General features: G+C 48.0%; 1 protein-coding gene and 1 long non-coding RNA gene across 3 annotated transcripts; one reads left to right on the top strand and one right to left on the bottom strand.

The window, feature by feature from the left end:
• Positions 1 to 21,507: 21,507 nt before the first annotated feature.
• On the bottom strand, positions 21,508 to 29,692 carry LOC138747942 (uncharacterized). Its single transcript, XR_011347736.1, has 3 exons — positions 29,503 to 29,692; positions 23,756 to 23,928; positions 21,508 to 22,936 (listed from the first exon to the last, which is right to left on the bottom strand). It is a non-coding gene; the product is annotated as an uncharacterized lncRNA (long non-coding RNA).
• A 17,563-nt stretch (positions 29,693 to 47,255) lies between these two features.
• On the top strand, positions 47,256 to 57,095 carry fosb (FBJ murine osteosarcoma viral oncogene homolog B). Of its 2 annotated transcripts, XM_069907522.1 has the most exons (5): positions 47,256 to 47,679; positions 52,369 to 52,647; positions 53,600 to 53,707; positions 54,739 to 54,903; positions 56,852 to 57,095. In XM_069907522.1, the coding sequence occupies exons 1-5, from the start codon at positions 47,551 to 47,553 to the stop codon at positions 56,861 to 56,863; spliced, it is 693 nt and encodes a 230-aa protein (XP_069763623.1). In that variant the 5' UTR covers positions 47,256 to 47,550; the 3' UTR covers positions 56,864 to 57,095. The 2 variants fall into 2 exon arrangements, with proteins under 2 accessions (XP_069763623.1, XP_069763622.1); XM_069907521.1 differs by lacking the exon at positions 56,852 to 57,095 and having other exon boundaries at positions 54,739 to 55,340.
• Positions 57,096 to 62,638: the final 5,543 nt, after the last annotated feature.

The raw sequence follows: 62,638 nt of genomic DNA, 5'->3' as shown, positions 1-62,638 counted from the left end.
CCTGCAAGGTTCTTCTGTCTATTAAAGCCTATCGTTTCATCAGCTTGTCTCTGTCGTTACTGGTAGTGCCCTACAAAGATTAACAACATTGAAAGAGGAGACCACTGAGATAAGGATTTCTTGAAAATTTTATTTTTCAATTTTCCCAAAACATAGTTATAACATCTGGAAAAAAAAATCCCTTTCTCAGATACAAACTCTGTGTCAGCTCACTTGTAATTTCCTTGAGCTAAGGATTTCTTAACATGATTCAATAAAATAAGAACATTTTCCTTAAACAAGTTAGTGATCTTTCCAGGTACAACAGAGCTGAAGTGAATTATTTACTCTCAGGGTGCGGTGAGTCTTTTTTTCCTCTTCAAGGCCACTGGAAGCGGAGTCTTTTAGCAGAGGGAGTGAAAGGTTACCCAGGAAGTGGTGGAAATGCAGGGTTGAGGTTATAGTCAAACCACCCATGATCTTATCAAATGACAGAGGAGGTGAGAGTGGCTCATTGCTGCCCCAAGACACACGTATGCACGTGATTGAAGCTTGGAGCTCGTCACGGGCAGACAATCAGGAGGGTGAGGAGTGAGCCCTTGACATCAAGGCTGCTTTGAACTGTGTGGTACCCAGGAGCTGTGGAAAAAGTTGAAGTCACTGGTTGTCTCCGGAAGATGGAGATAGACCTCCCACAGAGGAAGACGGCTGATGACTTTGGAGGCCAATCACCTTCAAGTTCAAGCTTATTATCATCCGACTGTTGATGTACAACCAAATGAAGCAGTGTTTCTCCAGACCACGTATACACACAATTGCACAGCAAGTAATAATCACAAATTCAGTATACATAATTATATATCTATATGCACACACACATACATGCACATGCCTACACATGCATACATACATGCGCATACCTACACACGCATACATACATCCGCATGCCTACACACGCATACACACATATATAAATATTTTAGGATGATTTACTCAGTTACAGGACACTGTTCATCAATCTCACAACCTGTGGGAAGAAGTTATTCCCCAGCGAGGCCATCCTGATGTTGATGCTCCTGTCCCTCCTTTCTGATGGGAGTGGGTCAAAGATCCCGTGCGCTGGATGGAAAGGGTCCTCGATAATTCTCTGAGACCTATTTAAGTAATGGCCCCGGTGAATGTCATCAATAGAGGAACGGGAGACCCCAGTGATCTTCTCGGCCGTTTTGATGACCCTCTGTATTGACCCGGTCCGATGCTTTGCAGCTCCTGTCCCACACAGAGATGCAGCCCGAAAGGACATTCTCAATGGTGCTCCTGTAAAATGTCAGGATGGGACCGGTCGCCTTGCCCTCCTCAACCTCCTCAGGATGTGTTGTGCCGCTGGACCTTCCTGACTAACGAGGAAGTGCTGTGGGTCCAGGATAGGCCGTCTTTCATGAGCACATCAAGGGACTCTCCATGACGGAACCACTTATGGGTAGTGAAGAGTGATTCAGCCCCGCACCTGATGGCAGGAGCTCCTCAGGGCAGTGATAGCAGCGAGAGGATAGAGGTGGCGTGTCCCAATGCCTGGGGCCCGGGTTCGATCCCAACCTCGGGTTCCATCTCTGACAAACCGCTCCACCACTCCCTCACCTCTCCCTCCTCTGTGTTGGTGTGGGTTTCTTCCAAGCAAATGTGGGCCTGTTAGCTCAATGATTCCCCTACCCCTCATGGAGGTAGAGAATCTGTGGGGCAGGAAATTGATTGAATGCACGACCCATTCCTCGTCAAGGACTCAGCAGTGGAGAGGACCAAGAACTTCAAATTCCTGGGTGTCAACATCTCCGAGGATCTGTCCTGGAGCCTCCATGTTGATGAAATCATGAAGAAGGCTCACCAGCGGCTAGACTTGGTGAGGAGTTTGAGGAGATTCAGTACGTCACCGAAAACCTCTACAGGTGGATGGTGAAGAGCATTCTGGCTGGTTACATTACTGCCTGGTACAGAGGCGCCAACACTCAGGACAAGAATAAACTCAAGAGGGTTGTTAACTTGGCCTGTGGCATCACAGGCCCCAGACTTCACTCCACCCAGGACCATTTACAAGAGGCGGTGTCTTAAAAAAGCAGCCTCTATCCTCAAGGTCCCCCCACCTCCCAAGCCAGGCCCTCTTCACTCTGCTACCCTTGGGGAAAAGGTACAAAACCCTGAAGACGAGCACCCAACGGCACAAGGACGTTCAGATTCCTGAATAATCAATGAACCACAGACACGGCCTCGCTTTTTTTCACTAATTTTTTTAAAAATTGACAATAAATTCTGATTCTGAGGTGAGATTCATGGAAATGGCTGGTGGTAGGACAGCAGGGGCTGAAGGGTGTATCTCTATGCCCTATCTCTCTGTGACGAACCATTCATCAGGCCAGCGGTTAACGCAACGCTTTTACAGCGCCAGTGAACAGGTTTAAATCTCACGCTGTCTGTAAGGAGTTGGACGTTCTCCCCATGTCTCTGGGGGTTTTCCCCTGGGGGCTCCAGTTTCCTCCCACCCTTCAAAATATACAGGGTGTAATAGGGCGCAAGTACTCGAGGGCCGTAAGGGCCTGTTACCATGCTGTATGTGTAAATTGAATAAAGAGGGGGATGTTGGCTGGTGATGGCACAGTGACCGGCCGGGATGGAGGGAGGGAGATGGCGGGGGAGGGTGCTGGAGGGGACAGGGCACATCCTGGCCCAGAAATCTCCCTGACACTGAAGAGGTTTGATGGTGTGCTGTTCTGCAGAACTGAGTATGTGAGTGTGTGTGAGAGAGGCAGGAAGTTCAGGCACTACCGGTTTGATCTCTCCAAAGATAAAATGGCACAGAGCAAAGAACCAGTATCCTTCCGGCCAGTGGGTTGAAGTTTGTGACTTGCGGTTTAAGGCTCCTTTTATTGTCACGTTATAACACTGGACAACAACGTTTTAAAAAGGTTTGCTGCTTGATAGACAAAAATGAAAATGGCAGAGCTGTTGCCGGTGCGGACCTGGGGAGAGTGGGGAGCAGAGTTTCAGCACCCCCTCCGTGGGGGTCCAACTACCCAGTCTGACTGCCGTCAGCTTCGTACAGGCTTTAAATGTTTTGTTTAAGGAGACAACGGTGGCTCATTTTGAAACCCTGTGACAGCGGGGTCTGCACCCAAGATGGTGGCGTCTATGATTGGCAGCAGCCGCGAAGGGTTGCAGACTCCAGGAAGCAGAGGACTGGCACGGGGCACTGGAAAATAGGTAGGCCAACTCGTTTGAGAAGGAGAAGCAGAGGAGACAATCCACAGGGCGGTGACCACAGCAGCGGACCAGCGAGGGGCTCTGTGGCTGAGGAACCCAGGCCATGGGCTGTTGGCAGCTCCAGGAGAGGAATGCACACAAGCCACAGGCTGCAGACTGCTGGCTGAAGGCATACCAGGTATCGGAACCGGGACACGCAAGGGTGCCGAAGGGTTCCTGTCTGTGTCAGAGGTTTGGATCTGGAGCTCGTATTGGATTCTGCGTGTTGTAGAAGCTGCGGGAGCGCTGGAGGTGAATCCGCAGACTCTCGCTGACTTGGGGAGACTGTCTTTTGCCTCTCTTTCTCTGACTGTGAGAGGCACTTCAGGCAATTTCTGCTGGTGGAAAATCTGTCTGCCTTATACCAGACAAAAGCAAATTCCATTTAACACTGTTTTTATTATATGCAATAAAGGAATCCTGAATCTTGAACTTCAAGGTGAACACAGAGATAATTTCAGATTTGCTGAATCACGTAGGAAGTTGGAGAAACACTAAATTAACTTTTATTGAATTTAATATGTTTAATCACATCATGACGTTGACACGTTGCGTTAGTTCGACTGACCTAAAAATGTTTTACCTCTGATTTTCGTTTGTACTCAGCATCTGATGCCCTTCATGTCAGTGTCCGACAATAGTCAGCCAGTATTGGTGGATTCTAGTTCCCCTGATACCGCTTTTCCACAGTCGCAATGTCCTGGTGAAACCTTTCACCATGTTCATCACTGATGGCACCAAGATCAGCCAGGAAGATGTCCAAGTGCGAATGTAGAAAATGAATTTTCAACGACATGTTGCACTTTGTGGTTTTGTCTGGTTGAAGTGGACTTAAAATATGACAGGAAATCACAAAATTAGGATACATCTAAATAATGGTATTGGGAAAATTTTAAGGTGATTTTCATGATTAGCAGGTCACCATCTGTAAAATTCACCCAAAAATGTTCAGGAACGTGTAATACATCCAAATACCTGGTATGCTTCAACTTTTGTCTGTCACAAGGAAACAAATCTCTCCGTCTGTTCAGGGAACGGCTGTAATTATGAACCATCGCAGGAGGAGGCAATGGGGTGTCGGCCACTCACCAACATCATCATCCTGAGGTCAACGACCACTGGGAGCAGCTACTGACCTCACAGATGGGTGGAGAGGTAACATGCTCCAGGTCAGACGGACGGAAAGTGATGGAGTTTGAACCGAGGGGCCACAGAGAGCAGAAGCTGCATCTCCGCAGCAGATTTGGAGGGTCCCTCCTCCTTGTCTCAGCCTGCCTCAAACCATCTCACCTCCCCAACACCGCTCACCCTCCCCGACCCCTCTACGCTGAGCCTTACCCTGATCTCAACCCCTTACCCTGACTTCTTCCTCACTCTGACCCCAAACTCGACCTGCCTCACCCTGACCCCAACCTCACCTAACCTGACCCCTACTTCACCCAGACCCTTACCCTGATCCCAACCCCTTACCCTGATCCCAACCCCCTACCCTGACTCCTACCTCACCCTGACCCCAAACCCGACCTGCCTCACCCCGACCCCAACCTCGCCCTGACTCCTAACCTGACCCCTACCTCGCGCTGATCCCAAACCCGACCCCTACCTCACCCTAACCCCTACCCTGATCCCGAACCTGACCATGAACCCTGCCTCTCAACCTGATCCCCACCTTATCCTCCCTTACCCCTCACCCTCCCTAAACCCCAATTCTGATCCAAACCCCTGTCCTGTCCCCACTCACCCTCCCCATCCCCTACCCTGATCCTTGACCCCCTACCTCACCTTCCCCAACCCCTCCTCGCCCTCACCCTCATCTACATTTACCCCACCCCATCCTCGCTGAGCTCCCCTTGTCCAATTCACCCTCTTTGATCACCTCACCCTTCCTAACCCCCTCCTCCCCAACATCCCTGGCGAATTTGTTCCCTTCGACGCCATCCGAACTCTTCTGGAACCTGAGCAAATTCAGAACCCATATCATCTCTCACAACCACAGCAATCTCCCTCGTGCTGCTGGGGATACAGTTCCTTTTTCATAGTGTTAACCTCACCCATACCTTGTCATACACACAAGTACAATGTACAGGTGTACTGAAATACTCCTTCCTGCAGCCACACACAGACAGCAACCACGTTTTAATTTTGCCATTCAACATGGCAACAGGCCACGCCACCCAATTGACCTACAACCCCCCCCCCAGAACGTTATGAAGGGTGGGAGAAACCGGAGCCCCCAGGGGAATACCCACACCGACACAGGGAATACGTGCAAACTCCTTACAGGCAGTGTGGGATTCGAATCGCGGACCTGATCGCTGGTACAGTAAAGGTGTTTCGCTGACCGCTACGGCGACTGTGCATCCGAATAGTGTACAAATCTCATTCCCACAATGCAAGACAGAAAAAATAAATAAAAGAGTAACTAGATAAATATTCATAGCTCGTGAAAGAATCAGTGACATTTCAGCTGTGCAGACAGAAATTTTAGTGTTCCCAGAACTAGTGAGGCAAGGTGCAAGAGAAATGCTGGGGGATCTTGGCCGGTCTCACAGAGTCCACAGGAGGTAAAGATTTTGGGCCTGAGCCCTTCCTCAAGGTGAGAGTAAACAGCAGGCAGACACCTGAATTAAAAGGCCGGGGGTTGGGGGGGAGAAGGAAGAATGGGCAGGGGGGAGGACAACAGGCAAAAGGTGTTGGGACACAGGAGAGAGGGAAGGTGAGTAGTGACTGGGGGTGGGGGTTGTTTGGGGCTCTGTGGAAAAAGAGCTGGGGGAGAGGAGACAGAGGGAAAAGTGGGAGAGAGAGAGAGAGAGAGAGAGCGAGAGAGCCCACACTAAAAGAAAGGAGACATTCACTAGGTTCAAGAGCCTGATAGGTTCCAGGGGAAAAGAAATCTCTTCTTGAAGCTCGAGGTTTTTACATTTTAAAATTAGACACACGATAAAAGGCACTCCCGGCCCACGGACCCCAGCTGCCCACTTACACCCAATTAAAACAGCCTAGGAGCCTGAAGACGAGCACCCAGCGGCACAAGGACAGCTTCTTCCCCTCCGCCATCAGATTCCTGAATGATCAATGACCCACAGACACGGCCTCACTTTTTTGTGACCTCACTCTGTCTCCCAGACCCCCTCCTCCCACACCACTAAAGATATCTCCCTCCCCCACCCCCACCCCCATCTCCGTCTCCCCGATCCTTGTCCCCGCTACCCCTGTCCTTCCCTGAATCCCATCTAATCCTCCCTGGCCAAATTCCCCTCTCTCTGAACCCACTTCGGTGAGTCTGAACTCTCCTCCCTCAACAATATCCCCTCCCTCTGTCCCCTCACTCAGCCCTACCTACCAGCTTTTGACAGCTGTCCTCTGCCCTCACAAGAACCATAGAACATTACAGATCAGAAAACGACCCTACGGCCCTTCTAGTCTGTGCCAAACTGATATTCTGCCCAGTCCCACTGACCTGCACCCAGTCCATACCCCTCCCATCCATGTACCTGTCCAAATTCTTCTTAAGTGTTAAAATTGATCCCACATCCACCACTTCAGCTTGTTCCACACTCCGCTCTTTGTGTGAAGAAGTTCCCCCTAAACTTTTCCCCTTTCACCCTTAATCCATGTCCTCTGGTTTATATCTTCCCCTCCCTCAGTGGAAAAAGCCAACCTACATTTATTCTGTCTGTCCCCCTCATAATTTTAAATACCTCGATCAAATCTCCCCTCATTCTTCTCTGCTCCAGGGAATAAAGTCCTCAGCTGTTTAACCTTTCCCCCTAACTCAGTTCCTGAAGTCCAGGCAACATCCTAGTCAATCTTCTCTGCACTCTTTTTATCTTATTGACATGCTTTCCTGTAGTTCAAAGACCAAAACCAAATTTGACCTCACCAATGTCTTATAAACTTCTGCAGAGTAAATCTCCCGAAAAGAAACAGCACAGGTCTCCCAGTTACCCAGCTGACAAGCAAATAAACCTGTCTCCGCAGATAAATCCCTTTGGATCAACCGATGCATAATTTTGGGCACCCATCTCTTGCCATCTGCATTTTTATATTTATATCTGAATGTATAAGACTCTGTATTATTTCCAGGAATCTCTCCTTCTCGAAATGGTGCTCACTGCACCCATGACTGACACTTGTATGTGTCTGTGTGTGTTCTCATATGTCAGGGTACATAAAGATTCTGGTGTGGGCACAAGCGTTGCTGTGTGCCAGCACCTGCACAAGCATGTGTATCTGTCACAGAGCATTGAGCAGGCCCTTCGGCCCAGCTAGAAGATGCTAACCTGTCTATATAGTTTGTGTGTGCATCTGTATTTTTGTGCGTATGTGTGTTTTGTGTCTGTTTCTGTACATCTGTGTGTGTCTGTCTTTCTGTGTACATGTACGTTTGTGTATGTCTAACTCTGTGTCTGTGTAAGAGTGCACATTCATGTTAGTGTGTGTGTTTGTGTGTTTGTCAGTCACTCAATCTCCAACTTATCGATTGTTTCCTATCCCCTCCCTCTCTGCCCCCCCTCTGACTTCCTCTTTCCCTCTCACCCCTCCGACTCAGCCCCTTTCTGCCCCCCCTCTCTGCCCCCCTTCTGTTCCCCCTCTCTCCCCCTCTGTCCCCCGCTGCCCTCCTCTCCCTCTCTGCCCCCTGCCCTCCATCTCTTCACTCCCTCTCTACCCCCTCCCTTCTCTCCCTCTCTGTCCCTCCCTCTGCTCTTCCCCCTCTGCCCTCCTCTTCCTCTCTGCACTCCCCCTCTCTCCCCCTCTCTGCACCCTGCCCTCCATCTCTTCACTCCCTCTCCCCCTCTCTTCCCCTTCCCTTCTCTCCCTCTGTCCCTCCCTCTGCTCTCCCCCTCTGCCCTCCACTCCTGCTCTCTCCATCTCCCCCCTCTACCCCCTCCCTTTCTGCCCCTCCCTCCCCTCTCTGCCCTCCACCTCTTCCCCTTCTCTGCCCCCCTCTGAGACCTCCATCTCTTCTCTCCCTCTCTACTCTTTCTGTTTCCCCCTCTACCCCTCTCTCTACTCTTTCTGTTTCCCCCTCTACCCCTCTACCCCCTCCCTTCTCTCCCTCTCCCCCTCTAACCCTCTCTACACCCTCCTCTCCCTCTCCCCCTACCCTTCTCAACCCCCTCCCTTCTCTCCTTCTCTGCCCTCTCCCTCCCCTCTACACCGTCCCTCTGTCCCTCGCTCTGCTCTCTCCCCCCCTCTCTACCCCCTCCCTTCTCTCCCTCTCTCTGTCCCTCCCTCTGCTCTCTCCCCCCCTCTCTACCCCCTCCCTTCTCTCCCTCTCTCTGTCCCTCGCTCTGCTCTCTCCCCCACTCTCTACCCCCTCCCTTCTCTCCCTCTCTCTGTCCCTCCCTCTGCTCTTTCCCCCCTCCCTTCTCTCCCACTCTCTGCCCTCCATCTCCCCTCTCCCTCTCTGCTCTCTCATTCTGCAACTGCTGCTTCTATTAATAGCCGATGCTGCTCTCAGCTGAAAGACTCATTTCAGGAGGTGGACAAAAAATATACAATAACAAAAATAAAATCGTCACCAAATGCTTCACGTCAGTATGGTTATTCATAGCAGCCAGTGCAGTGTGCGTGGGCAGAAAGCCCTCTCTCTCTCTCTCTCTCTCTCTGTGCTGTTAGCATATAGAACGTACGAGAGGCTCGACGCAGGCAGATACACAGACTGCAGATAGGCATACAGGTGTACAGAGAGGCACCCATTGACATCAGACACCTGCTCATAGGCAACCCACGAGATCAGCTGCCTGGGTGCCTGGCTGTGTTCTGAAAGAGGTGCGTGCAATAGGAGTGGAGACATTTCATCCCACCGCCTGACTCCTAATCACTGAAGATGCAAAATATAAAAGAGGACATGCTGGACCTTCACAGGGGGTCAGCCGGTAACTGCAGAGCAAGAAATTCCTGAAATATTAGGTTTACTACTCACGTTACACCCGGGACAGTGAGGAGGGTTCTTCTGCAAGCCGTCAGGCCAGTTATCTCCAGCATTCAAGGCCAATTGCAGGTAGAGTCGGTGGTCAGGAAGGCAAATGCTAGTGTTAGTTTCAGGCCTGAGCCTTCGGGAAGGAATGAGCAAAAAGCAGGCCTGAATTAAAAGGGTGGGGAGGGCAGAAGAAGGGGCAGGGAGAGGAGCAGAGACCAATAGGCAAAAGGCCAGAGGGTAAGACAGGAAAGTTGAGAAATAGGCTGTGTCGTCTTCCTGAATATAACTCATGGGGTCACTAGGCTGAGGTTGATTTATCCCCGCCCAGCTCCAGTGGTACCCCAATCCAATCGAGCAGACCCCTCTCTCTCCTTCAGGAAGGGAGCTTCCTGGAGTGTGCTCACCGTGCCCACATCAGCTGAGGGGACGGGGAAACCAGTAGGAAACGGTCACCTGTGTGGCAAGGTGTGACCGGAACCTGCTCATGGGTCAGGGATCATTTGGTGAGCTAAAGCACAGAGAGATCCCAATCCCATGAGAAAATTCCCAGCAAGTGTCTTGCCACACAGATGAAACAGATTAATGATAAACATTTCCTGCTGATCCCCTCTTTCCCTCAGATGATTATTTCCTACTCTGCCTGCTGGTGTCTGCCTGATGATTTCAACCTGCTGGTTTCTACCTGCTGGTTTATATTTGCTGGTATCTGCCTGCTGGTTTGCACCTGCTGGTTTCTGCCTGCTGGTTTGTACCTGCTGGTTTGTATCTGCTAGTTTCTATCTGCTGGTATCTCTGCCAGCTGCTGGTTTCTCTCCTGGTTTTTACCTCCTGGTTTCTACCTGCTGGTTTCTCCCTCCACCTGCAGGCTTCCTTCCACCCCCCCCCCACCCCTCCCCTCCCCCCTTCCCCCTCCTCCTTCCTGGGGAACCCCTTTATTCTCCACTGACTGATGAATAAGTGGCATCAGGGAGGGAGGGGGGGAATTTCACTTGGGACCACCCCTTATACAGAGTCCCCCCCACCCCTCACCTCTGTCTCTGGGGTAAGAGTGCTTCCATGTTCCCCAATAGGTCCCCAGGTGCCATCCAATGCTCCAACTCTGGTAATGAGAATGTGGATCACGTAGTGACAGAGAGCAGTAAATAAGCTGCAATCACAGCACGCACTCCGCGGACCTCAGCGTTCTATTTATTGCAGACATTGCTATTTATAAAGCAGTGAGGTACTACAAGGGAGGTGGAAATAGAAAAGGGCCGCTTGGAGGGCTGATCACTCACTCATATATCCGGAGAAGCACTGGGAGCTGGGGCTGTGATCTCACAGAGCCATGAGCCACTTCTCCTCCCTGACTGCTCGTTAACCCACCACAGGCTCCGGGCCCCTGGGATCTGTTGATTTCCCAGCCACCAGTGTCTGGAGAAAGTGCCCAAGTTCAGCCATCCTTTTAAAATGTTAGAATAAGATTGAGTCACTGGGAAAGGTTAAACAGGATCGGGCTTTATTCCCTGGAGGGTCAGAGAATGAGGGGAGATTTGATCGAGGTGTACAAAATTATAAGATGGAGTCGGCTTTTCCCACTGAGGGTGGATGAGACAAGAACTAGAGGACATGGGTTAGGGTGAAGGGGGAAATGTTTAAAGGAAACAGGCAGGATGCCCCAAAGGTTAATCTCCAGGTTGAGTCGGTGGTGAAGAAAGTGAATGCAGTGTTGGCGTTCATTGACAGAGGGATAGCATATAAGAGCAGGGATGTGATGGTGAGACTCTATAGGGGACAGAAGGATGAGGGGGGAACCTCATGGAGCCATTTCGAATGCTGAAAGGCCTGGACAGAGTAGATGTGGCCAGGATGTTTCCCACAGTCGGGGAGTCTAGAACAAGGGGGCACGACTTCTGGACAAAAGGGCATCAATCTAAAACAGAGATGCAGAAAGTTTCTTTAGTCTGAGGATCGTGAGTCTGTGGAACCTGTTGCCACAGGCGGCTGTGGAAGTGAGGCCGCTGGGTGGTGAGTAGGGTTCGGGGGCTTCCAGGCCCACATGCCACTATTATCCATAAGAGCCTTTTTAACCATTTGTTGTACCTCATCACGGGTAACTGGAGCAGGAGAAGCCGGCTCAATAGAAGCAGCAGTGAGAGCGGAAGGCACAGCTGGGCCAGGAGGACTCAACAGCTGGGGATGATGTTCCCCTGCCTTCCTCTTTTAAAGGGCATAAAGGACCGCGGTAGGTTTCCCATCAATATCACTTTTAGGTACGCCTAACTTTAACAAGGTTAGAAAAAGGTCCTTTCTTGTCGGGCCGTTATTAGTAGCAGCCCCTCTCCTTTCATCCTGTTTGTCTGATTTAACCTGGGCTGAACGTGAGTGGATTTTACCTCCCAACTCCAATTCTCTAAGCCCAGATAAGGCGTGCACCGCCTCAGACACAGGGTGCCCAATTAGCGGACTAGTTACGGACAGAACCAATCCCCGTATAGTGGGTTGGGCAGAACGAACCAATCTGGTATGCATTCCGGCAGTGAACGTCTCTTCGTCAGGGCTCCCCCCATGTACCCACAGCCTCAAACGCCCTGCATACAAGGCAGAGGCCAGGGCCTGTTGACAAATTACTGCTATACCCTCCTCAGGGGGTGCCCCAATTGTTCTGCAAATGTAAATCCCAATCTACTGGTGACGGGTATACTCGTAGCAGGGCATCCCCTAGAGTGGCAAGTAAGTAATCTACCTCTCTTCCTCTACCCCGTAGCTCAGCAGAGACCCAGATATCAATAGTCAATGTTCCTAATCCCAACAATTCCTCAGGGGTTAAATGTACATTATCCCCTCCTTGCTCCCAAACACGCAGGAGCCAGGCTGCCAGAGTTTCTCCCGCCTTTTGCCTAAATCGATCTCCATTGGCAGCCAGCTCTTTTATAGAGAAGTTACGTATCGTTGATTGCTCTTGACCCCTGCTCCTTTGCCCAGTGGACGGGACGAGGCCTAGACCATCCCGTAGAGGGGGTGGGCCACTGAGCATAAGCAGAGGTTCAGGTACCTTCCCCTGGGTCCTCTAGTGAGATCAGGGGATCATCTACCTCTTCAATCTCGTCAGTTACATTCCACCCCTCTCCCTCTCTGTCTGTTTAGAAAATCTGCGGCCTTACAGGGCGGGCGTGAACAGCGGGTGGAGAGGGTAGTATGTTAGGCACATGCTGAGGAGTATCTGCATTATTACCATGGTCATCATTCCAGATATTCCCGTCCCAATCATCAATTACGTCAGGGTCATCGCCATTCCTTATTGTGGCATGAATATGATGTGGACCAGGTTCTACTCCATGCCTTTCTTTATCTGCACAGAGCTGCGGCCAGTGTTTAATATTACGGCCGATCGTTTGGACATGCTTATCCCCCCATTCTTTGGCTCGGTCCTGACTGGTGCGAACAATCTCACTCATCATGGAGCAGCGTTGTCGCATGGCTTCTATCTCCTCCTCTAGTTGCTCTCTCTTACGCTGAGATTCTACTTCTCGCTGAACTGATTCTGCTTCACGCTGAACAGCGCTGTGTAAGGCTGTGGCCAGCAGCCAAAAACCGTCTGTCAGCGTCCCCTTTTTAACAGGAAATTTACTTTCTCGAAGGAGAGTGGCAACCCGTTCTCCCAGAGGCGGACTTGATGGATCTAACTTCTCATCCCAACTAATGAGTGGTCCCAACAAAGACAGGGTATTGGCCAACATGCCAAGCCCATCGTCTTTGGAAGTCCATCCCGGAATCAAGAACTGCTCAGGACTCATCTCTTTCTTTCGGCGAAACATCTCGAGACCAATCCTGCTCGCAGCGCCAATTGTCCTGGGTAAACTTGTACCTCTCACTTTGTTTGTTTTAGATTGGTCACAGTGTTCGAGCTACCGAAAGAAAATAGACACACACACCGAGAGCAGTTCAGTTTATACAAATGTTTATTACAAATTCAAAATCTGATTTCAAACTACAATATGCAAGCCCTTCCCAATTATACTTATCAACGCCTGGAATGGTCCTAACTGCCGAAGCGAGGCAATGACCGCACATTTGTAGTAGGTTGTCAGGGCGCCGGTAGCAGCTTTTTCACCTCCCCCGACCAGGACGTTAGCTGGACTCTAGAAGTTCTTCTTGCTGAGAGACGTTTCCACCCCTCAGAGAGTCTCCACTTCAGCAGTGGGACCATGGCTTATATTACCCAAAGAATTGTTTACTCATAGCATAAAGCCCGCAAAAGGTAACGGACACAACCCAGGACATCACAGGCAAACCCCTCCCCACCATTGAGACCATCTATGGGAAACGCTGCCATCAGAGAGCAGCAGTGATCATCAAGGATCCGCACCACCCAGCGCACACTCTGTTCTCGCTGCTCCCATCAGGAAAGAGGTGAAGGGAGAGGAGTCACGTGATGGAGTAGTGGCCGGTCAGGGAACTCCAGCCCTCTCCGGAAAAGTTTTAAAAAAATACACAAAGCACAAAGGTACAAGAATAAAAATTAAAACAAAGTAAAAATAAAGGTGGGAAGAAAATGGCAGCGAAGAGAGAAAAGTCAAAAGCAACGGGAAGAAGAAAAAAAGAAAGAACGTCGGAAGAAGAAGGTGAAGGCCTTACCTGTCCGAGGAGGCCCGCCACGGAGAGAGAAGCCCGCTCTCTCAGGTCAGTGGAAGTCCCTGGCTCGGGACTATAAAAATGGCTCGCAGAGCCGAGTAAAAGTGTGCAACCGTGCATGCGCGACTCCTCGCGCATGCTCGGATGCGCATGAAAAAAACCACACTGACGGGAGGGGGAACAGCTGCGGAGTTGATCTCCACAGCTGAGAGAGACACCTGCAACACAACAACAGGAAGAGAACATAGAAAATAAAGAGAACAAGAAAGAAGAGAGTAAAAAGAAAACAAGGAAACAACAGATGACCAACCCAGAGGAAGAAGAAGAAGAACATAGAGAAATGGAAGAAGAAGGGAAAGGCAAGACAATCGATATATATTTTTTAAAGAATATATGGAATCAGTAAAAGAATGGCAATTACAAGAATTTAGTGAAATAAAAAGAAGAATTAAAAGTGCAGAAGAAAAAATGAATAGATTAGAGATGATCATGTCAGATATAGGAAAAAGAGTGGACAAGGTGGAAGAACGAGAAACAATCGTAGAAATGGAAGTAGAGGATTTAAAAAAGAAATTAGAAGAATCTAATAAAAAAGTTAAAGAGACACAAAAGCTGTTAGCTCAGAAGATAGATATAATGGAAAATTATAATAGAAGAAATAATATAAAGATAGTGGGCCTTAAGGAAGATGAAGAAGGCAAGAATATGAGAGAATTTATAAAAGATTGGATCCCCAGGGTCCTAGGAAGACAAGAATTACAGGAAGAAATGGAAATAGAGAGGGCACATAGAACACTAGCCCCGAAACCACAACCGCAGCAAAAACCAAGATCCATTTTAGTAAAATTCTTAAGATATACAACAAGAGAAAATATATTGGAGAAAGTAATGAAGAAAATAAGAGAAGACAAAAAGCCATTGGAATACAAAGGTCAAAAAATTTTTTTTCTATCCACACATAAGTTTTGAACTCCTGAAGAAGAGAAAGGAGTTTAATACAGCAAAAACGATCCTATGGAAAAAAGGATATAAATTTATGTTAAAGTGCCCAGCGGTACTTAAAATAGTTATTCCAGGGCAGCAAAACAGACTATTCTCGGATCCGGAGGCAGCATGAAAATTTGCAGAACAACTACAAAACAGGCAGAGAGATGAAGACATGTAACGAGAGTAGAAATGACTACGAACTATATGTATGTGTGTATATGGGTATATATATATATATATATATATATATATATAAATATATATAAAGGTGTGTATGTATATATGTGTGTACGTGAGTGTATCTGTATTTAGAGGAAAATATATAGAGTATAGATAAGAATTAATAAGGGAATGAAAGGGAACAGAGGAAGTAAGGAGGGAATTAAAAGAGTGATCTTTGTTATATATGAAAATTGAAATCTTTTCTGGGGGGGGCTGGGTGGGGAGGAGTTACGGTCACTGCAAAATCAGTTGACACTTGCGAGTGAATTCGCAAATCCAAATGGAGAGGGGAGATGTGGTTGCCCGACAAGGGATAAAGGGCAACTCAGGAAGGGGAGGGGATAATGGGGTTAAAGAAGTTTTAAATAGGAGAATAAGGGAAATGTTTGATGTTTTAGAAATGTTGTCTTATAAAGTGTTCAAAACAAGAAAGCAGAAATGGATAAGAAGGAAAGGTGATGATGAGGAAACGGAAAGGAAAGATAAACAAAGTATGAAATGGCTACATTGAACTATATGACTTTAAATATTAATGGAATACATAACCAAATCAAAAGGAAGAAACTGCTAAATTTACTGAAAAAAGAAAAAAATGATATAGCATTCGTGCAAGAAACACATTTAACTAAAATGGAGCACAAGAAATTAAAGAGAGATTGGGTAGGACATGTAACAGCAGCGTCATAAAATTCAAAAGCTAGAGGAGTAGCTATATTAATCAGTAAAAATGTACCAATTAAAATAGAAGAGGAAATAATAGATCCAGCAGGGAGATATGTAATGATAAAATGTCAGATATATTCAGAGTTTTGGAATTTACTCAATGTATATTCATCTAACGAAGAAGATCAAAAATTTATGCAAGATATTTTTTTGAAGATAGCAGACACGCAAGGGAACATACTAATAGGAGGGGATTTCAACCTTAATTTGGATTCAAACATGGATAAAACTGGGAAATAAATTAACAGAAAGAACAAAGTAACCAAATTTATAATTAAATCGATGCAAGAAATGCAACTTTTGGATATATGGAGGAAACAACACCCAAAGGAAAAGGAATATTCATATTATTCAGGTAGACATAAAACATACTCAAGAATAGATCTATTCCTGTTATCAGCTCGTATGCAAGACAGAGTAAGAAAAACAGAATATAAAGCTAGAATATTATCGGACCACTCACCCTTAATATTGACAATAGAGTTAGAGGACATCCCTCCAAGAATGGATAGATGGAGATTAAACTTTGAAATAAATACGGAATCAGTGAAAGATAAGTTTATACTATGGGACGCAATGAAAGCGTTCATCAGAGGGCAAATAATAAGTTATGTAACCAAGATGAAGAAGGACCTCAATCAGGAAACAGAGCAGTTGGAAAGGGAAATAGTAAATATAGAAAAAGAATTAGCAATGAAGGAAGATACAACTAAAAGAAGAGAATTGGCAGATAAAAAAATAAAATATGAAACACTACAAACATATAAGGTGGAGAAGAACATAATGAAGACAAAACAGAAATATTATGAACTAGGGGAAAAAACGCACAAAATTCTAGCATGGCAGCTTAAGACAGAACAAGCTAAGAAAATGGTATTGGCATCAAGGAAAAAAGACAAACAAATCACATATAATCCAAAGGAGATTAATGAAAACTTCAGCGAATTCTACGAACAATTATACCAAACTGAAAATGAAGGGAAAGAAGACAAAATAGATGAATTTTTAACTAAAATTGAACTACCAAAATTACAAATAGAGGAACAAAATAAATTAACAGAACCATTTGAAATAGTAGAAATACAAGAGATAATAAAAAAACTACCAAATAATAAAACACCAGGAGAGGATGGATTCCCAATAGAATTCTATAAAACATTTAAAGATCTATTAATTCCTCCCCTCCTGGAAGTAATCAACCAGATTGACAAAACACAAAGCTTACCAGATTCATGTAAAACAGCAATAATTACAGTAATACCAAAGACAGGGAAAGATCCACTCGCACCAGCGTCATATCGACCAATATCTTTACTTAACACAGATTATAAGATAATAGCTAAACTATTAGCAAACAGATTAGCCGACTATGTACCTAAAATAGTAAATCTAGACCAAACTGGATTTATTAAAAAAAGACGAACAACAGACAATATTTGTAAATTTATTAACTTAATTCATGCAGTAGAAGGGAATAAAGCTCCAACAGTAGCAGTTGCTTTAGACGCAGAGAAGACCTTTGACAGAGTAGAATGGAATTATTTATTCAAAGTATTGCAAAAATTCAGTTTACCAGAGAAGTATATTAATTGGATTAAAGCATTATATAAGGGACCATTGGCGAAAGTGACAGTAAATGGATATATATCAAAGCAATTTAACTTAAGCAGATCAACAAGGCAGGGATGCCCACTATCACCCTTATTGTTCGCGTTAGCTATAGAACCACTAGCAGAATTGATAAGAACAGAAAATAAAATAAAAGGGATAAAAATAAAAGACAAGGAATATAAAATCAGTTTATTTGCAGATGACGTTATAGTATACTTAACAGAACCAGAATTATCAATAAAAGAATTACATAAGAAATTGAAGGAATATGGAGAAGTGTCGGGTTACAAGATTAATGCAAATAAAAGTGAAGCAATGCCAATGAATAATGCGGATTTCTCAAAATTTAAGAAAGAATCACCATTTAGATGGCAAATGCAAGCAATACGATACCTAGGTATACAAATAAATAAAAACCTCGGCCATCTATATAAACTCAATTATTATCCACTAATGAAAAAAATTACAGGACGATTTAGAGCATTGGAAAGATTTGCCATTAACACTAATAGGAAGGATAAACTGTATTAAAATGAACATTTTCCCAAGGATATTATACCTATTTCAGGCATTGCCAATACACTTGACAGAGAAATTCTTCAAGGAGTTAAAGAAAATAATAAGGAAATTTTTATGGAAAGGGGGGAAACCGAGGATAGCACTAGATAAATTAACAGAATGGTATAAACAAGGAGGCTTACAACTGCCAAACTTTAAAAATTATTATAGAGCCGCACAATTAAGATACCTATCAGATTTTTATCAAACAAGGGAAAAGCCAGATTGGACTAGATTAGAACTAGATAAAATAGGGGAGAAGATACCTGAACATATATTATATAAATGGGATTAAAAATTGGTACAATTCTCCAGTATTACATCATCTGCTCAATATTTGGAAGAAGATTCATGTAGAAAGGAATAAAACAAATTACCAACTACCAAAACTAATACTGATGCAAAATCAGTTACTCCCTTTTACAATAGATAACCTTTCCTTTAGAGAATGGGAGAAAAAAGGGATCAAAAGAATAGAAAATTGTTTTTCAGGAAATAAATTACTATCCTTTGAACAAATGAAGAATAAATACAATATAACTCAAGATCTTCTTTGGCTTGGCTTCGCGGACGAAGATTTATGGAGGGGGTAAATGTCCACGTCAGCTGCAGGCTCGTTTGTGGCTGACAAGTCTGATGCGGGACAGGCAGACACGGTTGCAGCGGTTGCAGGGGAAAATTGGTTGGTTGGGGTTGAATTGAGATCCTACTTGAAGGACAAATTGGGAAGCAGTCTGAGTTTACCAGAGGGAAGTAACTTTGAATATGTGATTACAGACACAATGATAATCAAAAAATTTATAACAAACATGTATATTAAACTACAAGAAAAGGAGAATGAGGAAACAAATGGTAAAACTAAACAAAAATGGGAACAAGATTTAAACATAAAGATAAAGAAGGAAACATGGGAGAAGTTATGCTCTGGAACGATGAGAAATACAATAAACACGAGGTTATGTATGATACAATATAACTGGATACACAGGCTATACATTACACCTCAAAAGTTAAATAAATGGGACCCAACAGTATCTGACAGATGTTTTCGTTGTAAAAAAGAAATGGGAACAACAATTCTTGCAATCTGGACATGTGAGAACGTGAAAAAATTTTGGGAAGAACTAAACCAGATATTAAATAAAATTACAGAAAGCAATATACCAAAAAATCCAGAGATCTTCCTCCTAAGTAACATAAAAAACAAAGAATTTGGACTTGATTTGGATGGAGCACAAAAAAGATTTGTTAGGATAGCTCTAGCTGTAGCAAAAAAATGTATTATGTCAGCCTGGAAATTAGAACATAATTTTAAAATACAACAATGGTAAATAGAAATGAATAAATGTATTCCATTAGAAAAAATAACCTATAATTTAAGAAATAATATTGCAATATTTGAACAAATATGGGAGCTATACATGAAACACAATAGAGAAAACCTACCAGGGACATTCACTACATAAATTAACGAAAGGAGAAGGAAATGAAAAGAATTGACTCAGTGGAATATCTTGTTTTTTTTTATTGAGTGACAACATTGTTTGACTGGTTTAATGTATCTTAGATTTTGTACTTTAAATGGATGGGGGGGGAGGTAGGGAGGGTGGGATGGGAGGAGGGGGGGGAGAAAATGGCACTGTATATATTTGAAAAGGAAAATGTATGTATCTTGATCAATGTGGTTTATAGTGTGAAAAATAAAAAAAAATTTAAAAAAAGGAAAGAGGTGAAGGGGCCACTAGACTCTCACCCACCAGGTTCAGGAACAGCTGCTCCCCCTCCACCATCAGACTCCTCAACCACAAACTCCATTATCAGCAGATTGTGGCTGGTTGCGGGGGTAAGGAGGGGGTGCTGGGGGCAGGAGCTTGCCCATCTGGAGCCCCATAGGAGAGCGGGGTGGGTGGGGGGGTGGTGTGTCTGTGTCATGGGTGATGACCTGGCTTTCCCCCACAGGCTGTGCCACCACCTGCACTCTCTGCCTCCTGCTTAAGCAACAGATGTCACACATTGAAATCGCAGCCTCACCAACTGCAACGCCTGCGTGTCTCCCTCCCGCCGCTGACGATCTCAGGGAGGCAGGGGTGACCTGCATTCACCTGGTGCCTGTTCAAGGGCTGGGGGTGCCAGTGAGTCGGGAACAGCATGGTCAGCTCCTGATACAGACACAGTGGGAAACTCAGAACAAATGTCAGTGAGGCGAGTGACTAAATCTGTTCTGTGACAAGATCGAGTGACTGGGTCAGAGTCATCTTTAACAGCACATCACGGTAGAAGCCAACATTAACCTCCCAACCCCGTTCATCTTTGAAGGGTGGGTCGAAACCGGAGCCCCTAGAGGAAACCCACGCAGGACATGGGGAGAACATAGAAACTCCTCGCAGAGAGCGCTGGATTCAAACTTGGGGTGATTGCGCTGTATCAGAGTGGGGCTAACCATACCAGCTGTAACTTCCCAAAATTTCACTGTGTTACCAAACAAAAGTGACCAACTAAGACAAAGAACCTCAGGAATAAAGAATCTCAGGGTTGTATGTGATGTCATGTATGTACTCTCAAGTTCAAGTTGTTATTATCATATGAAGTACAACTGGATGAAACGGCATTCCCCGGTCCTCGGTGTGAAACCATGCAAACACATACATAGTCAGACCACACATATTAACAAGCCATTCACATGCAGTGCATATATAAAAATAAATAATAGTAGATTCTTGGACAGTTTGTATGGACAGTAAGTTCCTCGGTCGTTCACCATTCTCCCTGCCCGTGGGAAGAAGCTGTTCCTCAACCTGGTGGTGCTGGCTCCGATCCTCCTGACAGGAGCAGCTGAAAGATGCTGTGTGCGGGGTGGAAGGGGTCCTCAATGAATTTGCGCAGCCTCTTCAGACAACGATCCCGGTAGATCACGTCAATGGGAGGGGAGGGAGACCCCAGTGATCCTCTCTGCCCCTCTTATGGTCCTATGCATTAACTTCTGATCTATTTCTCTGCAGCAACCATACCCCCACAGTGATGTAGCTGGCCAGGATGCTCTCGATAGAGCTCCTGTAGAAGGTTGATATGATGGTGGCCAGTAGCCTTGCCCACTTCAGTCTTCTCAGGAAGAGCAGTCGCTGTTGCACCTTCCTGACAAGTGAGGAGATATTGAGTGTCCACGATAAGTCACTGGTTAAGTGAACTCCACTCTTTCTACTACAGAGTTATTGATGTGTAGTGGAAGGTGGTTGTACCTGGTCCTCCTGAAGTCCACGATCATCTCCTTCGTCTTGTGCATATTGAGATTCAGGTTGTTACACCATATCACGAGGTTTTCCACCTCTTTTCCTGACTAACCTCCCCTCCCCGCGGTCAGTGGGGAGTGATTGTATTAATCGAAGGCCGCCACTTCCACGGGATGTTGTGGCGGGGGTGGGGGGTTGAGAGAAGGGAAGAGCCAGGTGTCATACATTCATCCTCCCCTCCATCACAGGGATGTGGTCCAACCGCAGACTCCTTGACTGTTCGTGCTCTGACCCCGTACCGGTAGCACAAAGGAGGCCCTTCAGCCTGGCTAATCCATACTAGCTTGAGTCAAGTTTATCGCCATCCGATTGTGCAAGTACAACCCAACAAAACAGTGTTCTCCGGTCCTCGGTGCAAAACACGCGGACACACAACCAGACATAACACACATAAACAATACACATGTAGGACAAGTACTGTATATACTCATGTCATCATTTAATTTATTGGACCATTTTTTGGGCCAAAAGAGGGGGGGGTCATTCGATTTTTACATGGGTCGAACTGTTGCCCTACAATCTCAGCGTCTGCACACTTTTATGCTGCTCCCTGAGGTCTTTTTCCTTAAACATTAAGAGTCTCCACCTTTCCCCCGCGAACTCTAACTTCTCTATGTGTTAATATCCATCTCATCACCTCCCTTTTAGCTCTCTCACACACAGAAGAACCTCGAAGGCCGCAGCTGGGAAGGTGCGAGAACAGGTAGAGACAGGAGGGAGTGTGATTTCAACAGAGCCAAGATGCCCCTGGCCATTGAGCAGGGAGTTATGTAATGTCAGGTGTGGTGATGTCAGCAGTAACACCACACACAACTGGTTTGCCAGATAGCAACGCTGCATTGGCGAGGTGACTTTGCAAATAACCGCCAGAGGCACTCGACAACATGGCTAACAGGTTGCCCAGTAAAACAAACTGCTGCTGCGCCTCGAGACCTCAGAATCAGAATTTATTGACGAGAACAAGTTGCAAAATTCGTTGTTTTGCGGCAGCTTCACAGGGCAAACATTTGTATAAACTGCCTTACAAAATAAACAAAAATAGTGCAGAAAAGTCAAGGTGAGGCCGTGTCTTTGGTTCATTGATCATTCAGGAATCTGATGGCGGAGGGGAGGAACCTATCCTTGTGCTGCTGGGTGCTGCGTCTTCAGGCTCCTGTACCTTTATCCTGACGGTAGCAGAGTGAGGAGGGTGCAGCCTGGGTGGTGGGGGTCCTTGAGGATAGAAGATAAGTCACCTCCTCTTACAGATGCCTTTGATGGAGTGAAGTCTGGTGCCCATGATGTCGCAGGCCAAGTTAACAACCCTCTGGAGTTTATTCTTGTCCTGAGTGTTGACACCTCTGCACCAGCCAGAATCCTCTCCATGGGACACCTGTAGAAGTTTTCAAAGATCTTCGGTGACGTACAGAATCTCCTCAACACCTCACAAAGTATAGCCACCGGCGAGCCTTCTTTGCGATTACATCAACATGGAGGCTCCAGGACAGATCCTCGGAGATGTTGACAACCAAGAATTTGAAGTTCTTGACCCTCTCCACTACTGAGGCCTCGCTGAGGACTGGGTCGTGTTCTCCTTGAGCGCAAGATTGTTGTTGTGACACCACTCAACGAGCTGATCTATCTCCCTCCTGTACACTTTCTCGTTGCCGTCTGTGATTCGGTCGACAACCGTGATGTCATCGGCAAATTTGTAGATATTATTAGAACTGTGCCTGGTCAAACAGTCGTGAGTGTATACCTGCGGCAGAAGGAGAGTGACCAATGTAAATGAGCCTCGCTCTCTCCTTTAACTCTGTGTTCCTGCCCCTTTCTCCTCTCCCCCACCCCCACATATTTATTCAGATGTATGCCTGATTTTTGAAACTCCTGAACACGGGCTTAGGTCCAAAACGTCAACTGTCTTTTGCGTGAATTTAAGTTCTTGGGAGTCACTAGGATTGTGAATTGTATCGTGAAGAAAGCACGTCTGCGCCTCTACTTCCTTAGGAGTTTGAAGAGGTTTAGGACGACATCAGAAACCCTGGCAAATATCTACAGGTGTGTGGTGGCAAGTGTGCTGACTGGCTGAATCATGGTCTGGTATGGGGACACCAAGCGTAAACCCCTGAAAAATATAGTGAACGCAGCCCAGGGCATCATGGGCAAAACCCTCCCCACCGTCGAGAACATCTACAGGGAACGCTGCCGTCGGAGAGCAGCAGCAATCATCAAGGATTCACACCACCCAGCACACACTCTGTTCTCACTGCTGCCACCAGGAAAGAGGTATCGGACTCATACCACCAGGTTCAGGAACAGCTGCTCCCCCTCCACCATCAGACTACTCAACAACAAACTCAATCAGGACTCGTACATGCACTTTATTGATTTTTTTCTCTCTGTATTGCACAGTCAATTTGTCTACATTTCTTTATTTGTTTACATGTGTACATATCTTCCTGAGTATAGATTTTTGCACTACCAATTAGTGGTAATTCTCACCCACAGGAAAAAGAATCTCAGGGTTGCATGTGATGTTATGTATGTATCTGAAAATAAATCTGAAATCTGATCTAACCTGCTGAGTTCCTCCAGCAATCTTCCCTTCCAAGGAACATCTTTTGGATCTCGACCAGGGATTGTGGGAACAAGCTGTGAGCGAGGGGCGGAGCAAGCAGGTTCCAAGCAGATAAATCAGCAACAGGATTGGCAAGTGTTCTTTTGGATCTCTCCATTGCCAATTAGCTCCAGCTAATAAAAAAGAGAGGAAGCACAATTGGAGTGGCCAATGTGCGAGTGGCTCAGGGTAGGAGTTGGACTTTGAGGCTTTGGCTTGAGGGCTCTCAGTGAGCAACGGCTGAGGAGAAGGTGCAGGAGGTGAGGCATGGTAAGGACAGGTTTTTCTAACTTTTTTTAACGTGGTAAATTGGATCAGTAAGTTTGCTGATGACACAAAGATCGGAGGAGTCGTGGACAGCAAAGAAGGTTTTCAAAGCTTGCAGAGGGGATCTGGATCAGCTGGAAAAATGGGCTGAAAAATGGTAGGTGGAATTTAATGTAGACAAGTGTGAAGTGTTGCATTTTGGAAGGTCAAACCAAGAAAGAACATACACAGTAAATGGTCGGACACCGAGGAGTGCGGTAGAACAGAGGGATCTGAGAATAGAGATACATAATTCCCTGAAAAAGGTGTCACAGGTAAAGAGAAACTTTGGCATAATGGCCTTCATAAATCAGAGTTGGGATGTTATGTTGAAGTTGTATAAGACATTGGTGAGGCCAGATTTGGAGGATTGTGTACAGTTTTGGTCACTACAGGAAAGATACCACTAAGATAGAAAGAGTGGAGAGAAGATTTACTAGGATGTTGCCCATATTTTAGGAACTGAGTTAGGGGAAAGGTTAAACAGGTTAGGACTATTCCATGGAGTGTAAAAGAATGAAGGGAGATTTGATAGAGGTGTTTAAAATGATGAGGGGAGAGACAGAGTAAATGTAGGTCAGCTTTTCCCACTGAGGGCAGGTGAGATGCAAACCAGAGAACATGGGTTAAGAGTGAAAGGGGAAAAGTTTAGGGGAGAAGATGAGGGGGAACCTCTTCACACAGAGAGTGTGGAACAAGCTGCCAACTGAGGTGGTGAATGCCGGTTCAACTTTCATTTTAAGAAGAATTTGGACAGGTACATGGATGGGAGGGGTATTGAGTGGTTGGGGTACAGGTCAATGGGACTAGGTAGAATAATAGAAGGGCCAAAGGGTCTGTTTCTGTGCTGTATTGCTCTATGATTCTAACATAGGTACGCGAGAATTTGAAGCAGGAATCGGCCATTCAGCCCATCGAGCCTGCTCCGCCATTCAATAAGATGGCGGCTGATTTGGCTATGGACTCAGCTCCACCTTTGAATTAATTCCCTCTTGTGCTCACTGTTTCTGGAATGGCTGTTCCCTCTCCTACCTGTGTCGGGTGCTGTGCAGTTCTCCCGGTGCCTGCAGTACTGAGGGAGGAGCCTGGATGTTACCACCCTTCTTGATGATAGAACTCAAAGGCACTAGAAGGTTCAAGGTGAGACAGGAGAGATCTAAGAGGATCCAGAGGGGTTTTTAACCCAGACGGTGGTCCATGCCTGGAGCAAGCAGGCCCGGACAGAACCATAGAACACTATTAGCTCAGAAAACAGGCCCTTCATCCATCTCGTCTGTGCCAAACTGTTATTCTGCCGCTTCCCATGAACCCATACCATGACCATATCCCTCACACCCCTCCCATCCATTGACCATACAAAATAGAAGCATGAATAGAAAAGACCAAGAAGGAAATGGGCCCTTCAGCCCTTCTAGTCTGTGCTGAACTATTATTCAGGCTGGTCCCACTGAACTGGACCCCTCCCATCCACGTACCCATCCAAATACTTCTTAAATGTTAAAAATGAGCTCACATTCACCACCTCAGCTGGCAGCTCATTCCACACTCCCACCACTCTCTGAGTGAAGAGGTTTCCTCTAAACATTTCCCCTTTCACCCTTAACCCATGTCCTCTAGTTTGTATCTCAACTACCCTCAGTGGAAAATGCCTTCCTACATTTAATCTGTCTATCCCCCTAATAATTTTGTACGCCTCCGTCAGATTTCCCCTCATTTCTCTACATTCTAGGCAATGGGACTAGCCAATGGTCAGCAGTGATGAGTTGGGCCAAAGGGCCTGTTCTGTGGAATGATGTGACAGATCCCAAGGCATTAATTTAGTGAGGTGCGGGGAATGTTAGCTTGGACATCAGCCAATACTTAGTTAAAATTTTAATTTTTTAAAATTGAAATTGTAATGTTTGAATTTCATTTACAACACAATAGAAGCCAATTTCAGCCATTTAAACCCGTGTTACCCAATTACACTCAAATTAACCATGAAGGGTGAGAAGAAACCAGAGCACCCAGAGGAAAACACACGCAGACACGGGGAGAGCGTACAAACTCCTTATAGACAGTGCGGGATTCAAACCCGGGTGGCTGGAGCGTTGCATTAACCGTAGATCATAGGGGATGGTTGGGTCGGCAGTGGAGCATGGAAGTCTCCAGACAATGTGATTGCAGTAAAAACATAACTGTTGGAGGATCTCGGCCGGTCTTACAGCGTCCTTCGGAGGTAGAGATATATTACTGACATTTCGGGCCTGAGCCCTTCCTCAAGGAGTGAAGAAGGGCTCAGGCCTTATAGTCGGTGATATATCTTTACCTCCGATGGATTGCCGAGTTCCTCCAGCATATTTTGGGCAGGTCCATAGAGGAGAATGCAGGTTCTGAACCAGAATCTCTGCTTGTCCCTTCCAACATGGCAGTGAGTTTATTGTCATGCACATTGTACAATGTCCACCTGCCCCGAAATTCTTACTTTCTGCAGAACAGTCTGTAAGTATTTCCACGTGTAATTCTAACAGGTGAAAAATTACCCTCCATAAGTATCTGCCCCCCACCCCGAATAAACAAGCAATTTTTAAAAAAACAATATGAGGTAAATTTAGCCAACAGACAAAGAGGCAGATGAGAATCATTCTGCTGCTGTTGTGGTTTGTGACTGAAACATGAGAATATTGATAACAAAATGTTTTATTAATTACATAACTAGATAGGGCTTGTTTTGAGTCGAAGTCGTGTGAAGATAATCTGTGTGATTTGACATGTCATAGACCCTTACAGCTCTTGATGTTGTGCCGGCCTATATATTCCTACCAAAAAAATACTAAACCCTCTATTTCCTTTCATCCATGTGTCTGTCTAAGAGTCTCTTAAATGCCCCTCATGTTCCAGTTCCCACCCACCCCTGGCGAGGCATTCCACAACTCTGTGTAAAAATATTTATCCCTGTCGTCTCCCCTAAACTTTCCTCCCTTCACTTTGTACAGATGTCCTCTGGTGTTTGCTATTCCCGTCCTGGGGGAAAAAAAAATCACAGGCTGTCATCATTATCAAAGCATGTCCAGGCACTGTTTTAAATTTAGACATACATTCAGCTTGGTAACAGGCCCTTCTGGCCCACGTGCCCATGCCAACCCCTGGATTGTTTTGAAGGGTGGGAGGAAACCGGAGCCCCCGGGAAAACCCACACAGACATGGGGAGAACGTACAAACTCCTTACAGACAGTGCAGGATTTGAACCCTGGTCCCGATCCCTGGTGCTGTAACGGCATTGCGCCAACTCACTACGCTAACCACACCACCGACACGCGATACTTTGGAGGCTTCGTGACTAGAGGGGAAGAATGAGCTCACCAAAATGGTTACTGTATAGATTCGTGTAAAAGTCAACCTCCTTATTTTTAGCCCCACTGCCTCCCCATCCGAGCTCCTGATGCCCTGGCCGCGGATCCTCGTTCTGGCCGCCCGCCCACCTGAGTTCCCAATGCCCCAGCCATGGATCCTTGCCCCAACCGCCCACCAATTTGAGCTCCCAACACCCTCATTTGGGCCACCTGCACATTGGAGCTCCAAATGCCCCAAGTTGGGACTTACCACCCAGTCCTGACTGTCCAAGCTCCCAATGCAGGTACAATGCAAAAGTATGACTTGTGTAAAAGTCAACCTGAAAAACTGGTCCCAAACACGAGTTCTATCTGGTCACCCATCTCAAGAAAACTTCCAGTCTCTCATGCCAGCATGTTGAGTGCAACACTGCTACGGCGCCAGCGATTGAGACCAGGATCGAATCCCGCACTATCTGTAAGGAGTTTGTATGTTCTCCCCATGTCTGCGTGGGTTTAAATTTTAAATTTATATTTAAATGTAGACATACAGCACAGTAACAGGCCCCTTCAGCACATGACCCCCATGGCCCCTAATTTAAGCCCAATTAACCTACAACCCCTGGTACGTTTTGAACGGTGGGTGGAATCTGGAGCCCCCAGGGAAAACTCACACAAACACAGGGAGAACGTTCAAAGTCCTCCAAGTGCTCCGGATCCCTCCCACCCCTCAAAGCATATCGGGCCGGAAGGGTCTGTTATCGAGCTGGATGTCTAAACGTTTTTAAAAATGTAAACAAATGCTCCCAGACGTGGCACTCGCAAACTTCTTAATTGCCAAGTGCCTGCATCCGTGACTCCTTGCCACAATTTTCCTGAAGGAAAGGTGTGGAAATAAAGTTATGGACACGTGAGAGAGACTCCGGACCATGGAATCAGGGCAAAAGAAAGCAAAATGCTGGAGGGACTCGGCGCCTGAGATGTTTCAGCTCAGAAACCTGGGAGCGAGAGTGGAGTGGAGAGGGGTGGTGGGATGGTTAATACATCAGGGGTTTTGACAAAGGGTCTCGACGGGAATTGTCGACCGGTATTTCTTCACCCACTGATGCTGCTTAACCTTCAGCATTTACAATTTTTCATTTGCAAACTGAAAACTGAAATGATGTTTTGACAGTGACATGCGAATCTCCAAAGATAAGCAGGAGCTTTGGAACGAGGACATTGGACGACTTAATAAGTTGCATGAAAGAATGTCAGAAGTGAACAGACTGCATTTTAAACACAAGTGTGCAGTTGTTATGGATTGAGAAGAAGTCTCGTGGGGTGTGTGTGTGTGTGTGTGTGTGTGTGTGTGTGTGTGTGTGTGTGTGTGTGTGTGTGTGTGTGTGTGTGTGTGTGTGTGTGTGTGTGTGTGTGTGGGGACAACAAAGGGAACATATTAAGCCATGCGTAACACAATTAAGCTGCAAAGTTAAGATAAAACTGCTGCGGGCTGGTTTAATATTTGCATCTGCGAGGACTGGAGGGAAGAGGGTTCTGCCTCATGCCAGTGACGGGTGACATGTGCCAAATACTTGTTGCTAAGCAACAAGCAGCATCCCACTGAACGACAGCTTTATTTTCCATGGCTCGTGGCAAGACTCAGCCTTGCTGCATTCCTGGCCAGGGTCCAGGGTAGCCCGCACTGCCTCTCCGCACCCACCGTCCACCGTCGGTGAGGCAAGTGGTGGGAGGCTGGCCATGCAGAGGGGCCTAGACACAGAAGCTGTCTGAAGTCAGGGCCCCATGGTCACTGAGAGGTCAGACATGCCTCAGATCTGGAGGTACAGTCGGCTGCATCCCCAGTTACTGATAAGGCAGCCTGCACACACACACACACACACACACACACACACACACACACACACACACACACACACACACACACACACACACACACACACACACACACACACACACACACTCTCAGGGAATCCCACTCCCATTTCCAAGAGCCTCCCTCAGTTCCCCAGTGCCCAGTGGGTGCTTCTGCCCCCTCCCCTGACAGCCCGTTCCCTCCACCCTCCACCCCCCCCCATGGAATGATGTTACCTGTCAGGTTCCTGTTACAGTCTCGCTGACTTTCTCCTAAAAATTAAAACGGGATCTCATCCAGTTTGGTGAAACAGTGGGACATTGATGAGGTGCTGTTCCTACATTTGCAGGGGATCACTGAGAGAGACAACGTGTTGGTACAGCAGCGAGAAAAGCGAACAACTTATTGGCTTTTCTTGCAAGAGAATTGGAGTTTTAACAGCACAATGAAACTAAAGAGGGCTGTAGCCCAGCCACACCTAGAACACCCTGTCCATGTCTAATCTTCTAATCTATGGATGTATTTGTGGTTGAGGGACTTCTGCAAAAGTTCACCAGATCAGTTCTGGAAATGGCGACTTCTGGCAGGGAAAGATTAAGCAGGCTGCATCACAGTCTGGTACGGGGACACCAATACTCCCTGAGCCTAGGGTTCCACTAAAGGTAGTGGACACAGCCCAGGACATCACAGGCAAAACCCTCCCCACCGTCGAGAACATCTACAGGGTTCGCTGCCATCGGAGAGCAGCAGCGATCATCAAGGATCCACACTCCCCCAGCACACGCTCTGTTCTCGCTGCTGCCATCAGGAAAGAGGGATTGATGCCATGAGACCCAAACCAGCAGGTTCACGAACAGTTGCTCCCCCCTCCACCATCAGACTCCTCAACGACAAACTCAATCAGGGGCTCATTTGAGGACTCTTACATGCACTTGATTTTTTTCCCTCTCTGTATCGCATAGTCAGTTTGTTTACTTTTCTTTATCTGTTTCCATGTGTACGCTGTGTACAGTTTTTATTTTTACATGACCAATAAGTGATAATTCTGCCTGACCCGCAGGAAAAAAATCTGACAATAAATCTGAAATTAGAATTCTCTGGAGTCACACAACAGGCCCTTCAGCCCAACTCTATCATACTGACGAAGTAGGCATTCTGGTCTCATCCCATGACCCTGCATTGGTCCGTATCCTTCCGAACCTCGATATTACACTAATTATCTTTGCTACATAAGAATCCGAATCTGCATCAGAATTTACTGTCGTGAGCATGTCACAAAAAATTAGTTGTTGACCAGCAACTATAAACCACCTTACAAAATAAATAAAAATAGTGCATGAAAAGTCATAGTTTGTTTCATTGATCCTTCAGGAATCTGATGGCGGAGGGGAAGAAGCTGTCCTTGCGCCGCTGGGTGCTCGTCTTCAGGCTCCCGTACTTTTTTCCCGATGGTAGCAGAGCGAAAAGGGCACGGCTTGGGTGGGTGGGGGGTCTTTGAGGATAGAGGCTGCTTTTTTAAGACTCCGCCTCATGTAGATGGTCCTTGATGGAGTGAAGTCAGGAGCCTGTGTCGGCACTGGCCAATTTCATATCTCTCTGTAGTCTTTTCCTGTCCTGAGTGTTGGCGCCTCCACACCAGCCATGGACCACCTGTAGACGTTTTTGAGAGTCTTCGGCGATGTATCGAATCTCCTCAGACACCTCACAAAGTATACATGAGCCTTGCTCAAGATGGCATCAGCAGAACGGATCCTCAAAGATGTTGACATCCAGGAATATGAAGTTCTTGACTCTCTCCTTTGCTGAGCCCTGGATGAGGACTGGGTGCTATTCTTCTGACTTCCCCCCAAAGTCCACAAGTGGTTATATGGTTATATGGTTATATGATTATCTCTTGGTTTTGCTGACATTGAGCGCAAAGTTGTTGGTGTGACACCACTCAACAAGTTGATCTATCTCCTCCTTTACGCTTCCTCATGGCTGTTTGTAACTCTGCCGACAACTGTGGTGTCATTGGCAAATTTATAGATAGCATTGGAATTGTGCCTGGCCACTCCATCGTGGGTGCAGTGAGTGTAGAGCAGTGGGCTAAGCATCCTTGAGGGCCGCTTGTGTTGATCGTCAGTGAGGAGGAGACGCTGTTTCCAATTTGTACTGACTGTGGTCTTGATGAGGATGTCAAGGATCCAGTTGCAGTGGGGGGGGGATGAAGAGGCCCAGGGTTTGGAGCTTGTTGACCAACCCTGGTGTTGAAGTCCAAGCTGCAGTTGATGAAGAGCGGCCGTCTATGCTTGAGTTGCTGTTTCCGAGATGATCCAGAGCTGAGTGGAGAGCCAGTGACGTTGCGTCTGCTGTGGGGCGATTGTGACGATAGGTGAATTGCAGTGGGTAAAAACACAGTGCTGGAGAAACTCAGCGGGTCAAACAGCGCAGCAAAGATAAAGATACAGAACCCACATTTGGGCACACCAACCTCAAGTGAATTGCAGTGGATCCAGATATTTACTTACAAACGTGTTAATTCTGGCCATGACCAACATTTCAAAGCATTTCTGAGAAAACCATATAACCATTTACATCACAGTACTATTTTTATTTATTTTCTCATGTGGTTTATACAAAATGTAAATATATATAGCTGGTTGACTGTTTTGAGTTTTGTGTGCCCGATGGAGATGTGGGGGGGGGGGGGGGGGCGGGGGCTGGTAGTCATGGTGGGGACCTGGCTGATGGAGGACCTCAGTTTTCTTCAGGCTGACTTCCAGGCCGAACATTTTGGCAGCTTCCGCAAAACAGGACGTCAAGCGCTGAAGAGCTGGCTCTGAATGGGCAACTAAAGCGGCATCATCTGCAAAGAGTGGCAGGAAAAACCCAACACCCGACCCCAACCCACCAATTTTCCCTTGCAACCGCTGCAACCGTGCCTGCCTGTCCCACATCGGACTTGTCAGCCACCAACGAGCCTTCAGCTGACGTGGACATTTACCCCCTCCATAAATCTTCGTCCGCGAAGCCAAGCCAAAGAAAGAAATATACATACACACACAGAGTCATGCACCACATAATGTCCGTTCGGGCAACGTCCGACCTCGTATATGTTCGTAGTCCCATGAGGTTAGAATCAAGTTCAGAAATCCTGACAGGAGAACGGGACATAGCGGACATAACCAGACGTAGTGAATGCAACGGCTTCCCGCACGCAACACGTGTAGCTCATGTTCCTTGTGTACAAAGCGATTGTGCTGCCAGGCACGGTACATGTATAAGCCATAATACGTATGTCTGGAGCATCATAATAATCGCCTGTTACTGACTTATGTATTTTTAGCGTGAACTTTCCCTACTTACAAATTGAAAGTTTACTGTATTAACCTACTTAACCTATAATATTACCTTGGCAGATACACGAGCTAAAATACAGTAGTGTATGTGGACAGTATCTTGGCTATTTAGTCAATACGGATACTCTACCGTATCCCATGTAGCTTTGCGGAGTCTATCCTATGTTCGCACAACGTCCCTATCCCATAACCCCCAACGTATCACACAATATATACAGTCTTCTATGTGTATATATATTTTTGTTGTACGATGGTTCGTATAAATATTCGTGCTTCGAGGCTGTCACAAAACAACCAATTTCGTGACTTGTTCGTGACAATAAATTCTGACTCCCTAAGGTTCAGTTTGACCTGCTGGGTTTCCCTGGCCTGGTGTTTATACCAGCTCTAAGGTGCTAAGACCACATCTTTCAAAGTAATTCTTTAGGAATTATCCGGGCAGGGCTGAATGGAAGGAGATTTACAGCAGGCTAGCACCAGCACGATGGGCAGAAGGGCTCTCCTTCCCCATCAGCCTCTCCGGGCTGTCACTCAGGCTCTGACGTAGGCTGGAGCCCCGCCCCCGCCCTCCCGCCGCACACTGGTTTGTCCCGGAAGCGTTGCCGCGGGCAACCGCACCAACACCAGGGCGAGCGGCGGAGGCGCTGACGTCAGCGCGTCGCGGGAGCGCTGCCATGGCGACGTGCGTTGTGTACAGCGTGGCGAGGGGGAGCGGCCACGTGGTCAGGCCGCCCGTCTGGAATGCGGAACTGACCAGCAACTGACAGGGAAAGTGTCCAGAACATTCCAGAACCTCCCAGCACCTGACGACGTGTGGGGAAAAGCACCTAGGAGGAGATTGTTCCGTGCAAATCAGTGCAAATCCAAGCAGGTCTGCAAAACACTTTGTTACGTTGTTACATACGTTGATACATTGTTATATTGCTACATACATTGTTACGTTGCTACATACATTGTTACATTGCTACATACATTGTTACACACACCCAGCTGATTCACCTTGACACTTCAATCTGCCAACCTTTCATTTAGAGCCACAGCACAGAAACAGGCCCTTTGGCCCTTCTGGTCTGTGAGGACCACAAGATCAGGATTTGTTGTAAAAACACACAGCAGGTCGAACTGTGTGCTTTATGTAGCAAAGATAAAGATGCAGAACCAATTATGTAACAAAGATAAAGATGCAGAACCAATGTTTCAGGTTTCAGCCCCTCATCATGGGATGTGCAAAATGGAGGCAGGTCCCCAGACAAAATATTGAAGGGGAAAGGTCAAAAGGGGAGGAGCACAGTCCCACAGGCAGGAGGTAAAAGGTGGATAAGAGATGGACAGCTCACCAGCAAACAGGGGAGGGGGGGTGGCTCTGAATGGAGAGGGAAGGGGTGGAGAGCTGGAGACAAAAGGGATGAGGAAGAGAGGGAGAACGGGGAGTGGGCTAGCAGAAACTGGAGAAGTTGACATTAATAATAGGCAACTGTTCCTAAACCTGGTGGGTGCGAGTCTAAACCTCTGCTGATGGTATCAGCGAGAACAGAGCGTGTGCTGGGTGGGGTGGATCCTTGATCGCTGCTGCTCTCCGACAGCAGCGTTCCCTGTAGGTGTTCTCGACGGCGGGGAGGGTTTTGCCTGTGATGTCCTGGGCTGCGACCACTCCCTTTTGCAGTTCTTTCCGCTCCGGGGTTTTTGGTGTCCCCTGACTGGATGCAGCCGGTCAGCACACTTTCCATCTCACATCTGCAGACATTTGCAGTTGGCATTCATCTTTCTCTTCCCAATTCCCTCTGCCAATGGAAACACTCTCTCCAACTGCCCTGAAACCTTCATGATTTCAAATCTCTCTGTCAGATCCTCTCTCTGCTTGCATCTTTTCCGTCCGATCTCTCCATATCACTGAAATCCCTCAATCCCTTCTGGGCAATGTTTTCTGCCATCTCCTAAACCTCTGGATACAGCTGAACTGATAGCTTGTGAAGCTCTATTGTGACTTCAGATTTCAGATTGTACAACCCTGAGATTCCTTTTTCCTGCAGGCGAGGCAGAATTACCACTTGTTGGTAGTGTAAAAAAACCTGTACACAATGTACATGTGTAAACAAATAAAGTAAACCGTGCAATACAGAGAGGAAAAAACCCAATAAAGTGCACTAGTCCGAGTCCTTAAATGAGTCTCTGATTGAGTTTGTCATTGAGGAGTCTGATGGTGGAGGGGAGCAGCTGTTCCTGAACCTGCTGGTACGGGTCTTGTGGCCCCGATACCTCTTTCCTGATGGCAGCAGTGAGAACAGAGCGTGTGCTGGATGATGTGGATCCTTGATGATCGCTGCTGCTCTCTGACGGTAGCGTTCCCTGTAGATGTTCTTGATGGTGGACAGTGGACTTCCTTCCTACAATTGAATTGATGGTAAAATAAAAATGGAAAAAAAAAGACTCCATTGTATGTACTTTCTATGGAATGAGTAAAATATATTTTTGAGATTTATGAAGCCAATTGTGTTTTTAAACCTCAGACAAGAACAAGCTCTCAGTTCTGCCCCATATGTTTCCACATTCCCTTAAACCAGTCAGGGAAGCTGTTGTGGCCATCACTCCGGTCCCATCTCACAGAACACCCCTGCCATTGTAACAAAAGCCAGTGACCTTCAGTTTGTTGGGTTTAAAGGAGGTTGCAGGGTGAATGGAAATGGAAGAGGGGGGGGCCTACACATTTCTCTGCCTTGTGGGGTGGGGTTCTCAGAAACCTGTGCCCACTTTCAAATCCGTCCTCCCCCTCCCCCACCGCAATCAATTCTCAGCTTTTCTCTCCTTTCCAATTTCCCATGTCCACCTCTGCCTCTTGGCTGTTGCCCTGTGATGGGAAGAGGGAGAAGAGAGGGTATCCGCAGTGTAATGAGCCCTTTGGTGGATCGGCTGCCTTTCCCAGGCTGCAGGAGGTGTAAACGGAGTTCACAGAGGGGGGAGGGGAGTTAGGGTGATGTTCCAAGCTGCATTCACCACCAGAGCAGCTCCCATCCCACGCTGTAATGCGCCTGACCTGGATACTCTCGATGGGACGGGCGAAGCCATCATTATCTGCACTGTGTTTAACTCCAGACCCAACAGCCTGCCCATCTGTCATCTGCCCACTGAACTAAACCAAGTGTTCTCAAATTAAAGCTAGGATCTGAGATCGATTCTGGCCAGCGATGTCCAGATCTGTGAGCAAATAAGATTCCTTGTTTCCAGTCAGATCTCATAAATAAAAGATTATCAATAGGTTTTGTCATGACATTACATACAACCTTCTTTTTCCCTGTATTTTTTTGTCTCAGTTGGAGATCACTTTTGCTTTGTGACGCACTGAAATCTTAAGAGGTTTGTTGTACACTTGTACGGCTGGCATGGCTAGTTCCACTTGTCACAACACAGAATCTGGTGCTGTCTTCGAGCAGTTTCTACATTCTCCCCGTGTCTGCGTGGGTTTCCTCCGGGGGCTCCAGTTTTCTCCCACCTTTCAAAATGTACGGGGGTTGAAGGTTGAATGGGTGCAATTGGCTGACACGGGCTCATGGACTGGAATGGCCTACCACCATGCAGTGTCATTACCTCTAACCCAGCCAGTCGATCCGTTAAATGTCAGTTTGCAAATGCAGCAGGCAAATGGAACACTGGCCTTCATTGCTGGAGGGATTGCAAGGAGGTTCTTCTGCAACTGTACAAGGTCTTGGTGAGGCCGCATCTGGTGGGGAACTACATGTAGTTCTGGTCTCCTTACTCGAGGAAGGATGGACTGGCTTTGGAGGTGGAGCAGAGGAGATTCACCACGTTGATTCCAGGGAGGAGGGGGTTGGCCCATGGGGAGAGATTGAATCGTCTGGGACTGTACTCACTGGAGTTAAGAAGAATGAGAGATCTTAGAGCAATGTATAAAATTATGAAAGGCAGAGATAAGAGGTAAAGTTGTTTCCATGGGTGGGGGAGACCAGGACTAGGGGATTCAGGGTAGTAGTACAGTACAGGCCCTTTGGCCCACCATGTTGTAATGACCTGGGCTGTGTCAGTGTCTGTGATGCAGCCGGTCAGCACACTTTCCACCACAGCTCTGAAGAAATTTGCCAGGGTTTCCAATGTTGTGTCAAATCTCCGCAAATGAATTCAGGGTAGTAGATTTAGGACGGAGATTAGGAGGAACTGCTTTTCCCAGAGGGTGGGGAATCGGTGGAATTTGCTGCCCATTGAAGCAGTGGAGGTGACCTCAGTAAATATATTTAAGACAAAGTTGGATAGATTTTTACAAAGTTGGGGAATTAAGGGATATGGGGAAAAGGCAGGTGGGTGGAGATGAACCCATCATCAGATCAGCCATGACTTAATTGAAAGGTGGAGCAGACTTGACGGGCTGAATAGCCACCCCCTGCTCCTGTTTCTGATGTTCTTATAAAGTTCACTGTTTGACCTGCTGAGTTTCTCCAGTGTTGCTTTATTTTTACTTCTACCACGGCGTCTACAGACTTTTGTGTTTTACTTCTTATATTCTTATGTTCTTTTTTACACTGAGCATGTTATTCACCTCCCAGTGACATTTGTTCCAGCCTTTGCAACAGGTCATTCCTGCCATGCCCCCTGTAGATGTACCAGGAGCTGCCCATGCTGTTCCCCACTCAGTGACTCCCCCAACCCAACACTGTAGTGGGTGGGTGTGTCACTGTGAGAGGCACTGAACTTTCTCTGAGTTCATTGTGGTTTCTGCCTCCCCATATCCAGTATTTGCATAGTTTCACCTTCTCCCAACAAACTCGATGATCCCCAGCAGGATGAATAAGGCCAGGGACTTTGTTAAAAACAACAATAATCCAGCAACATGATCAGCCTTGTATTTGGGGGCTAGTTTCTTAGCGAGAGGGTCTGGGGATCACGCAAAGTGGAACTGGGTTGGACCAACTTTCTAAGACGTGTGAGGAGATGTTTAATGTCCCACTGAACCTCTGCACGGGCACTGTGGAAAGGATACTGACTGGTTAAATCCAGTTGGGAATCTCAAGTGCCCAGGAATGCAGAAAATAGCAAATCCAGCCAAGCCCATCACAGACTCCGACCTCCCGTCCACTGAAGACATCAATGTGAGGCCACTGCCTCAAGCAGGCGGGCGGCCCATCTCATAAAGGGCAAAGAGATGAAACACGAATGCCTGCAGTCACTGTGATTGGAGTATAAACACAGGAAAGCTGGAAGATCTCAGCCGGTCTCACAGAATCCACAGGAGGTAAAGATAGACAACCGAAATTTCAGGCTTGAGCCCTTCTTCTAGGATCTAGGCCATAACCCTGATCACCACCTGCTTCTCACTGCTCCTGTTGTGCAGAAGCCTGAAATCCAGCAAAAACAGGCTTTTTTTTCCCCCAACAGCTAACAGTTTCTTGAACCCCTCTAACCATTAACAATCTCAGGACCACCTAAAGGTCTGTCTGTGCTATTGAAACCAATTCTTCTCCTGCATTAACTGCAACTGTGAATATTTATTTCTAAATCCTTTACATTCATTATCCCTTTCTCCATCCTGGCCTATTGAGGCAATTGGACTATTCTTTGGCTTGGAGGGGGTAAAAGTCCACGTCAGCGGCAGGCTCATTTGTGGCTGACAAGTCCGATGCGGGACAGGCAGACACGGTTGCAGCGGCTGCAGGGGAAAATTGGTGGGTTGGGTTGGGTGTTGGGTTTTTCCTCCATTGCCTTTTGTCAGTGAGGTGGGCTCTGCGGTCTTCTTCAAGTTAATGCATCTTACATACCAACCTGACAACAGCAAGTAGGGATTTCCATGCCTTGTACTTAAGTATATGACAATAAACTCATCCACCACCATCAACTTCTCACTTAAAGAAAGGCTTGTGCTTCTATAGCACACTTCATGTCCCTCTGAGATATCCCAAACTACAGTTAAACTCCTGGTATCCAGCACCTATGGGGATTGTTAGATGCCAGATCAGTGTATTTTCCGGTTGCTTGAGACTTGCAATGCTTATCTATTACACTTGGATTAAGAATAAACAGTTTAAAAGACAAAAATACTCGACTGTACTTACACTGAACAAACTTCACTTACATGAATGTATTAAAGCATTTGACTTTATTTTCAGTCACATTCTTTGAAAACATTTAACTGTTGCTGCATCTGCAGGTTTCTCCCCCTCCACAGAGCCACCGGAAAGATGAACAATAACATTATAGATAATTAACCCCCCCCTCCCCCAAGTTTACAGATAATTATTCTGGCCAGGGTGCCTCTTACTAAGCAGGGATAAGGGGACACTTTAAGAGAGTCACCCCAACGGCAAGTGGCATCAACCGGCTCTTCATCCTAGGCGATGCCATCGCTGTTTCACACAACTTTATTCAAACAGCATGACCAAGGCCTCCGCTGGCTGGATACTTGCTCCCATTTTCACCAAAGGTTTATGTGTTACTTCAGAGAATATTTACATTTACGATTTTAAATTGCATATTTTTAACTTATTTATTTTATTTTTTTATGTGTATTCCTCTATGTTTTTGCCGGTTACTTGAATTTCTGATACCAGGGGTTTTGCTTTATATTTACTATTCACGAAGGGGAAATAAGAGCCACTACCAAGTGCCGCCATTAATTGTCTGCCCCAATCAGCTCCTTGACCCAATGCCATACCTCCGGGGGAGGTGTTCCCTCGATGATATCGGGGAGGGAGGTCCTGACCTTAGAGGTGATGAAGGATTTTGCTTCAGAGGAAAACTGTGTCTGATGATGGGCCTGCACCCCCCCCCCTTGTCGAGATTGTGGGTTGGGGAGGTCATGTTGGAATAACTGGATAGATTCTATGGCTGCTATGAGGAGAAAATGGATGCAATTTATTGGACAACTTTATCCCAGATGTTATTAAGAACATAAGAACCAGGAGCAGGAGGCGGCCATTTGGCCCATTGAGCCTGCTCCGCCATTCAATGAGACCATGACTGATCTGATGATCGGTTCATCGCCACCCACCTGCCTTTCCCCATATCCTTTAATTCCCCAACTCTGCAGAAATCTACCCAGTTTCAGATTTCAGATTTATTGTCACTCGTGACATCACATACAACCCTGAGATTCCTTTTTCCTGTGGGCATGGCAGAATTACCACTTATTGGTAGTGAGAACAAAAACTGTACACAGCGTAAACAGGTAAAGAAATGAAGAATTTTAAACAGTAAACAAATGTAAATAAACTGTGCAATACAGAGAGAATTTTTAAAATCTATAACGTGCACAATACCAAGAGTCCTTAAACAAGTCCCTGGTTGAGTTTGTTGTTAAGGAGTGTGATGGTGGAGGGGGAGCAACTGTTCCTGAACCTGCTGGTGGAAATCTTGTGGCCCTTAGACCAACCTTCCCTCAAATATATTTACTGAGTCACCTCCACTGCTTCAATGGGCAGCAAATTCCCCCCCCCCCACCCCAGGAAAAGCAGTTCCTCCTCATCTCCATCCTCAGTCTACTGCCCTGAATCTTGTGGCTCTGTCCCCTAGTTCTGTTCTCCCCCTCCAATGGGAACAACTTACTGATTATCTTTGACTCCAGACACCAGATTGGAGTGTTACTCCAGGCTATGCGATCCGGCCTGGCGCACCAACTACGGGACCGATGGAGGGTGGTGCTGTCGGTGTCTCTGACCTTTAGACGTTGTGCTAAACTGGCACAACTGATTATCTATGTTTTTCATTGAGCTATGGAAATAGAACATAGAACTTTCCAGCACAGTACAGGCCCTTTGGCCCACCATGTTGTACTGACCCATGGGAACCTACTCAATCTGCTCCTTCTCAACCTCACACCCATAAAACCCTCTATTTTTCTTACATCCACATCCCTGTCTAAGAGTTTTTTGAATGTCCCCATTGTACCTGCCTCCACCACTATCCCTGACAATGTATCCCAGACACCCACCCATCTCTCATTAAAAAATGTACCTCTAATGTCTCCCCTAAACCTTCCTCCCCTCACTTTAAACTGATGTCCGCTGGTGTTTGCTATTGATGCCTCGGGAAAAAGGTGCTGGCTGCCCACCTTATCTCAGCCCCCGTAATCTCATGGAGCATTGTAATGTAGCAAAAGTGGCAATTGATTTGTGCACTCACCCTCCTACAAACAGATGGAGTATAAGTCAGAACCTGCCTAATCCTACTCAAAACACAGGGTAGCACAGCAATGAACAGAACTCTGTGACAGCACCAACGACCTGGGTCCAAATCCACTAGGGTCTGGAAGGAGTTTGCACATTCTCCCTGTGACCTGTGTGGGTTTCCTCCAGGTGCTCTGGTTTCCTGTCACATTCCAAAGATGTACGGGGTTAGTAGGACAGTTAGTCACGTGGGCCGGAATGGCCTGTTACGGTGACACATGTCCAAATGAAAGAAAAGGTACATTTGTTGGAATCATCTGAGACCCTGTTGATTCCCGCAGCCAGATCTTTCATGGCTGCCTGTTGAGAAAACAAGGTGCCAGTTTAGCACAACGTCTAAAGGTCAGAGACACCGACAGCACCACCCTCCATCGGTCCCGCAGTTGGTGCGCCAGGCCGGATCGCATAGCCTGGAGTAACACTCCAATCTGGTGTCTGGAGTCAAAGATGAGCCACAACTGACAGTCTGATCCAGGGCAGTGGGAGCCGACGTCTAACGGAGTAACTGAGAATGCAAGTGGACCCAAAATTTCTCACGGCGTGTGGCATCCTGACCAATAGTTATGCTTCAAACAAAACTCCACATACTTACAACTTAATTGGTCTGTTGCTGCTTGTGGCCTTATCCGATCTGAATTGGCTTATCTCTCTCTGTGGTGAGGGAGGTCTGGTGAGCTCTGGGCCTGCAGGCTAAGGAGAGAAACATTCCCCAGTCTTTCTGCCGCTACAACCTCTCCCATTGCATTCTTCAGAAGAGTGTACTTACGTTCATCTGAAGGTTGGGCAAACTGTGCAGGAATATTTTGTTCCCGGAAATAAAATGCAAGAAGCCCCGTCATCGAGTCAATGTTGGCTTGCAGGGTGACCCCATTTCTGCATTAATGGTTCCTACTGACCCCACATTCCCCTCACCCCTCCTCAGTTCCAATCCCCGCGATCCCTCTCCTGACAAATTTGAGCCACATGGCTTTTGAACCCTCATAGAACATAGATCATTGAACACCACAGGGTATATCATTCCTCAATGCTGTGCTGACCTATACGTATTTACCCTCCTTACCCCATAGCTCTCAATTTTTCTTCCATCTATGTGTCTAAGAGTCTCTTAAATACCCCTAATGTTTCTGCCTCCACCACCACCCCTGGCAAGGCATTCCCGGCACCCACAACTCTGTGTAAAAAATGTACCCCTGGCATCTCCCCTAAACTTCCCTCCCTTCACTTTGTACACATGCTCTGGTGTTTGCTGATCCTGCCCTGGGGAACAGGCACTGTCTATCCACCCTATCTACACCTCTCAGAATCTTGTCAACCTCTATTAAGTCTCCTCTCATTCTTCTGCGCTCCAAAGTGAAAAATCCCAGCTCTGCGAACCTTGCCTCATAAGACATATTTTCCAAATCCAGGCAACACCCTGGTGAATCTCCTCTGCACCCTCTCCATTACTTCCACATCCTTCCTGGAATGAGGTGACCAGAACTGAACACAATACTCCAAGGGACAGTGATCTAAAGGAAACAGATCCTTCCTATTTATCTCGGCTCTTTGTAGTTTTATTCATTGCAAATAAGTCTCTGCTCAACCTCCTTTGTTCCAAAGCAAATAATCCTAGCTTTCCAATTATTTTCTTCAGAGCTAAAATTTTCCAGTTCTGGTAGCAACCAGTAATGTAGTGACCAGACTGCCAGTGGGGTTCCAGTTCTCTGAGATTGATCAAAGCAGGTCATCGAGCTCAGACACCAACCACTGTCATTGTTCACTACAAAAGGAGTGTGAGTGTGTGTGTGTGTATGTGTACACCTGTGTGACAGATGCTGTCAAGTACCCCCACCCACTCCCATCATCGTCACAGACAACCCTCCCCCCCAGCTACACCCAGAAGCACAAATAATCCTACCCACCCCACCCCCAACATCAGCCTGCGATTATCTATTCTACATTTACAGTATCACCAGTGCTTCAGACGGCAATAATGTGGCAATTTTGGTGCATCTTATGAAGAAGCTGTGGGAGCAAGCTTTCACGCTCCTGCACTTTCTCCGGGCACGAGGAGAGACTGTGGCCGTGATGGGGTGGTTCCTTTTTTTTAGGTCGGCTGCCTTTCTGAAACACTAGGAAGTGTAGGAGCTGGAGGAGGGGAGGGAAGTTTATGTGATGATTAATGTACATCTTCCCTTTTCTATTTCAAATTAATAACTCATATCCCTGATCACCAAATCCACCTGAACCTTTCCTATCCATGTACCTGCATAAATGTCTTTTAAACTTTGACATTGTGGATATTTCCACCACTTCCTCCAGCAGCTTGTAACATTTACCCCCCACTTTCTGTGTGAAAAGCTTGTCATTTGGGTCTCTATAAAGTATTCCACCCACCCCCCCCCCCCACCAACATATTTAAATCTATGCTCCTTTCATTTTGGACTCTTCCTGGAAAAGAAATTTTGTGCTTTTACCTCATCTATGACCTCTCCTCCCAGTCTCCAACACTCCAGAGAAAACCCAGCCTATCCAGCCTCTCCTTACAGCTTCGAGGCCTCCAGTCTTGGTAACATCTTTGAGAAGCTTCACTGCCCTCTCACCCTGATGCTTATGGTAGCCTGCTGAACCTAAACTGGCTGCATCACGGCCTGGTATGGGGGCACCAATACCTCCGAGCAGAAAGCCCTGCACAAGGCCCAGGTAAACCCCTCCACATGTAGACAAATAAAGAAATCTAAACAAACTGACTGTGCAATACAGAGAGAAAGAAATCAATAAAGTGCAAAGTGAGAGAGTCCTTAAATGAGCCCCTGATTGGGTTTGTCGTTGAGGAGTCTGATGGTGGAGGGGGAGCAGCTGTTCCCGAACCTGCTGGTGCTTGTGGCCCCGAGACCTCTTTCCTGATGGCAGCAGTGAGAACAGAGCGTGTGCTGGGTGGTGTGGATCTTTGATGACCACTGCTGCTCTCCAATGACAGATGTTCTCAATGGAGGGGAGGGTTTTACCTGTAATGACCTGGGCTGTGTCAGTGTCTGTGATGCAGCCGGTCAGCAGACTTTCCACCACAGCTCTGAAGAAATTTGCCAGGGTTTCCAATGTTGCGTCAAATCTCCGCAAATGAATTTTGGGAAGTCAATTTTGAGTGGATAGATTAATGGTAGGGATACATATTAAATGGTAGAGATGTTGATGTACAGAGAGATGTTGGATGTAGTTACAGAGACTTGAGTGCTGACCACACAAGTGGATGGGCTACTGGGAAAAGCCAACTGGTATGCTTGGTTCATTGGTATAAGAGTCAGATTGTCATGTTGCTGGTGTATAAATCATTGATCAGACCACACTTGGAATGTTGTGTACAATTCTGGTGGCCACACTACTGAAAGATGTGGTAGCAAAAGAGAGAGAGAGAGAGCAGAAGAGATTCATCAGGGTGTTGCCTGGAATGGAGGGCCATAGGAGAGATTGGATAGGCAGGGTTTATTCTCGTTGGACCATAGGAGGCTTGAAGGTGACCTTATAGAAGGTTTATAAAATCTGATAGTCATGGTTAGCCATAATCCTTTTATTAAGGGCAGGGAAGTCAAAAACTCAAGGGCACATGTTTTCAGATGGGAGGGGAAATGCAGACAAATGGAGGTCCATACGACGCTGCACTGCACTCTGGAAAGCCCCACTTGGAGCTGCACTGGTCAGTACTTTCCTATCAACAACCAACCAACCTTGTGGTGTCGGTGTCACGGTCTGCAGACCTGTTCTACCAAAACAAGTGCCTAATAGGCGTGGTCTCCTCTACATCGGGGAGACTGGGCGCAGACCAGGAGATCGCTTCGCTGAGCACCTCGGCTCTGTCCGCCGCAACAGCGTGGATCTCCCAGTGGCTGCCCACTTCAATTCTCCCCCCCCTCCCGAATGTCCGTCCATGGTCTCATGCATGGCCAGACTGAGACCACCTGCAAATTGGAGGAACAACACCTCATCTTCCGACTGGGCCTCCTCCAACCTGATAGCATTAAAACATCGACCTCTCCCATTGCCATTAAACCCCCTCCCTCTTATCTTCATCCCCTGTCGCCTTCCCCCAGCTCTCTCGCTGTCTCTCTCTCTCTCTCCCCCCCCCCCCTGCTTTTACCTCTGTCTCCTTTCTCAGAGCCAAAATCAATTCTCCCCTTTCCTTTCTCCGGCCAGTCTTCAGTCTTTATTCTGACCCCTCCCTGTTCTTTCCTTGAAGAGGGGCTCAGGCTCGAAATGTCAGCGATATATCTTTCCCTCCTATGGACGCTGCGAGACCGGCCGAGTTTCCTCCTGTGTGTGTTTTACCGCAAGCAATCAAAGAGTCTGCAGAATTTCACTGAAAAATGTGGTAGCAGAAAGTAAAATCCGTAGTTTAAATACTTTTTTCCTATTAAATATTCCTGTCGGGATCCGCATCTTACTGGCTCCTGGGGAAGTTGGTGCCCTCACTGAGTTCAGACGCTGGCTGGGATCTGTGTGAACAGGTCTAACCTCGGCGGGGCGGCCCCTTCCCAGGAGTGGCCGATTCCTCGACCGAGGAGGCTTTCCCACACGGCACTCACTCATCGCTCAGTGTCGGAATGTAAATGAAAAAAATGTCTGAGGGAAGTAAAAGTTGTGGGTGCGGTGGAAGCTAACCGTCCTTTCTCCAACATGCCTCAGAAACTGCAAGGAACCTTCCCCGGCGGACACAAACAACAGGCAGGTCGATAGGAAGCAAGTTTTAATTCCATTGCTTTCAATCTTTGATTGAGGAACCAGTACATTGAAATATTCGGAAGTGAAACAGGAAAAGTCTGCAGAAACCGGGAGAAACTCAGCATGACAAACAGTGTATGTAGCAAAAATAAAGACACTGTATGTAGCAAAGATAAAGCCACTGTATGTAGCAAAGATAAAGCCACTGTATGTAGCAAAGATAAAGACACTGTATGTAGCAAAGATAAAGACACTGTATGTAGCAAAGATAAAGACACTGTATGTAGCAAAGATAAAGACACTGCATGTAGCAAAGATAAAGACACTGTATGTAGCAAAGATAAAGACACTGTATGTAGCAAAGATAAAACCACTGTATGTAGCAAAGATAAAGACACTGTAGCAAAGATAAAGACACTGTATGTAGCAAAGATAAAGACACTGTATGTAGCAAAGATAAAGACACTGTATGTAGCAAAGATAAAGACACTGTATGTAGCAAAGATAGACACTGTATGTAGCAAAGATAAAGACACTGTATGTAGCAAAGATAAAGACACTATGTAGCAAAGATAAAGACACTGTATGTAGCAAAGATAAAGACACTGTATGTAGCAAAGATAGACACTGTATGTAGCAAAGATAGACACTGTATGTAGCAAAGATAAAGACACTGTATGTAGCAAAGATAAAGACACTGTATGTAGCAAAGATAAAGACACTGTATGTAGCAAAGATAAAGACACTGTATGTAGCAAAGATAAAGACACTGTATGTAGCAAAGATAAAACCACTGTATGTAGCAAAGATAAAGACACTGTAGCAAAGATAAAGACACTGTATGTAGCAAAGATAAAGACACTGTATGTAGCAAAGATAAAGACACTGTATGTAGCAAAGATAAAGACACTGTATGTAGCAAAGATAGACACTGTATGTAGCAAAGATAAAGACACTGTATGTAGCAAAGATAAAGACACTATGTAGCAAAGATAAAGACACTGTATGTAGCAAAGATAAAGACACTGTATGTAGCAAAGATAGACACTGTATGTAGCAAAGATAAAGACACTGTATGTAGCAAAGATAAAGACACTGTATGTAGCAAAGATAGACACTGTATGTAGCAAAGATAAAGACACTGTATGTAGCCAAGATAAAGACACTGTATGTAGCCAAGATAAAGACACTGTATGTAGCCAAGATAAAGACACTGTATGTAGGAAAGATAAAGCCACTGTATGTAGCAAAGATAAAGATACAGAACCAGATACAGAAAAATTATCAAGATCCATATTTGATCCTGGGTGTCAGAGCTTAGTTAATCTTTGGAAATTTAACTCTGAAGGTTACCTTTAAAAAGGAGGAATCGCAGTTCTGTAATATCCCGACAGGGCGTCTTAAGTGGTGTGGAGCCCCTGGTGTAACAGAAATATCAGCAAGGCACGACACAGATATTGAACGCATATTTTAAAAAAGAATCAATTTCTGCAGCCAGCTGCACAAGAGGGTTTTTAAAAAAAATGGAGTTTGTAGCATCAAATTTAAAAATAAAGCTCCCGGAGACTGGTTTGCTATTTAAAACCAAGGCCCTGCTGCCTTGAGAGGGATTCCCTCTGACGTCACTGCTTGGTTACCAGTAAACAGCAAACTACACAGTTCCATATATGGGCATGTACGTCAGGGATCCCGGATGGGCGGAGTTTCCTCGCAGGAGGGGTTTCATGGCGTTTTCCCGGCAATAAATCAGAGTGGAGGCTGAGCGAGCGGGTCATTCGGAGACTGAGCTTCGTCGCCTCTGCTGCTTTCCGACTCGCCGCTTCTTTCGCTTGGAGTGGAATGGGACCTTTCTGTCCATCGGCCCGGCTGCTAGTCTAACGAGCCTGACGTCAGATCCATACACTCAAAAAAGGCGCCCAGAGGAATTGGTTCATTCCTAAAGAGAGCGGCAGGCAAGGCACCGCGTCCACTACAGCACCAAGGCGAGAATATCTGTTGGATTTTGGAATAGCTGGGACCATTGTCAAACGGGAAACTGGATTCAAGGGGAGACAAATCGTGGCTCATCAGCGACTGGGAGGACATGTACCAGGGATTCTCCGGCGATTTCGACTCGGCTTCCCGCTGTAGTTCTTCCCCCTCGGAGCCTCAGTATCTCTCATCCGTGGATTCTTTCAGCCAGAGCATCGGCAGCCCCACGACCACACCACAGGTAGGTCATGAAGCTGAGTTTGTTTTCCGGCAGCATTACAGTGCAGACATTGAGATAATGACACCGGACTCAGCAGGACATCCTATGTCAGCACGTTTCGAGCCTTTTTTGTCCAACCTGGCAAAATAGTACACGGTGAGGCAGTCTCCTCGGTTCATTGATCCTTCAGGAATCTGATGGCAGCGGGGTAGAAGCTGACCTTGTGCCCCTTCGTGGGGGAAAGTGAAGAGGGCCTGGGGGGGGGGGGGATAGAGCCTGCTTTCTGAAGACGTCTCTGGCCGAGTTACCAGCCCTGTCTGGAGTCTTGTCCAACTTTACTGCGTGTTCCACCTGTCCGCAGTAAGGAGGGGAGCCTCTGGCAACCTCCCGGGACTATCTTGCACCAATATTGGATCATGAATCAGTGCATGCCGAAATAATCGCCAATACGCATCAGCAGCGAACGCCCAGGAAGGGGCGCTGCATTGGATCGATTAGAATCGATTTACCATGAAGTTGCAGCGGTTTCCCGCAGGTTTGGAAACCTCCTGTTTGCCCCGGGACCCGGTTTTACGTGCGTAAGGTTGACGTATTGGAACTCTCCTGGTGACGCTGCGCCGGCCGCGCGACGTGCTGACGCTGGGCGGCGTTCTATTTTGGAACGTTGCTAAGGCAACCACGCGGTCAGCGCCCGCTCACCCGGGTTTTATGAATGGAAGCGGCGGCGTTCAAAGGTCCCGCCTCCCTCCGGCGCGTACAGGCAGCCGCGGGGGGAGGGGGGGGGGCGCCTCTGCACCAATGCAGCCGCAGTTCGTCCGGTTCAAGGTTATCGCCATCCGATTGCACCCTCGACCCGGCGAAACCCTGTTCTCCGGTCCTCCCCCCACCCCCAGACATACAGACACAGGACAGGTCTTCATCCCGACGAAGATGAGGGTCTCCGAGGGTGGGCAGTTCCTTGGGTCGTTCACCATTCTCACTGCCCGTGGGAAGAAGCTGATCCTCCTGGATCAGAAGATGCTGTGTGCGGGGTGGAAGGGGTCCTCAGTGATGTTGCACGCCCTCTTCAGACCACGATTCCGTCCATGGGGGTGGTCCTCTCTGCCGACTGTTACGGTCCTGTGGATTGACCTCCAATCCCTTTCTCTGCAGCAACTGTACCCACACGCTGATGCATCCGGCCAGGACGCTCTCAATAGAGCTCCTGTAGACATGATGGTGGCCCCCTTCAGTCTTCTCAGGAAGTGCAGTCGCTGTTGCACCTTCCTGACGAGGGAGGAGATGTTGAGGGTCCACGAGAGGTCACTGGTGAAGTGAACTCCATGGAACTTGGTGTCTCCACGACAGAGTTGTTGTGGTGTAGAGAAGGGTGGTCATTCCTGGTCCTCCTGAGGTCCACGATCATCTCCTTGTCCACATTGAGAATCCGGTTGATACTCTCAAACCAGGTCAGGAAACATGGTTCAAATTCAAATAAAGTCCAGAGAAGGTGAGATGAGAATGTGCTGTCCTGTGCAGAATTGCAATATGCAGATGCCAAGGGAACGTGGAAGGGTGATCTTTCCACAGGTTACATTGCCCCAGCTGTGGAGATAGTCAAGGACTAGCTCTCATCTCCCATATCCTCAAGTTCCAGGGGCTGGTCATTCTACCCAGGAATCTTTCTGAGCCCATCACTGGATTTCCAAGCACATCTCTGAGGAAGTTCATCCCCGTCACTTCAGCTGTTAAGGAGAAGCTTCGAGAGGTCAAATTGGGATGTTTGGTTCAATTTAAAAACACAAGAGTAAATGCTCCAGCAGTTCTTGTGTTTTGAACTACAATCTGCATACTATTTGGGTTCATTGTATTCCCTGGAGCAAAGGAGGGCGAGGTAATTGATGGTATAAAATATGAGGCCTTTATGGATGAAATCAATGATTCTCAACCATTTTTTTCACTCACCCAACACCTTACTAACCACAGAGCACCTATGCCAGAGGGATTACTTAAAGTGGTATGTGAGTGGAAAGAAAAGGGTTGATTCCTACCACTGGATTAGAGAGACAATCTCCCCCCACCCCCCTGCCGTGGTAGAGAATTACAATCAAGAGGCTTGGGTTTGGGGCGATCCGTGTTTATTTTCCACAGAGGTTGGTATCTGGCACTCACTGCCAGAGGAAGAGGTGGAATCCGATGCTTTCCGCAAGCATTGGCACGTTCGAGACAGGGGAGGCTGCCCACCTCATGCGGGCAGCATGGACATGATGGGAAGAAAGGCCTGTTTCTATACTGCTCATCTCTGAATTAAAAAAAAGAAACTTTTTTTAATCTCTGCTGGGCAGAGACATAATTTGCATCATGGAGGCGCGGAGCTTTGACAGATTAAATCCGAATGGGGGTGAAAAAAGTTCCCACCTCTGCCTTGGTTGAGTCGTGGCTTCCACGATTGGGCTGATGAGGGAGTAACTTTCCTTCAGAGGTCGCCGGCTCATTCATGGGAGCATCAACCAGGCTGACGCACCGTCTACGCAAGGAGGAACACGAGGCGGCCCCTTCTGGTCGAACCCAGAACTGCCGCTCTAGGTCAAGTTTATTGTCACCCGATCGGACAAGTACAACCCTGTGAAACCGCATCCTCCGGTCCTCGGTGCAAAACACGCAGACACACACCCAGACCCACAACACACTCGCAAGACCCACAACACACTCGCACGACCCACAACACACTCGCAAGACAAAAATTCATCTATACAAATACATAAATATTGTTTCATGAATATGAGGGTCTCGGACGGTGAGTGTGAGCAGTTCCTTGGGTCGTCCAGCATCTCCCTGCCTGTGGGAAGAAACTGATCCTCAGCCTGGTGGTGCTGGCTCTGATCCTCCTGTATCTCTTCCCCGACAGGAATAGCTGAAAGATGCTGTGTGTGGGGTGGAAGGGGTCCTCAATTATTTTGTGTGACCTCTTCATACAATGATCCCAGTAGATCACGTTGATGAGAGGGGAGGTAGACCGCAGTGATCGTCTCTGCCACTCTTATGGTCCTGTGACCTCTGATCTACTTCTCTACAGCAACCGTACCCACACTGTGATGCAGTCGGCCAGGACCCTCCCGATAGAGCTCCTGTAAAAGGTTGACATGACGGTGGCCGGTGGCCTTGCCCCCTTCAGTCTTCTCAGGAGGGGCAGTTGCTGTTTCACCTTCCTGGCAAGTGAGGAGATGTTGAGGGTCCACGATAGGTCACTGGTTAAGTGAACTCCAAGGAAGATTCAGATTCCCAGCAGAATCTGCATAATGTTGTCACTTTCCTTGGGCACTGTACGTCCTGCTAAGTCTTTCCAGTACTTTTGTGTCTTGCACTTCAACCCCAGCATCCACAGACTTTCTCCCTTCACTCCAGTGAAACACTAAAGTCTGCAGATTCTTTTGGCTTGGCTTCGTGGACGAAGATTTATGGAGGAGTATGTCCATGTCTGCTGCAGGCTCGTTGGTGACTGACAAGTCCGATGTGGGACAGGCAGACACGGTTGCAGCGGCTGCAGGGGAAAATTGGTTGGTTGGGGTTGGGTGTTGGGTTTTTCCTCCTTTGTCTTTTGTCAGTGAGGTGGGCTCTGCGGTTTTCTTCAAAGGAGGTTGCTGCCCGCCGAACTGTGAGATGCCAAGATGCACGGTTGGAGGCGATATCAGCCCACTGGTGGTGGTCAATGTGGCAGGCACCAAGAGATTTCTTTAAGCAGTCCTTGTACCTCTTTGGTGCACCTCTGTCTCAGTGGCCAGTGAAGAGCTTGCCATAGAACACGATCTTGGGAAGGCAATGGTCCTCCATTCTGGAGAAGTGACCCACCCAGCACAGTTGGGTCTTCAGCAGCGTGGATTCGATGCTTGTGGACTCTGCCAGCTCGAGTACTTCAATGTTGGTGATGAAGTCATTCCAATGAATGTTGAGGATGGAGATTCATGGCTGAAACAAATACAGGATGCAGGAGGAACTCAGCAGGTCAAAACAGTATTTGGTTCAGCAAAGATAAAGATGCATAACCAACGTTTTGGGCCTGAGGTACGAGCAAAATGGTGGTGGGGGGGTGGGTGGAAGCACAGTCCCACAGGCAGGAGGTCATGGTTTTGTTCGGGTGCCTGCCTCCACTTTGTTCACACGTTGGTCTGTATTTGCTGTGTAAAGGACCCTGTTTGACCTGCTGAGTTTCTCCAGCGTCGTGTGTTCTCACTTCATCCACAGTGTCTGCAGACTTTCCTGTTTTATTCCTTTGACGATACTACATGTGTATGGATGTATTTAACACTAAGAATGTCAAGAAAATCATGCATATTTTTGTGCAAAAAGTTCATTCTTTAAATTAAAAAAAGTTTCTTGTTCATCCCTCACAAGATTAGGGTGTGACCCCTCTTCCCCCTTCCAGAGGTAGAGGGCTCACCTACTCTCACCTTGCTTGAGGCCCCAGTCAGAAGGGGAAGGGGGTGCAGAAAGCTCCTGGAGTGTGAGGGGGGGGGGATCAGCCTCCATCCATGGAGGGATCTGGGCCCGACTTTGAAATGTTGGCTGTCCATTTCTCAGACATGGCATGTGTTCCTCGCTCCCAAGAGCCCAACCTGACTTCATCTAGAAGGTAGCCTTAAATCTCTGCACCCCCCCCCAATCTTTTGTTCCCCAGCCCCTCAAGTTCCCCATTCCCTTATTAAAAATGTCCTGCATTCCAATCTGTTTCAGTGTTCCACAGGCGTTGGGGAGATGCCGGGTTCCTTTGTTCCAACTCTGACTGCCATCACGACCAGCCAGGACCTTCAATGGATGGTTCAACCCACAGTCATCTCGTCGGTGGCTCAGACCCAACCCCAGCCTCCGCTTCCCCCCATGGCTCAGCCGTCCATGGACCCATACAACCTCCCAGGGACCAGCTACTCTACACAGGCCATGTGCTCCTACAGCACCGTGGAGCCGTCAAAACCTGGGCGGGCCAGCCGCTCCCGGAGAGCCCGTGATGAAACGGTGAGTGAGTATCGAGCGGGCACCATGCACCCGTTCTCTCACTATCACTCCCCGTGTCTCCCTGTCACACCATCCCCCAACACACCCTCGCATCCTCACCAGTCCCAGCACTCTTCCTCTCCTCCCCTTCTCTCACCATCCCCCCCCCCCCCAAACACGTACACACTTACTCTCTCACCCTGACCTCCAAACACATGCCCCATACGACCATACACACGCACAGCGCGGTCCCTCTGTCCAGTAGCTGGTGATCACTTCATTAGACCAAAGAGTTATTAAAAGGGCTTTCTGCCACTTTATTTTAGAATATTAACAAAACCGAGCTGAAGGTGTTGGTATCTTGAGCAAGCAGAGGAGCTGGAGAGACCCGGGGTGAGGCCACATCTCTGGAGAGTCTTAAGCCCTTGTCTTGACTGTCCGCCTCTCTCCCAATGCTGACCGACGAGCTGAGCCCTGCCAGATTTAATATTCATACTGAAGGTGGGAGGTGTCCATCTCTCTCACTGACCACAGGTTGGAAAAAGCTCCCTCTACACTGTCCGATCCACACACCCCTGGGGGAATCACACCACAGGATGGATGCAGAGTCAAACTCCCTCTGAAGTAACCAAACACACAGTTCAGGAAGCCTCCCCCCCAAGCTGGTGACCCATGAGATGCCACCCAGCCCTCAAGACACCCTTCCTCAGGAGACTGGGGTCCTCCATCAGTACACCAGGCTCTTGGGGTTCTCTCTCTCTTCCCCCCACCCCCCCCCCTTTCTTTCTCTCCCCGCCGCTCCATAGATGTATGTATATAGAATGTGATGAATATACTGTACATGTGTGTTTCTGTGTATGTCAAGAGACGGTCAGGACCTCCGTCTCCTCGGGAAGGAGTGGTCGGAAGGGGCTGGCTCTGCGCCCTTGGGTAGAGTCCCAGGGAACTGACTGTGTCTGTCTGTCGCTCGCAGCTCACCGCCGAGGAAGAGGAGAAGCGCCGCGTTCGCAGAGAGAGGAATAAACTCGCCGCCGCCAAGTGTCGCAACCGGCGCCGGGAACTCACCGACCGTCTCCAGACCGTAAGCAAACTCGGCCACCGTGTCTGTCGGAGCCCGGGGACGGGGAACGGGCTCCCCGGGTGGACCTCCCGCTAGGATGGGAGGGTGGGGAGGAAATGAACATTGGGGAGGATACAGATTTAGCACCGACCCCAGGCGAGAACCTGTGACCCAAGAACGGTGGCGGGGGAGAGGCGGGATCCACTCTGTCCCTGTCATCTTGATCCGCCCGCCCGGGTCACACTCCCGTGCTCACATGTGTCCGTGGCCCCGTTACTGTCCCGTCGCGACCACTCGCACATCGGAGGAACAATACCTGAATGAAGTCCGCCCTCCCCCGACTCCTACAACCTCGGTTTTGTGTGTGTGTGTCTGTCTCCCCCTTCCTTTCTGTGTCGGTCTCCCTCTCTCTCTCTTCCCCCCCCTCTCCCCTTCCCCCTCTCTCCCCTTCCCCCTCTCTCCCCTTCCCCCCTCTCCCCTTCCCCCCTCTCCCCTTCCCCCCTCTCCCCTTCCCCCCTCTCCCCTTCCCCCCTCTCCCCTCCCCCCTCTCCCCTCCCCCCTCCCCCCTCTCCCCTCCCCCCTCTCTCCCCTCCCCCCTCTCTCCCCTCCCCCCTCTCTCCCCTTCCCCCCTCTCCCCTTCCCCCCTCTCCCCTTCCCCCCTCTCCCCTTCCCCCCCTCTCCCCTTCCCCCCCTCTCCCCTTCCCCCCCACTCCCCTTCCCCCCCACTCCCCTTCCCCCCCTCTCCCCTCCCCCCCTCTCCCCTTCCCCCCCTCTCCCCTTCCCCCCCTCTCCCCTCCCCCCCTCTCCCCTCCCCCCCTCTCCCCTTCCCCCCCTCTCCCCTCCCCCCTCTCCCCTCCCCCCCTCTCCCCTTCCCCCCCTCTCCCCTTCCCCCCCTCTCCCCTTCCCCCCCTCTCCCCTCCCCCCCTCTCCCCTCCCCCCCTCTCCCCTTCCCCCTCTCCCCCCCCCGGTGTGTGGGTGTCGGTCTCTGTCCGTTTCTCTCTCCGTCTCCTCTCACTCCCTCCCGCTCACCCCCTTCCTCGACTTTCTCCCAGGAGACGGACCAGCTGGAAGAGGAAAAAGCCGAACTGCAGTCTCAGATCGCCGAGCTGCACAAGGAGAAAGAGCGCCTGGAGTTCGTGCTACTGGCCCACAAGCCCGCCTGCAAGATCCCGTTCGAGGAGCCGCTGAGCCCGGCGCCGAACGCCGCCAGTGTCGAGGTGAGCTCTCTGGCATTGCCTATTCCCCTGGACGGGAAGCACCCCTCTGTGGCCGGGAGTTACCTGTCGGGCTGCCAGCTGCCGGCGGAGGGACCGTTCTATCCAGCCTGTGAGACTGGGCAGCCGTTTTTGAATCGTAGCCCCAACCCCTCATACACGTCTTCATTTGTGTTCACCTACCCAGAGGGAGCGAGCTGCGGCCTCGTCTACCAGCGGAACAGCAGCAGCGACCAATCCTCGGACTCTTTGAACTCGCCATCCCTGTTGGCACTCTGAGCTGCTTTCTGACCACACGCCCCCCCCCACCCCCCCAGCGCTGCTTTCACCCCACCCGAGGGGCCGCCCCCCACCCGAGGGGCCGCCCCCCACCCGAGGGGCCGCCCCCCACCCGAGGGGCCGCCCCCCACCCGAGGGGCCGCCCCCCACCCGAGGGGCCGCCCCCCACCCGAGGGGCCGCCCCCCACCCGAGGGGCCGCCCCCCACCCGAGGGGCCGCCCCCCACCCGAGGGGCCGCCCCCCACCCGAGGGGCCGCCCCCCCACCCGGGAAAGGGGGTTGGGGTAAACTTGCAGGGGAATGGGGATTGAATTCGCCTCCTCCTTCCCCTCGCCCCAGCCCGGGGGAGGGGAAAGGAGGGAGAACCTGACGCTGAACAACCCCCACCCCCGGCGGGGGGTTTGGGGGGGGGGGGAACAGCCCAGCGGAGGGATGCCGGCCACCGTGCTTTGTGTTACACACCGAATGTAGTCTGAATTGCCAACCTGGCCCAGCGAATGTCTTGCTGAACGAGCCTGGTGACAGACTGGGACCACGCTCTCTCTTTCTCTGTTTTAAAACAAAAGTCCACGCGTTGTGGGTGAAAGGACGGTTCCCACCGCTCCGAGAAGGATCTGCCCTCCAACATACTGTGAATCCAGGCATTTTGTCAAAGGAACGTTGTTCTTCCGTGGTTTGTGTGTGTCTGTGTGGGAGGGGGTGCTGGGGTCGATGCCCTGTCTCTGAACTATTCCCCTTCTCAGTGAACAAGATGTGAACTTTTCCGATCAAATTGAGCCCTAAAGCTTTGCTGTATAATCCATCCCCTGTTTGATTTATTATCCAGAGCCCCCCCCCCCCCCCAGAGACAGACAGAGCAGAGGGGTGTGAATCTCTGCGTTCAGATCCCCTTTCAGAATGGGTGGGTCAACCTGTCTTCCCCCCCCCCCCCTGCACCCTCAGGGGCCAGATGATAGAATCTTTGGAGCTGAAAGCAAACACCACTGCTTGGAGAAGGGACTTCAGTCCCAGCCTAAACTAAAGGCTCCAGGTGGCTTGTCCAGGGGCTCAGAAGGGATGGGGGTACCCTGCAGGTGCCAGGAGTGTGCCCCGGACCCCGGTGGTGTTATTGTAATTAGGGCCCAGAATTGGTCACTTAACAGCAACGAGTTATTGTCAAACTCCATGCATGGCATCACCTACACCCCTGACATTTTCGATTCCTCCTGGTGGCAAGAGGTCTCGGCTCTTATTTAGTGAAGCACCAAAGTCTGCAGACCCTGCGATTGCAGTAAAAACACAAAAATGCTGGGGGAACCCAGCTGGTCTCGTGGTGTCCACAGGAGGTAAAGATCTATCCACTGAGGTTTTGGCCCTGAGCCCTTCCTCAAGGTCTCAAGTTCAAATTTATTGTCAGAGTACATTGGGTGTCATGGTTAATGAAACGCTGGAACAGCATCAGCGACCAGGGTTCGAATCCCGTGCTGTCTGTAAGGAGTTTGTACGTTCTCTCCCCGGGGGACACCTACCCTTCAAAACTCCCACCCTTCAAAACGTACTGGGGAGTTGTAGGTCAATTGGGTGCAATTAGTTGGCACGGGCTGAAGGGCCTGTGGAGCCTAAAAGTAAAATAACCCTGAGATTCTTTTTGTTTCCCTGCGGGCCGGGCATAATGACCACTTACCTGGCGGCAGGAGGTCTCTTAATCTGCAGAGCTAGAGACAGCCCTTCCTGCTCAAGACCCTACCCAACGGGGTTCACTCAGTGTTCGCTACGTATCTTGACTACACCCATCAAACCCAACTCCAGTAAAGCTTCGCCTGACTCAAAACCACTGGGGAGAAGATGGGCCCCCTTATTTCTGTGTTCTGCCATGGTGTTTGATCTTGCTCTCCCACTAAGTTTTGTGCTGAATACATAACACTTGACCACTTCTAAGTTATTGTATTTTCTCAATATTTAATATGTTACAAAACTGGTAACTCTCCACGTTGTCCACAAAGATGTATTTAAGCTTTCGCAAACAGCTTATGAATAGTCCCATCTCTCAACTGACATCCTACAAGCTCTAGATCAATACATACTGCCATGTTCGAACCCCACCCAGTGAGCCCCTGCGGAGATTATTCAGGTGCTGAATTCCAGGCTCCCATCAGGACTTGGCTCCACTGTATTGGGGAGGGAGGGCAGTGAGAGGGGGAGGGGTGAGGTCTGTGGATCTGAAAGTAGAGAAGGGGGGGGGAACCAAAAAGTGCCCTATCCAGTGGGAATCATCAAGAAGGGGGGCTTGGAATGAAGTTTGTACCCAGGATCCTACCCTCCCTCCCTGGCTTGGAAGAAACTGTTGTTGGGGATGGTGGCCTCCGTGCATCAGCTGAGACTTGGTGAGGTGGTCACTTCAACAGCAGGCCCCGGTCTCCTAACTATGGGGGGGGGGGGGCTTCCTTCCGGATCAAAGGATGACACCTTCCCCACCAATTGGCACCCTTGCTATAACAACCTCTTTTTTATATTTTTGTATTTTAATATTTATTTTTTTAATTTCTTTATATACTTTAACAAAAAATGCAACATTTTCTTGGCTAAACCAAAAGAGAGATCCGATTGAATTCAGGACTAACCGTACAAAATGTCTGGAACCATAAACCATAGTAAAACATGAAGGTCTGCAGACACCGTGATTGAAATGAAAACATGACACTGGAGAAACTCAGCAGGTCGAACCGTAGTAAAGATAAAGTTACAGAACCAACATTTTGGGCTTGAGCCCTTCAAGTTTTGAGTAAGATGTAGGTAGGTGCCCCGAACTCGGGCACTGCAGAGAAAGATACAGAACCAACGCTTCCTTGATGAAGGACTCAAGCCCGAAATGTTGGTTATGTATCTTTATCTTTGCTACATAAAGGGCATGGTTTGATTTGCTGATTTTCTCCAGTGGATGTGTTTTTTTTCTAAACCATGAACAAGTGAACTGACTTGCAAACAAAAGGGGGAACAATTGAAACCAGTCCTGTGGTGTGTCAGACCTTGGGAAAACTACTGACCCCTTGTCCCTCATGTTAACATCCTTCTCTGTAATCTTGGTGTGGGAACAATCTCCTTCTAACTGCCACAATCTTAGTCCATGAATAGTTGTCTAGTTTTCAGCTCTAGTTACTTCAAGCTTTTTTTAATAAAAAAAATTAAATTTATGTTTAAAAAAAAAACTGCATGAAGACCAGCTACAACATTTCAACAAAAATTTGTTATTTACTGTGACACAGGGTTAACTGACCATGTTACCACAGATGATTGTATCCTGTACGTTCCTGTGTTTGTTCTATGGCTGTGTTCATAGTTGTTTATTGAAATTTATATTGAAATTATTTCAGAAAAATATTGAAAGCTATTTCTGAATTTGTGACTGTACAATTGTATGTTTCTATTGTGGCATCACAAAAGCTAGTTTGAGAGTAAAAACACATTGGTAAGAATTTTATTCGGTCAGTTTGGGACAGAATTGGTAGCCTGAGGTCACACCCACTTTTGGTACTCAAACCTTCACTAATACTTAACCAACTTCCCTGGACTCATCAGTTCAGTAATACCACCAACAACTGCTGGGTCATTGAATGTATTCAGAATTAAGGTGGACTGTCGGGGAGTTGAAGACTGCTGGGGTCAGGGCGGAAGCCAAAATCAGATCAGCCGTGATCCTTTGTTTTTAGAACGGTGCAGCAGACTCAAAGGGGCAGAATGGCCTTCTCCCATACCTGCTTACTGGCCAACCCAAGATTTGAACAGATCTGCTGTCAGATTGGATCAGGATTGCTCACAGTCTTTCTCATTGTGGGAAGTGCAGTCTGCTCCAAAACCGTCTTGGAAGGGAACTCTCCCCATCTTCACTCGAGAGGATGCAGAAATGTCAGCCAGTGTGCAGAGCAAATTAAACAGGCCTTTCTATTTGTTGGGTGTGCAGCCATTCTCGAAGGGATCAGGATGGTTTTAATATTTACTCTCAAACGTGCCACAACTCTGGGGTTGAAGCAGTCCTGTGCGATTACTTCTCTCCGGCTCGTGAAGCCATTGGTGGGATCAGCATAACCTGTTGGATGCCTGGGCAGGAAGTAATGTAACCAGTTCCCTCTGGAACATTCACTGTAACTCCCTCTCCAGCCCCAGCGATGGGGGCGGGAGCGGGGTCAACACTTTTCGTGAAACTGATATTGAGCCACATTTAAAATCTTGAACAATTCATCCTTTTCATCAAAAGGACTTTAACCTCCTGGTGTCTCTCTTTCTTCCCACCCCCCCACCAGCTACTGCCTCTTTAGAACCATACGTACATGTTCCTCTCTCTCTCTGTGTCCCTCATGCAGTCTCTCTCACTCTCTGTCCCTTGTGTGCTCTCTCTCTCTCTTTCTGTCGCTCATTTGCTCTCTCTGTTGGTCTCTCTCCTCCCCTCCCTTTCTCTCTCGATGACTTTGATATCTCTTATTCAATTTTCTAACTGTTCCCATTACTCTGCTCTGCCCTAGATCCACCAGAGTTTAATGCACTTTGTGAAATTAAGGTTTATTTTGATATTTATATATACTTTGCTCCTGTTACACGGTGAAATCTGAGTTTGTTGCATCAATAACCTGCATGAAACCTGAAATTTGCCATGTTTTACTATGTGTTAATAAAGGAACCATTGATGCTAAACTGACAATTGCCTGTGTTATTTATGATAAGTGGTTACTAAAAGGCTTCAACATTATTTGTTTCTTTACCCTGATAATGAGGACCCAATAATCTTATCAAAGCAACCTTTAGGAGGTTGAGTGAACTTGGTCTTTTCTCCTTGGAGTGACAGAGGGTGAGGGGGGGGTGACCTGATAGGGGTGGACAAGATGATGAGGCATTGATCCTGTGAATGGCCAGAGGCTTTTTCCCCAGGGGCTGAAACGGCCAACACGAGGGGACACAGGTTTAAGGTGCTTGGGAGTAAGTACAGGAGAGATGTGAGAGGTAAATTCTTCACACAGAGAGGGGTGGGGGCATGGAATGTGCTGCCAGTAACGTTGGTGGAGGCAGGGACAACGGGCCTGAGCAACATGGAGGGTTATGCAGTGGGGAAATTCTAGGCAGCTGTTAGTTGATTATTAGGTCAGCACAACATTGTGGGCTGAAGGGCCTTTACTGTGCTGTGTGGGATATATTGTTTTTGAATGACCATTAAGATCAGTGTTGAACAAATTAAAATGCCCTCTTTCTGAGACACAATCTCCCGGTTCCTGAACTGTATCCTCCCTCAGGGCCATCGGACACAAATGGAACCTCAGGACTAGCACCAGCCACTCACCAACTTCGCTGGTGCTAGTTGCTGCGAGCAACTTGAAGGCAGTGCCTCTGGCGGAAGGTTTAGGTACCGGCACCCAACGCCATTCGTGTAGGAACTCCACGAACGGGATTCAAAATTCCGTGATCCATCAGCTGCATGAAATAGACCAATTTTAAAAAGTGCCAACAAGGAGATACCGTATATTTCAACACATAGGTCACTCCCAACCCCCCCCACTTCTTTTTTAGCCTCATTTTTATGGCATATCTGGTGTATAAGTCGACTCCCCCCCCCTCCAAGTCTCCCAAAAATTTTTTAAAATGCACTAATTGCAAGTAACAAAGCTGTAAATTACGTAAGTGAGAAAGGCCCATCAGACTGGAGTGGCGACATCATGCTTAAGGTGGGAACAAGAACCTCGGCCTATCAGGCTGGAGTGGCGACATCGTGCTCCAGGCAGGAACAGGAACCTCGGCCTACCAGGCTGGAGTGGCGACATCGTGCTCCAGGCAGGAACAGGAACCTCGGCCTACCAGGCTGGAGTGGCGACTGCGACTTCAGGGTCCCAGGTAGGAACGGTTAAGGTAGCGCCCAGCGGTGGGGTGGTGTTGGGGAGCAGTGACACCGGCGGTGGGGAGGTGCTTCCAGCATCGACTTGTTCGCCATATCAACATCAATCTGTTTTTTCTTTGATGAATTTAAGGTGTCAGAAGTATATCCAGTGTAAAAGTTGACACTCCCCACTTTTTTGAGAATTTTTTAGAGTTTTGTGGCTCTATTTACACGCCAGAATATACGGTATGTGTCGAGCACTGCACCTTGAACAGTTGAACCTGAAGGCAGAGTGGAATTCTAAACCATGTGAAGGAACAGAGAGATCTTGAGGTCCAGGTCTATAGATCCCTCAGGATTGCCGTACAAGTTGATAGGCTGGTTGAGCAGGGCCTGGTGTTGGCCTTCATTGGTCACAAGATTGAATTCATGAGGCGTTGCAGATCTATAAAACACTGGTGAAACCACACTTGGAGCTTTAGTTCAGTTCTGGTCTGGTCGCTGAGAATGTTCTCCCAGAATCACAGTGTGGCTTTCGTGCAAACAGAGGAACCTCCTTGCAGGTTGGATGCAGCTGCGTTGGGAAGTGGGTAGCGGAGATTTTCCAGGTTGTTGCCTGGATCGGAGAACATGTCGTACGAAGCAAGGGTGACCAAGCTGGGGCCTTCCTCTTTGGAGTGACGCCCTAAATTAATAGGGGCGGCCCGGTGAGTGTAGCGGTTAGCGATCCGGGTTCGAATCCCGCACTGTCTGTAAGGAGTTTGTATGTTCTCCCCATGTCTGCGTGGGGGCTCCGGATTCCTCACACCCTCCAAAATGTACCGGGGATTGTAGGTCAATTGGGTGGCACGGGCTCGTGAGCCAAAAAGGCCTGTTGTCATGTTGTATGTCTAAAATTTTTTAAATTAAAAATTTAAAAATGTGTAAGATTACAAGGGTCTTTAAATAAAGGGTGGATAACCAGCACCTTTTCCCTAGGGCGTCAGTAGCAAATACCAGAGGTTAGGTGAGGGGAGGAAAGTATAGGGGTAAGTTTTTTTAAACAGAGGGCCGGGGGCCTGAAATGCGTTGCGGGGGTGGTGGTGGAGGCTGATACAAAAGGGACATTAGAAAGACTCTCAGACAAGGCTCATGGATGTAAGAAGGTTGTGGGAGTGAGGGACGGAAGGGTGAGATTGTTGTGGAGTAAGTTTACATGGATGGGTCACGTCTCCAGAATGGAGGACCATCGCCTTCCCAAGATCGTATTATATGGCGAGCTCTCCACTGGCCACCGTGACAGAGGTGCACCAAAGAAAAGGTACAAGGACTGCCTAAAGAAATCTCTTGGTGCCTGCCACATTGACCACCGCCAGTGGGCTGATAACGCCTCAAACCGTGCATCTTGGCGCCTCACAGTTTGGCGGGCAGCAGCCTCCTTTGAAGAAGACCGCAGAGCCCACCTCACTGACAAAAGGCAAAGGAGGAAAAACCCAACACCCAACCCCAACCAACCAATTTTCCCTTGCAACCGCTGCAATCGTGTCTGCCTGTCCCGCATCGGACTGGTCAGCCACAAACGAGCCTGCAGCTGACGTGGACTTTTTACCCCCTCCATAAATCTTCGTCCGCGAAGCCAAGCCAA

This window comes from Narcine bancroftii, chromosome 13 (genome assembly GCF_036971445.1).
Source record: "Narcine bancroftii isolate sNarBan1 chromosome 13, sNarBan1.hap1, whole genome shotgun sequence".
Taxonomy (NCBI): domain Eukaryota; kingdom Metazoa; phylum Chordata; class Chondrichthyes; order Torpediniformes; family Narcinidae; genus Narcine; species Narcine bancroftii.
This window is presented reverse-complemented; position numbering and strand designations above follow the sequence as displayed.

Bases quoted from the DNA above. Each gene is read 5' to 3' on its own strand.
- fosb (XM_069907521.1), top strand. From the start codon at position 47,551: ATGTACCAGGGATTCTCCGGCGATTTCGACTCGGCTTCCCGCTGTAGT. The intron at 52,648-53,599 runs GTGAGTGAGTAT...TGTCGCTCGCAG, and splicing joins GGAGAGCCCGTGATGAAACG to CTCACCGCCGAGGAAGAGGA. The intron at 53,708-54,738 runs GTAAGCAAACTC...ACTTTCTCCCAG, and splicing joins TCACCGACCGTCTCCAGACC to GAGACGGACCAGCTGGAAGA.